The sequence below is a fragment of the Aotus nancymaae genome, unplaced genomic scaffold (assembly GCF_030222135.1).
Source record: "Aotus nancymaae isolate 86718 unplaced genomic scaffold, 86718_ANA_hifiasm-v0.15.2.pri h1tg000020l, whole genome shotgun sequence".
Classification (NCBI taxonomy): Eukaryota; Metazoa; Chordata; class Mammalia; order Primates; family Aotidae; genus Aotus; species Aotus nancymaae.
The window spans coordinates 27,803,202-27,874,912 of record NW_026988432.1 but is presented as its reverse complement, the minus strand read 5'-3'; the positions used below and the strand labels follow the sequence as shown (position 1 = coordinate 27,874,912).

Here is a 71,711-nt window from a genome sequence, read left to right as displayed (position 1 = left end):
GTAGCTGCTTCTATTTGTCAAAGCTCCCCATTAAAAAAAGAAAGTAGCATATTATACTCCGCCATACGTTGCTTTTTCACTAATTTTTTATTGTTATTGTTTTAGAGATGGGGTCTTGCTATGTTGCTTAGGCTGGTGTCCAATTCCTGGCCTCAGGTTATCCTCCTGCCTCAGTCTCCCTAATTGCTGGAATTACAGGTGTAAGCCACTGTGCCCAGCCACTTTATACATTGAAGTTTGTGTCATATCATGACATAAGGTGCTTTCTCATTCTTTTATCCAGCTGCATATTATTCTGTTGTGTGGCGTGCCATGATTTATGGCTCCCTGCTGATGGACAATGTTCATGTTTTGCTGTTGCAAACATGCTGCAATAAATGTTCCTGCACATATGTAACTTCACACAGTGCAGGGTATTGGTAGTGGTAATCGTCTTAAGGAGGATTCTCTAGAAAATGGATTTTTTTTTTGAGATGAAGTCTTGCTTTGTCATCCGGGCTGGAGTGCAGTGGCACGATCTCAGCTCACTGCAACCTCCACTTCCCGGGTTCAAGCGATCCTCCTGCCTCAGTCTCCTGAGTAGCTGGTGTGTGCCACCACATCGAGCTAATTTTTGAATTTTTGGTAGAGATGGGGTTTTGCCATGTTGGCCAGGATGGTCTCAAGCTCCTGACCTCAGGTAATTCACCTGCCTTGGCCTCCCAACATGCTGGGATTACAGGCATGAGCCACTGCGCCTGGCCCAGAAAACAGATTTTGGTGAAGAGATTTGTGTGCAGGTGGTTCATTCCCTCAGGCCAAGAGTAACTCCCACGGAGGGACTTAACTATGAATCCTCAGCTGCCAACACTCCATCAGTTGAGAGAGTGAGTGCATGGGCCCTGAGAGGGGCATCATGTACCACTACACCCTCTGCAGGATACCCTTGAGCCAGTCGGCTCCTCTAGATTTATCACATACATTTACCTCAGCTGGGAACGGCATCTCCAGAATTCTGGTTGGTCTCTTCTTGGCAGGAGGACTTCACAGAGGAGGTGATTTCAAACTTAGGTTTTTAAGAATAAATAGGACATAATCAAGCAGACAAGACAAAGGCGTTGGAAAGAGACTTTAAAGAGAACCTCCCGCTGTGGTTCTTACCAACGGTGTGGGTTCAAATCACTTGAGGAGCTTTTGCAACACACAAACATCTGGGCTCCTTGGAAAAGAACCCATTTGGTCTTATCCCTTCAGTTTGCAAATGAAGAAACTAAGATGTTGCATTGATTGAATTAGCAGCAAAGCCAGGCTGGGACCTCAGGTCTCTGCTGAGCCCTACACCTTGTTTTCCAAACCGTGCTCCCTCTGGTGCGTTTCAAGCAGGAATAAAACATTCTTAACTAAAATGGAATAACTGCCTTTTCTCAATTTGCAGAAAAACTTAATTTAATATAAGTAACATTCTCAAATTCAAGTTTTCTCCCATAATGTTCTTAATTTCTAATTTTGAACTAATTTTTGCCTTACAAAAAAGTTGCAAAAATAGTACACTGAGCCCTGTATACCCTTAACAAACTTCCCCTAACGTTAACATTTTATGTAATCACTGCAAACTGACCAGAACTAGAAGCTCAATATTTGTACAATATTACTAACTACAGAACTTACTTGAATTTTATCCTTTAATTTAATTTAATTAATTAATTGATTTTTTAGACAAAGTCTCACTCCCAGGATGGAGTGCAGTGGCATGATTTTGGCTCACTGCAACCTCTACCTCCTGGGTTCAAACGATTCTCCTGCCTTAGCCTCCCAAGTAGCTGGGATTACAGGCACTCACCACCATACTGGGCTAATTTTTGTGTTTTTAGTAGAGACAGGGTTTCACTATGTTGGCCAGGCTGGTCTCGAACTCCTGACTTCAAGTGATCTGCCTACCTTGGCCTCTCAAAGTGCTGGGATTACAGGCATGAGCCACCATGCCCAACCAATGTTATCATGTTAAAAAACTTATTTTGAACTTACTTTAGGCTTACATAAAATTATTTTTATTTTCTATTTTTTTAGGCAGAGTCTCACTGTGTTGCCTATGCTGGAGTGCAGTGCGTTGACCATAGCTTTCTATGAATTCTAGGAGTTCACTGTAGCCTTGAATTCCTGCACTTGGCTAACTTAAAATTTTTTTATATACAGATGGGGCCTCGCTTTATTACCCAGGCTGGTCTCAAACTCCTGGCTGCAAGTGATCCTCCCACCATGGCCTCCAAATATACTGGGATTACAGAAATGAGCCACCATGCCTGGCCAGGGTCATGGAAAATTAAACCTTACTTTTTAAAAAAGTCTTTGTACATAAACCAGTAACAGAGGAGTAGTAATGAAAAGACTCAGAAGTTGCCGATAAGGCATAGACAGCTGGTTTTTCATCTGTATTTTAAAATCATGTTTTCCATTATCTTTTAAAGCATGCAAATTTAATTAAGCTGACATTTTAAATCAAGGCACATTAGCTAAATGAATGGTGTTTGTGAGATCATAGTTTATGTGGTAGAATGAAGTATTTCATATTTAATGCTCTTCAGCAGAAAGTATCATGACTCGCAGGTGCTTTCCCATCTGAATGGGTCTGAGCACTGTTGGACTCCGGGCCAGCCATCTATTTAGAGGCGCAAAATACCATGAGATGCAAGCCTTTGGCTTTCTGGACCAGGCTTGTTCGACCAGTTACTGCTAAGCCAGACCTCAGACCTCTGTTACTATTATATACCAGCATAAATATGATGTGGCTTTTATTGGAATCACCTCCATTCCTGATATTGATCTCCTCCGTAGAGTACTAATTTCATTTATTTATATTTTTATATTGTAGTTATTTTTAATGTATGCATGGTGAAATTCAAGCTGTACAGAAAAGTATATTAGGCCTTTTTTGTGTTGCTTTAATGGAATACTGGAGACTGAGTAATTTGTAAAGAAAAGAGGTTTAATGGGCTCACGGTTCTGCAGGCCGTACAAGAAGTGTGGTGCCACATCGGCTTCTGGGGAGGCCTCAGGAAGCTTTCACTCCCAGTGGAAGGTGAACAGGGAGTAGGCTCATCACATGGCCAGAGCAGGAGCAAGAGAGAGGGAAGGGGCCATACCCCTCCAAACAGCCAGCTCTCCAGAGAACTCGTTCATTATGGCGAGAACAGCACCAAGTCCTTCATGAGGGATCTGCCCCCAGGATCCGCTACCTCCCGCCAGGCCCACCTCCCACACTGGGGACTACATTTCAACATGAGATTTGGAGGGGACAAATATCCAAACCATATCAAAAAGCATAAAATTAAGAGTTAAAATACCCCCCTCTCCCCCAGCAACTTCCAGACCCCTGATTCTCAAAGGGGAGCACATCTCCTGGGGACACTTTGGAAAGGTTGGGGAGTGTTTTTGATTGTTTCAATGATTGCAGGTACTACAGACTTGGGGAAGTGGTAAAGAATGTTTGTCATCCTGAAAAAAAAAAAGAATTTACATTTATCTAACACAATGTTTTAATCCTGGTAGGTGTTTATATAAGTGAAAAATCCTGTTTACTATGATCTAAATCTAGAACATAGATGTTAACAGTTGTTCAGTTCTGTCCAACCTAAGGGATGCCAGTCACATCATAGAAATCATAGATTTTAATATTTATTATGCCATTTTTCTCATAGATGCCAGTCAAGTGTCTTGCTCTAACAAAATTAGTACATTTTGAGAGTTTTTCCAAAAAGTGCAGGTAAAGTATGATGAGGAAGGGGGTCCTTTTTCTAATTTGCATCAAGGTGACATACGGGATTTTTGGCTTTTAAAAAAATTGTGTAAAAATTTTTGAAAATTAAGAAAACAAGTTCTTACATGCTGCAAATATTTTGTGACTTAGTTTTAAATTATCTTTGACTTTGCTTAAACTCTTTTTCATCAGAGTTAAAAAAAAATTTAGCCAACATGGTGAAACCCTGTCTCTACTAAAAATAGAAAAATTAGCCAGCAATAGGGGTGGGGTGGGGGCAGGTGGCGCATGATGGTAGTCTCATCTACCCTGGAGGCTGAGGCATGAGAATTGCTTGAACCTGGGAGGCAAAGGTTGCAGTGAGCTGAGATTGCACCATTGCACTCTAGCCTGGCTGACAGAGCAAGACTCTGTTTCAAAAAAAAAAAATTGTATAGCCAAGTTTATTATTATTTTTTTTCACATTTTCTGTGTTTATATCTTGCTTAGAGAGCCCTTCTTTATGAGATTGAAAAAGTAAATTACCACTGAGTTAAAAAAAGAGACATTTGTATATTAAGTATGTAATCACACTTGTTATTAGATTATTTTCTTTCTAATGTTTTAAAAATGCCTACTGGAAAACTTTTTGGTCCACCTTTGATGTGTGAATGTAACTATATGTGCAGATTTCCTTGTATCAAGCCACGCTTGCTTGCATTTCTGAGCTGAATCCCCCTCAATTTGTTATGACCTTCTAATGCACTGTTTAGTTTTATTTGCTAAAAATAGAAAATACTTGAAATAAGACTGATTTATGATTTTCTTGTTTTTGCGTTTCAATTTTTTTTGCAGATTTGTTTTTAGTGTTATTCTGGCTTTGTAAAAATTTTGACACTTTCATTGTTTGGTCTGTCTCTGTAAAAGTTTGAATAGCTTCAGAATTTATCATGCATTTATTCAACAAGTATTTATTCAGTCCTGGCACTGGAAATACAGCAATGATCAAAATAGACAAAAATGCCTTTCATCTTAGCTGGGGAAGGGAGACTGTAAACAAATAAATAGTTCAGGTATATAATGTGTCAGAGGCGGTAGTGTTCTAGAGAAAATGAAGCAGAGGAGGGAGACAGAGGTGCTAGGAGTCAGGGGCAGGGGTTGCTATTTTAAATGGGGAGGCCAGGTGTGGTGACTCATGCCTGTAATCCCTACACTTTGAGAGGCCAAGGTGGGCAGATCATTTGATCTGCAGTTTGAAATCAGCCTGGCCAAGATGGTGAAACCCCATCTCTACTAAAAATTAGCCAAGCATGGTTGTAGGTACCTGTAATCCCAGCTGGTCAGGAAGCTGAAACAGGAGAATCACTTGAGCCCGTGAGGTGGAGGTTGCAGTGAGCAGAGATTGCACCATTGCACTCCAGCCTGGGCAACAGAATGAGACACTGTCTTTAAAAAAATGGGGGGAGGTTAGGGAAGCCCCACAGAGACAGTGACATTTGAGCAAAGACCTGAAGGAGGTGAGGGAGTGAGCCATGTACTTACTGAGTGGTCAATATTGGGAAGAGCAGTTCTAAAGCCCTGAGATGGGAACTGCTCGGGGTGTTCAAAGAACAGTAAGAAGGTCAGAAGGAGGAGGGCTGAGCCAGGGGGAAAGAAGTGTGAATTCACATCAGAGGTAGAGGGGGTCTTGAGAGTAAGGAGTCATCTTTACAATGAATGACTTGAGGAGTCACTGGAGGGTATTTCTGGTGGTTTATTTCAGGTGACAGCTGAGGGTGGTTGGACCAGGATGGGAGCAATGAAGGTGTTCAGTGGTGGTTACATTCCCAACAAATCTTGAAGGTGGATCCACTGGGATTTGTTGGACATTGGATGTGGGATAAAAAAAAATGGGAAAAGTCAAATCTGACCCCAGTTTTTGGCTGGAGTGACCGGAAGGATTTGTTTGCCCTTTTTTGAGATTGGAAAGACAGCTGGGAGTAGATTTCTGGGGATGATCAGTGATTCAGTTTTGGACATGATACATTTGAGATGCTTTCCATGTATGTAAGGGGATAGGCAAGTGTGGGGTTCAGGGAGGAGGTTCAGGCTGGAGATAAGATTTGAGAACGACATACAGTTGGTTTTGAAAGCATGAGAGTAGATGAGATTATCAAAGGAGTGGTTTTAGATAAACAAAAATGAAGAGGTCCATGGACTGAACCCCAGGCTCTCCAGCAACAAGGAGTCAGTGAACAGAGGAGACTGAGATGAAGGACCAGTGAGAGACAAGGGAAACCAGAAGGGGCTTCAGGGAGGAGGGAGTGGTTGATGAGCGTGGGGAGTGGGTGAGAGCAGAGGCTTGTGGCTCAGAGGAGGCCATGGGGGAACTTGGTGAGAGTGGTTGGGGCTGGGGGCAAAGGTGGCTGAAGCCTAATAGGAGGTAATAGGGAAGAATTGGAACCAGGGAGCACAGAGGACTCTTTGAAGGAATTTTACTGTAAAGGGAAGCAGGTAATAGGGCGAGTCTAGAGAGGGAAGTGGAGTCAATTGCATGTTTTAACGAGGGAGAAATTATAACTGACTTGCATGCTGACAGGAATGATCAAGTAGAGAGCAAAAAATAGTTGGAGTGGTGTCCTTATGTAAGTGAGAGGGGACGGAATCTGGTGTGTAAATGGAGGGGGTGTGAGTTTAGACAGAAGCACAGACAGTCTGAACAGGAAGGGAGGCTGAGAACATGGTACAGATACAAATAGGTGGATGGGTGTGATAGAGGAGGGGGCTCATGGATGTTCTCTTCTGGTTGTTTTTATTTTTCTATGAAGTCAGGTCATCAGCTGAGGATGAGGATGGGAGAGATGATGGAGGTGATGGAAGTTCTAGGAGAAAGATGCGAGAGGGTTGTCTAGAAGGAGGAGTATGTGGGGTCCAGGGAAATAAAATTTTATTGCTAGGCAGAATTAAAAAACCTGTTGAGTTTAGCAGTCATTAATTGAATTTAGCAGTGCTTTTTCCTAGTTTGTTCTGTTGTGGTGGTATATGTACCAGAACAGGTAAAAAAAAATTGGATTTAACCAAGAGTTTGGTGGTTTAAAGAAATTTACCTGGGGAACCATATGCCCTTGGCATTTTGGGGTGGGAGGTTGGATAGGATAGTCATTTTTATTATTATTTTTTCTTGTGTTTATTGGTCCTTTTAGATACTCTGTATCTTCTAGTGTCAGTTCTTTATCACATATTTTGCTAGAAAATGGACCATTTTGGATCAAGTTTTGTTTTGTTTTTTCCTTCACAGAACTTTGGAGATGCCCAGAGCATTTGAAACTGAACTTCACTTGGTGATCTAGGCCTCCAGTCTGCCATTTGCCCTGCTCTCTTCCAGTCTGTGGAAGTGATGGGAGAGAAGCATGTCAGCAGGTGCGGTGCATGGTTCGCCCAGCTGTGTTTCATCAGTACAGTGCTGGCTACAGTCCTGTCCCTGGGCGTGAGGCAGGATAGGTAGTCAAGGAAGTGACCGTGTTCTTAGGAGGCAGCAACCATGATGACCGCACAGTCAACACGATAGGCCTCAGCATTCACATTGTAACAGCTCATTCAAGCAAAGCTATCTTCAGCAGAGACTTTCCCCTCTAGAGAGCATGTACATTCTGATTTTACTTGTCCTCAGACTGACCCTTTGCTCCTTATAATAGTAAAAGACACACCCCTGGGTGGAGATTTAAGATGCTAATGAGGCACACACTGTATGAACAAACATGTATGGCTACTGCACGTGTGCACCCAGAGGACCCCCAAGAACATGCTTACTAGCAGCACCTCTTCCCACCTTCTTATGAATAATCATGTAAGACTCCCGGAAAGGGAGTCCCCTAGTGCCAGTCTTTGCTGTCTCATCCTTACATGCAGCCTGCCCTGAACTCTCTCAGGGTGTACTGTTGTATTAGTCCATTCTTACGCTGCTATGAAGAAATACCTGAGACTGGGTAATTTATAAAGAAAAGAGGTTTAATTGACTCTCAGTTCAGCATGCCTGGGGAGGCCCCAGAAAACTTATAATCATGATGGAAGGTACCTCTTCACAGGATGGCAGGAGAGATAATGAGAGCCAGCAGAGAAAATGCTAGATGCTTATAAAACCATTAGATCTCGTGAGAATTCACTGACTCTCATGAGAACAGCATGGGGGAAACCACCCCCACGATTTAATTGCCTCTACCTGGTCCTGCCCTTGACACATGGGGATTATGTGGATTACAATTCAAGGTGAGATTTGGGTGGGGATACAGCCAAATTATATCAACTATTCTGCACCTAGCTTTCAAAATATTATTTTTCTTTTGCAGTAAATTACTCTATGCTACACCTCCTTTGCTGTGTGTCTCCTGTTTAAATTATTTTAAGCCAAGAAGACAAGAACCAAGGTATCACATCAGCAGTCAACAGGAGCTGCTGATCTCTAGGCTTGCTCAGAATTGTGACGTTCTTGGCTGATCTCGTTAGTGGTCATTTAGCTTTTGTGTATAGGACAAGTAGGAGATTATTAATCTGGTAAATTAAAATAACACTTTGGGCTGAGGGTGGTGGCTCATGCCTGTCATCCCAGCACTTTGGAAGGCTGAGGTGGGAGGATCACCTGAGGTCAGGAGTTCAAGACCAGCCTGGTCAACATGGCAAAACCCCGTCTCTATTAAAAATACAAAACTCAGCCAGGTGTGGTGGCACTGACCTGTAATCCCAGATGCTTGAGAGGCTGGGGTGGGAGAATCACTTGAACCCAGGAGGCAGAGATTGCAGTAAGCTGAGATCACGCCACTGTACTCCAGTGTGGGTGACAGAGTGAGACTCCATCTCAAAAAACAAAATAAAAACAAAAAAAAAACCACTCTGAGCTGGTATTTTTTTGTTTTTTTTATATGAGTGGGGAGGGTGGGGTCAGTGGAGCTTAACAACCATTCCCCGAGCCTCTCATAACGTGGCCAATTATCATGCACAACCTCTCCCAAAAGAAATGTACCAGGCTTGGCTGGTTTCTCAAGTAAATCCCTTTGAACTCCCCCAAATGCCGGTTAAACCTAATTTTTCACCTGCTCCTTGCCTACATAAATACAGGAGAAAAACATACAACCATGCATGAACAGCATGCATGAAGTTGCATGAAAATAAATTATTCAGCTTCCCATAGATGTCTTCTGAATGGAAGACTTCAAGAAATTGGAGCTCATGATGTGCAAAGGAGGGGAAACATAAAAAGTAAAGAAACAAGGCAAGGCGTGGTGGCTCACACCTGTAATTCCAGCACTTTGGAGGGTCAAGGTGAGCGGATCCCCTGAGCTCAGGAGTTGAAGAGCAGCCTGAGCAACATGGTAAAACCATGTCTCAAAAAAAGAAAGAAAGAAACCAAAATACAGCTATCAGAAGGTATCTTCAGCATTCAGGAGAGCTGAGGTCATATTGCAAGTGGAGATTTCAATTTAGACTCAATTACCTTCCTCTGTAGTCTCTAACCTGATGCTTCCCTGACTGTGTTCCTGGAGAATTCTGATCCCTCAAGTTAAAAACAAAAACTTCAGTCAAATTAAATTTAAAGGAGTCTAATTAAGCAATGCATGATTTGAGAATTGGGCAGCCCTCAGAATCACAGCAGATTCAGAGAGGCTCTCGGCATGCCTCGTGGTCAGAACAAATTTAGACAAAAAATGGAAAGTGTCGTACAGAAATCAGAAGTGAGGTACAGAAACAATTAGATTAGTTACAGGTTGCCATTTGCCTTCTTTGAACACAGTTTGAACACTCAGCAGTCTCTGAGTGGTTGAAGATTGAAATTGACTAGGCAGGTGTGGTGGGATGCCTGTAATCCCAGCTACTTGGGAGGTTGAGGTGGGAGAATTGCTTGAGCCCTGGGGGTGGAGGTTGCAGTGAGCCGAGATTGCACCACTGTACTCCAGCGTGAGCAACAGAGCGAGACTCCATCTCAAAAAAACACTCTGAGCTGAACCTCAGCAGTTTATGAGTGCCCATTCATAATAGCAAGCCCGTTCTTTCTTGTTTAACTCAGTGTTCCCATTTTCATTCCAAGTAGCACCTAGGTTGAAGATTGAGCTGGGATTAGCCAAGACTCAGCTATTGCTACAGGCACAAACTCCTAAATGACGTTCTCAATCTCGTCTACCTATTAATTTAGTTTATGGTTTGTCCACAAGGACTCAAATACAGAAGTAGAGGTCCTTCTCAGGCCGTGTTTAGTTTGCTTTAACACTCACTAAACTCTTTGTGGGGTGAGGGTTCTGTGGTCAGATCAATTTAGTAAAAGCTGAAAACTCAGTCTCTTTCTTGGAGATTCACAACACACTTCATTTGTGTAATCACGTAGAAAACTCTTTCTATTGTGCTTTGGAGCCCAGGATAAAGCCTGTGCCATTCTCTGGAGAATAGTAATAAACGAAAGCAAATTCAATTGCTGCTTTCATAGATCTTTTACCGTAATGGGGAGATGGACATTAATCAAGTAGCCAAACACATAATGTATAACTTACAAACCAAGGTAAATTCTACAAAAGAAAGGAACATGCTTATAGGAAACCTAGGCAAGGGGTCAGGGAAAGTGGCTTTGAGGAAAGGATGCAAACAGTTATCTGGAGCCGGCAGAGTTACCATTAACTAGACCAACAGACAGATCTCGAGGCTTTAGGATGTCCAATAAAAATCTACTGTGATCCACATATGTAATTACAACTTCTCCAGCAACAACATTATGAAAAGTAAAAAGAAACAGGTGAAAATAATGTTAATATTTTACCTCAGTCTGTCCAAAATATTATTTCGATGTGCAATCAACATAAAAATTATTAATGTAGAAATTTGCATTCTTTTTTTGTCTGAAGTCTTCATTATCTGGTATGTACTTTATGCTTACAGCACATCTCAGCGTAGACCAGCCATGTCTCAAGTTCTCAGTAGCCACAAGTGGCCTGTGGATGCTGCACTCGATAACATGGATCTAGAGGAGCTGGCGGCAGGGCCAGTGTGGCAGGAAGGTGGAGGGACAAGGCTGTGAGGTGAGGTGCTGCCCTTCACCTGCGCCAGTTCATGGAAGGCGGTGTGTTAAGGATCTTGATCTTGAAGCTGAGCCACTAATGGCATAAAACATATTAGAAGTCCTGAGGAGTTCTACAGGGAAAAAGCCCATTCTTGCTTGTTTAACTCAGCGTTCCCATTTTTATTTCATGTAACACCTCACAGTGTCCAGGGCCACACGGGGAAATGCTGCTCTGGTTGACTACACTTAGAGGAAGTCTTGCTGCTAATATAAACTTAAGAGTCGGGCATGGTGGCTCATGCTTGTAGTCTCAGTTTCTGGGGAAGCTGAGGCAGGAGGATGGCCTGAGGCCAGGAGTTTGAGACCAGCGTGGACATCATAGTGACACTCTGTCTCTATAAAAAATAAAACAAGGCTGGATGCAGTGGCTCACACCTGTAATCCCAGCATTCTGGGAGGCCAAGGTGGGCAGATCACGAGGTCAGGAGTTCAAGACCAGCCCAGTCTGGCCAACACGGTGAAACACTATCTCTACTAAAAATACAAAAATTATCTGGGTGTGGTGGCGGGTGCCTGTAATCCTAGCTACTCTGGAGGCTGAGGCAGGAGAATAGCTTGAACCTGGGAGGCAGAGGTTGCAGAGAGCTGAAATTGTGCCACTGCACTCTAGTCTGGGCAACAGAGCAAGACTTCATTTCAAAAAACAAAACAAAGAAATTAGCTGGGCGTGTCAGGACACACCTATGGTTGCAGCTACTTGGGAAGCTGAGGTGGGAGGACTGCTTGAGCTTACAAGTTCAAGGCTGCAGTGTGCTATGCTCAAGCCACTGTACTCCAGCCTGGGAGACAGAAGGAGATGCTGTCTCAAAAAAAAAAAAAAACTAGAAAAACCTCCCAAAAACCCTTAAGCAGTTGGAGGTTTCAGGCCTCTTAACTTATTGAGGGGGATAGCCAGGCTACATGTTATCCAGAACTAAGACCAGGTACGCATAGAGATGCTGCTCCCTTGGTGGAAACCTGGCAGTCCCTTTCCAAGCTTTATAGGCAGCAAGTAACTCAGGAGGATCGAAGTGCTAGCCAAGGCCAAAAAGTAAGAGCTTCTCAGCCCTTAAGTTCCTCCCAAGTCTTGCCTTCACCCAGTGGTCTGTCCTATCAATTTGCTTCACTGATACTTTTTCTTTTCTCAGCACTTGGAATTCAGAGTGTGAGTAAGCTGTGCATTCAGTTATATTTGTCATTTCTTTTCAAGTTTCCTACAGCATCTAGCACAATGCAGGAATGTGGTAGGTGCTGAGTTTGAAGGGGTTTTTTTTTGAGGCAGTGGTATTTCTTTATTTCAGGTCTTTCACTAAGTCTGGTTCTCTCAGTCCTTCATCATCTCTTCTGTCTTTGAATGGGGAGAGGCCATGGGAAGAGCGCCCATCTTGGAATTAGATGCTGGGTGCCATGGCTTATGCCTGTAATTCCAGCACTTTGGGAGACCCAATCATGAGGATCGCTTGAGCCCAGAAGTTTAAAATGAGTCTGGGCAACATAGCGAGACCCTGTCTCTACAAAAACATTAAAGAAAATAAGGCCAGGCATGGTGGCTCATGTCTGTAATCCCAGCACTTTGGGAGGCCGTTCGAGACCAGCCTGGCCAACATGGTGAAATCTTGTCTCTACTAAAAATACAAAAATTAGCCAGAGGTGGTGGCAGGTGCCTGTAATCCCAGCTACTCGGGAGGCTAAGGCAGAAGAATCACTTGAATCCAGGATGCGGAGCTTGCAGTGAGCCAAGATGGCACCACTGCACTCTAGCCTGGGCAACAGAGCAAGACTCCATCTCAAAAGGAAATAAGTAGCCGGGCATAGTGGCAGGCACTTGTAGTCTAGCAGCTTGGGAGGTTGAGGTGGGAAGATCACTTGAGCTTAGGAATTTGAGGCTGCAGTGAGCCATGATTGTGTAACTGCACTCCAGTCTGGGTGACAGAGTGAGACACTGTTTCAAAAAAAAAAAAAGTGGAATTAGTAACCCAAGTTTGTGTTCCATCTCTGCCTTTTTACCAACTGTGTGACCTTGAGCAAGTCAGTTAATCTGGCTGGGTCTTGGGATCATTATCTGTAAAGTGAGATGGTTGTACTAAATGATCTCAAAGGTTTATTTTAGTTTTAACACTAGATCTATGCTGTCCAATATGGTAGTGACCAGATACATGTGGCTATTGAGCACTTGAATATGGCTAGTCCAAACTGACATGTGCTGTAAGTACAAAATACACACTGGATTTCAAAACAATAATGAAAAATATCTCAATAATTTTTTTATATTTATATTTTATACATGTTGAAATGATAATATTTTGGATATCTTGGGTTAAGTAAAATACATTAATATTATTAATTTCTTTTTAAAAATGTTTTTACTTATTTATTTGGGTAGAGATGAGGTCTCCTTGTGTTGTCCAGGCTAGTCTCAAACTCCTGGACTCAAGCCATCCTCCTGCCTTAGCCTCTCAAAGTGCCAGGATTGTAGGCCTGAGCCACCACACCCAGCTGCTTAATTTTAATTTCATGTGTTTCTTTTTACCTTTATAATAGGACTACTAGAAAACATAAAATTATATATGTGCTGCTATGGACTGAATCGGGATCCCCTCAAATTCCTATGTTGCAGCCCTAACTCCCTATGATGGTATTTGGAGATGGGGCCTGTGGGAGATCATTAGGTTTAGATGAGGTTATGAGGTGAGGCAACATGATGGGATTAGAGTTGTTATTGGAAGAGACATTAGCGCCGTCTCTCTCTCTCTGCCATGTGAGGACGCAGTGAGAAGGCAGCCATCTAGCAGCCAGAAAGGGGGCCTTCACCAGAAACTGACTATGCTGATACCCTGATCTTGGACTTCTAGCCTCCAGAACTATGAGAAAATAAATTTCCGTTGTTTTAAGCCACTAAGTCTATGGTATTTTGTTCTGGCAGCCCAAGCTGTCCAAGACATGCAGTTTGTATTATATACTTATGTTGGATAGCATTGGTTCAGGTATTTGGGAACTTCTACATTATCAGCCAGCCTTCTGGCACTTGTAACTTTCTGCATTGTGTCTGTGAGAGCACAGGGCTGGTCCCTAGGCCAGTGTTTCCTCCCTAGCAGCTGCTCAATAAGCATCTGGCAATTAAGTCATTTTCTTAGTTGCAAGAATATAAACAGTCTCTGGATAATGTATATACAAGAGGACCTCATTTAGAGAATATTGGATAACAATTGGAATCTCTGCAGGGCAGAAGCTTGGAGGATATACTCAGGCAGACAGCGATGTCCTAAATCCCACTGCAGACTAGTCTGGGAGTGACTCCACTGCTGCCCCTGAGAACCAGAACAGGTTGCCCATTGGCAGAGTGAAGTGGGTATGTGCTTCCAGCCCCGTTAGTTTCCAGTTCAGAGTTCAAGTGATTGAATTTGAATCGGGAACTCTAGCTGCAAGGGAGTCTGGGAAGGTGAGCAATTGCTTTTGAGCTTTTCTTAAGTGGAAAGTGGGCCCTTATCATAAGCAGAAGATTTATTCCTTTAACATAGGAAGGGTCTTTAGATGCTGGGCTGCCAAGTAAGAATGACTGGAACCCTTTCCTTGTGTTGCCTGAGACCTTGAAATTTTGACTGCAACACAGCAGAAGTTTCCACTGAGACTCCTCAGCTGGAACTCCTTCACGTGGGAGTCTCTTCAGATCTCTTTGTTCTTCTGGGAAGTATGAAGCAGAACTGTTGATGTCATACATTCTAATGCTACAATTATAATTTCATGATGTCCTTTGAAAGTTCTCATATGATATTTTAATGCAGAGACACAGGAAGGCACTCTAACTGACTAGTAATAAAACCTGAATGGTTTCATAGCCTTGGCAGTTAAAAAATGGATGTTGATTTTGTTGAACCTGTAAAACATAGCTTTTTCTTTTTTTTTTCTAGGCAGGATAACCAACTTTGCAGGATTACCTTGCAAAAATACCCTGCAAAATACCCTAGCTTCTGTGGGGGTATCTCACCTATGACAAAGGTTCTCAAAACATACCCTCCACATTATCCAGTTAATTATCTAGGAAGCATGGCTGTGAGCAACTCAGAACAGGGAAGGGGTTTTTTTTGTTTGGAGTGCAGTGGTGTGATCGTGGTACATTGCAGCCCTGAACTCCTGGGTTCAAGGACTCCTTCCACCTCAGCCTCCCAAGTATTAATAGCTTGCACTACAGGAGCACCACCTTGCCTGGCTATTAAATTTTTTTTTTTTTTTTTTTGGTGGAAACAAATGTCTCTCTATGTTGCCAGGGCTAGGGAAGAGGATTTTTGACTACAGCTTACCCCCTGCCTCAGCTACTAAAGAGATGGCAACCAGGTTGCCAAGGGCTCACATTTAAAGGTCAATTGACCAAATCAAACCCAGAACAGAGAAGAGAATTGTCCTGAGACTTTTCTTTAAATCCGCAGCGTGTCCCCATGACTCAGGTTGTCCTGAGACTTTCTTCAGATCTGCAGTCTGTCCCCATGACTCAGTTTTCTCATCCGTAAAATGGAGATAACACACACCTATGTCTGCATAGTTTGCCAATTAAGAGAGAGTGGGAACAACATATCTGGGGGTGACATTTGCCATCCCATACAGACAGTTGAGTTCCGTACTCAAAAATTAAAGCCAGCCTGCGTTCTGCTAATGAATGATAGCACACGGGAGGGACAAAGCGTGCTCTGCTGACAGCTGGAGTAACAAAAGTAACAAGGGGAGGTCGGAACAGGATCTGCTGGCTCCCAGCTCACTTTCCCCACACAGGTCTCTCCAGCTGAAGCCCCGACGCTGGGGAGGCAGAGCGCGGGGTTGTTTCGAGGGTTTGCCTCCCTAGGCAGGGGCAGGACCTGTTCTGGGCGACTGCAGGGTTACTCGCGGTCAAGGGTGTCGCCTTGAAGAGCCGGCTCCTCCCGGCTGGAGCGAGGCTGGACGGCAGGGTGCAGCCTCTCAGCCTCTCGCACTCGCTCTGCGTCCGCAGTGGCTGTTGGTGCGTCCGCAGTGGCTGTTGGTGCAGCCGCCCCGCGGGTGTTTCGGACTTAGCCCCGCTCCCCAGCGCCAGACGCAGACTCTGGGCCAAATTCTCCCTCTGCTCGCTGCTTTCTGCCCCAGGGCCCGTATTCATAAAGGGAAGGAGAGCCGGGGGGAAATGATGGAGAAAAGAGAGAAAGGAGGTGCTTCATTTCACTCACCAAGTAGTTACTGCTCATCGGCCGACACTGGGCGCTGGCTACGCGTCTTAGACCCCAAATCTCGGCTCCCTGATCCCTTTAAGGAGGTTGCCTGGTGTTCCTCTAGCCCTCCACCCCACCGTAGGAGAGTGCCTGCCACGTGCCCGGCGCCCCGCGCCCCGCGCCGCGCTAAGTGCTTTGCTATGTGAACTCTTAGTTTTCCCCACATCTCTAAGCCGCGGATACATTATCACCCGCGTATTGCGGACGAGAGAACCGCCTTGGAGAAGCTGGCTGGCTTGCCTGGAGTTTTGCAGCTAGTGGAGGAGCGAGGACCTGGAGCAGGGACTGTGCGATCCTCCAGCGCCGGCCGCAGCCCACAGCCGCTTCGTTCCGCCGGGTTACAGTGCGGCCGCGGAGTCTGCACCTGTTGCAGCCCTCGCTGGGAGGGACGGGAGGGAGAAGGGAAGGACAAAGGGGATGACCAGGTGGCTCTTCCCCGACGGACTCCTGGCCCGGGGAGCGGATACACTACTCACAGGGAGAGTGTGGCTTTGCGCCTTGGAGAGGGTGACCTCCTTCTTCAGGGATCGCGTCCCCAGCGGGCGCAGAGATTCGGGGAAATGTCCGCCCCCGCCACTTAGGGTGGCAGGGGCGAGAGAAGGATCTAGGGGTCCGGGGGAGGGCAGTGGGAGAAAGCTGGGGCTGCCGGAGCGGGCCCGGGAGGAAGCTAGGTCGAGCGTGCGGCGTCCACCCTGTGAGTGTGCAGCTCTTTCATTCAAACTTTCTTCAATCTCAGTTCCGGCGTCTGCGAAGGTGGGACCAATCAGAGTCCAGAGACGGGAATAAATTATGCAAATCACCATCTGGCGATGGGTCAGATGACTCCCATACTTTTAAAAACTACCTCTATAGGAGTGTGACAGCAGCGAGCCCTAGCCTCTCGGCGGCTCGGGGCGAGGGCAGATCTGGTTCTGGTGCAAGCCGTTCACACTCGCTCCCTGCCACTGCCCGTGGCTCTGTGCGGCCAAATTTTCCTTTTCCACCTTCTCCGCGTCCAGCACCCCCAGCCCCTGGTCGAGAGGAGGCTGCCCACTTCTGATCTTACCAGCCCGGACTGCTGGAAACACCGAGAGGTGGTTTTTGTTTTTTAGAACTCCTGTCTCGGGGGAGGGGTTGTGACAAGGCAGGATGAGAAACTCTGTTCCTCTGCTCTGTTTCTGGAGCCTCTATTGTTGTTTTGCTGCGGGGAGCCCTGCACCTTTTGATCCAGAGGGACGGCTGGAAGGTAACGTGCATTTATTTTTATTTCCCCTAGCCACTTCTCTATGCTGGATCCCCTCTGTCTTGCCGGTTCTTCAATCCCTTCTTGCTCCTCTGAAATTCTTCCTTTCCCACTGCGCTGCCCATTTCTACTCCAATCCACCTTGGAGTCCACTTGCCTCTCCGCGCTTCTGATGTAGGTTTCCCGGGCAAGTCATGCAAGCGGGAAAGCCTGGCAGGGTGCACTGGCTCTTGCCAGCCCTCTCGCCCCCACCCCCTGCCTTTATATGGCTCCCTCACCCCGCGCTGGTGCTGTCCAGCCAGCCCAGTGGCCCGCCAGCAGCTCTGAAACCTTGCCCTGATGCCTGAACCTGGAGATCTGAGAGGAGACGTTGTTAGAAAGACCTCTGTCTTTTGGAGCTGCCTTTTAATCTTGGTGTAGGCGTCTTGAAAGTTCAGGTAGCAGAGTAAGAGGCTGTGGTTTGATTAGTGCTTGCCGGGAGCCTCCAGTAGGTCACTTGTGCTTAGAAGCTGCAGGGCTTACTCCCCCAGGTTGCCAGCCTTTTCCTCTTCAACACTTTTGTGCTCCCCCACTCTTCCTCTTCCCACTCCTCTTCCCTTTCCTCCTTCTGGCTTCTAGCTTTTCTTCCTCTTGAGATCTGCATGGCAGCCTTTTCCAGTGGAGGCAGCCTGCCCTGGGGGAGCCAGAGTCAGTCACCCAGAGTGAGAACTAAGTCAGCTGGTTAAGCAGGCGAGGGCTGGGGAGCCCCTAAACTGAATCCCATCATCTCATCTTCTCCTAGTCTGCTGAGATTGTGCCAAAAGGTCTGTGTCCGCTTCTGCATGTGTGGGAGGGTGTCTGTGAATGAATGGAAAGCTTGGTTTAACTCAAAATGTTTCCAACTCTGGTGCTAACTAGAAGCATTGCCTGGGGCAGGTCTCATCTCTGGCTCCTCACATGTTAAAAGCTAAAGTTTCTTCTAACTTCTGTGTTTCATGCCTCTGAGTATGTGTGAGTCACTTCATTGATTTCAAAAACTATTTCCTGTATGGCTACTTTGAGCCAGGCACTATTCTGGGAGCAGGGGAGACAGCAGTGAATGAAACAGATGGCAATCTCTGCCCTTGTGATGCTTACCTTTCAGTGGTGGGAAGGCAGGCAGTGCACTGATTTCAATGTCAATGGTGCTCAGTGTTATGGAGAAAAATCAAGCAGAGGAGGAAGGTGGGCATGCTGCTGGGGGAAGGCGGCGCGATGTTACAATGTGGTCAGGGAAGGCCTTGTGGAGAAATTGGCCATTGAGCAAAGAGCTGAAGTGGGTGAGAGAAGGAGGCACGAGGACATCTGAGTGAATAACAATCAGAAAGTTCCAGAGGCTGAAGTGACCAGGCCAAAAGTAGTACAGATGCAGCTAGAGAACTTTGTGGTCAGAGCGGGTCAGACGCCAAGGGGAAGAGTCTTTGTCCTTATGCGGGTTTATCCATAGATCTGTCTCAGAAAGCCAGCAGCCGCCTTTTCTCCTAGACTTCTGCATCTGGTCTCTGGCTATCTGGGTAGAAGCTGGGGAGTTGTCGAACTCATTATGTCTGTGGTTCACATTTCTGCTGGTTGGGGCTTTTGTTCAAGACTATCATGACAGTTAACCTGATTTCTGCTCATGTGCATTCAGCAGCCTTTTCTGGAACCTTATCCCTCTTCCATCTGCTGCATTCTCCCCCTCTCCCACTCCTTTCCCTCTATCCTCTCCACCGATGTATCTCTTTCCTTTTGGTATCGTTTTTCCTTTTGCTTCTTAACTCTGAGATAAATTAACTCCAAGATGGTCATTTGGCATCTTTCCCTGCTGGGTGATAGATTTGATACTCTCTGGCCAGTTATCCAGTGATGCATCCAGGATGGCTGTAAGAGTGCTGGGTGGGTCCACGTATGACTTTCTGAAACAGTGTCATGATGACAGCACCTACCTAGTGTTAAGCCACAGGGGCCATCAGTGACATGAGCTGCACTTTGGGAGCAGGGCCATCTCCCAGGTGGCACTGTGCATGAGCAGTGAAGCTGGAAGGAGGATTCTGTTGCTCTTAGGAGTTTCTCCATGGCTTTAGTCATTCACTTAACAAACTGGATGAATGCCTGGCATATGCCGCCACTAGAAAGGGCACTGAGGATGCCTGAGGTTCCCTAGATGGGAACACTAGGGGAAGCCTATTTTCCAACAGATCAGCAGCCTCTTGCCTCCAATTCCAAAATGCGCAATCTCTCAAAATTGGAAAATGTGTTTGGTAACTTGTTTGGCAGCAAGAGCTTGTTTGGCCTTACCTGATCTGAACTCATTTGACAGCAAAAACCTGGCCTGAGATGACAGGAGGCTATTGATTATGCTTGCCCTCAAATGTGAGTGGTTATGTATTTCTCTGCAGAAATATTAGGGTGTTTGATCTGGGGGGATAGCCCAGACCACACTGGCAGCATTATATAATATATGGTGTATGCTCCATAATGCCTTTCTAAAATCTGAAAACTTCTGAATTCTGAAACTCACCTGGTCCCAAGCATTTCAGAAAAAGAACTGAGGACCCGTGCCCTAAAAGTAGGAAGGAAGGAGAACTCCTTTTGATAGGAAAGAAAGGGAAAAGCAAGAGAGAGACCTATTTATTTCAGAGTGACAATAATTAATACTGGTGACTAATTAATACACATTAAGTATAGATGAGATGTCCTTTTTATAATATCTTCACAGTTTTTCTGGGAGGTGAAAAGGGAACATTCAGCAGATGTAAAAACTGAAACCCAGATGGCTTAAGCAATTTGCTCGCTATCGAAATAGAACCAGACCCCAGGTCTCTCACTCCCCAAGTCTGCTAGATGCACCCACATTCTGTTCTTTCTTCCCAGATGAGCTCCACAAACCCAAAGCTGAACAGGCTGAGGTCAAACCCTCTGTGAGGTTTAACCTCCGCACCTCCAAGGACCCAGAGCATGAAGGATGCTACCTCTCCCTCGGGCACAGCCAGCCCTTAGAAGACTGCGATTTCAACATGACAGCTAAAACCTTTTTCATCATTCATGGATGGACGGTGAGCCCCGGGAGGGAGCTCTGCGGCTTTACACAAGATTTGATTCCCTTTGTTTTGGTCAATTAGAAAGAATTCTGGTGTTTCCAGATTCCAAACCCTCTTCCCCCGTTTCCTTGTGGGCTGCTTGTATTTCAGACAGCTGTGAAGAATATAACGGGCATTCGCTAAGGGGCAATCTGGACTCCAGCAGGGTAGTATTAATGCTGGCACACAACGGGCTTTCAGAAAGTGGCTCTCCTGAGGGCAGCAGCCCAGCTCCACTGGCTCTTAAGGACCCCTTTAATTACACTTAATTACACTGGTCAACCACTGCCTGGAAGGGGCTATCCTGTCGTGAGAGCTGAACTTAACTAAAGCAACTTGACTGGCTCCGAGAACCTGTGAGTCGCCAGCTGGCCTGGATTGCCGGCTGCCCTTGGCATAGTGCCCTCCTGTTTGCATAGAGATAGCTCCGTTTAAAGGCACTGGGGCTCTTTATGTGTCCTAGCTGAGCAATTCACATTGAAAAGCCCATGACAAACTTCAACAAAAAAGGGCTTTAGTGCTCAGCTTCAGAAGCTTTTGACCAGCCAGGGATTTATTCATTCATATAATGACAGTCTGTAGGGAAATGGCACTATTAAGGGAGCAGATTTCTGCCTGGGCTAATTGGAAGGGGACAGTCTCCTCTTAATGATGAGAAATTCATATCTGTTACATGCTTTTGGCGTCTTTAGGTCTAAGATCCACGGTTGCGGTCAGGGGCAGGAGAGGGTAGGTGCCTACCTACTTTGATGAATGCAGAGATGTTTAAGAGCCTGTCCATCCCTGCTCATCACATAGCCTACAATCAGAATCATACGTTTGAATCTTTTTAAGGCCCCCTGTCAAAATGCAAATACAAGCTGCCTGTGACTTACAAATGGGTTGCATTCCAGAAAGTTCCTTTGTAATCTGTTTGGAACTTGGAACAGCAGTTTCCCATAGAAGCAAGATTGTAAATGGCGTTTGGGTTCCCAGGCTAGGCACAGAAAATCTATTTATTTGACAATGTGCTTGTGGATAGGTTTACAACTGGACTAGTCACCATTTATAACTTTGTTTCTGTGGGAAAATATGTTCTGAGTTGTAATTTGGGATTCCAGGGACAGATTTTCCCTACTCTGGGGTCAAGAGGGATGGCAGAGATGGGTTGTGGGAAGGGGTCACTTGTTGACTCTGCATTCACCTAGGAGACAGCATCTCCCTGCATCTCTAAGAGAGAACCTAGTTCTCCAGGGAAACCCTCCCCAGCTGCCTTTGAAGGATGGACCAGGCCACTTGCCTGCCTATAACAGGGACTCAGACCAGCCTCATACCAGTATCTCCCTTAATGCATATCTCATAGTGGCCCTAGCAGACAGGGGGCAACAGTATAGGACATTAGCTAGGAAAGTTTTGATGGGAAATACTGGTGATATAAAGAGCAATGGAAGACAAATACTTGCATAGCGATTCTGCCTGTGCTGGTCCTGCTTATGTGCAAATGTTTGGTCTCTGAGCAGCCAACGTGCAGGTTCTAAAATTGGCTGGGGGCTGGACATGGTGGCTCTAGATCCCAGTGCTCTGGAAGGCCAATATGGGAGGATCACTTGAGTCCAGGAGTTTGAGACCAGCCTGGGCAATAAAGTGAGACCCTGTTGCTACAAAAAATTTAAAAATCGGCTGGGCGCGATGACTCGTGCCTGTAATCCCAGCACTTTGGGAAGCTGAGACAGGTGGATCACGAGGTCAGGAGATGGAGACCATACTGGCTAACACGGTGAAACCCTGGATCTACTAAAAATACAAAAAATTAGCCAGGCATGGTGGCACGTGTCTGTAGCCCAGCTACTCAGGAGGCTGAGGCAGGAGAATCACTTGAACCCAGGAGGTGGAGGTCGCAGTGAGCTGAGATTGCACCACTGCACTTCAGCCTGGGTGACAGAGCAAGGCTCCATCTCAAAAAAAAAAAAAAAAAAGGCGTGTGCCTGTAACCTCAGCTACTCTAGAGGCTGAAGTGGGAGGATCGCCTCAGCCCAGGAGTTTGAGGCTATCCTGAGCTGAGATTGTTGTCAGTGCCCTCCAGCCTGGGCAATAGAGCAAAACCCTGACTCAAAAAATAAAAATTAGCTGGAGAGAGGGTCATATAGAATGGAATTCCATATTGTTTAGGACTTACTGAAACCAAGAAGAGTAAAAAATAACTTCCACTTTTCTCTGCAGATGAGTGGTATCTTTGAAAACTGGCTGCACAAACTCGTGTCAGCACTGCACACAAGAGAGAAGGACGCCAATGTCATTGTGGTTGACTGGCTCCCCCTGGCCCACCAGCTTTACACGGATGCAGTCAATAACACCAGGGCGGTGGGACGCAGCATTGCCAGGATGCTGGACTGGCTGCAGGTACCGGGGGCTAAGGGGGAGTCTCCCGTCACCAGCAGGATCTCAAACCCCAGTCTTCCTGAGAAATACAGATCATACATCTGTTGCTGTGAACTTCTGGAGTCTGATACAAATCTTTAGGATTAAAAGTTTTGTTGAATTAAGTATTTCTCGGAATACTTGAATGCTGGGACTTTTCAAAAGCCTTATAATTATTGACAGATCTCTGGATTTTTCCTGTTTCTTAATTTGCTGAAAATTGCCCTTATGAGTTGTTACTTCCTGATCTTAGAAACAGATGCCCTTAGGTTGGTTGGGGATGGCCAGGAACCAGGCCAGGCTTGTGATCTGAAATTCCTACAAAGCCTGCTCTCGCCTCTGAAGCATGGCTGTGCTGAGGGTGGGGAGGGGGTTATTTCAAAAATGCAGCCTAATACCTCTTTTAAAATATGAAGTGTAGAAAACAGATCTTGAAGTCTTATATTTACTTTTTTTTTTGAGACGGAGTCTCGCTGTCACCCAGTCTCGCCATCACTGGAGTGCAGTGGCATGATCTCAGCTCACTGCAACCTCTACCTCCTGGGTTCAAGCGGTTCTCCTGCCTCAGCCTCCTGAGTAGCTGGGATTACAGGTACCTGCCACCACACCCGGCTAATTTTTTTTATTTTTAGAAGAGATGGGGTTTCACCATGTTGGCAGGGCTAGTCCCAGACTCCTGACCTCAGGTGATCCGCCTGCCTCACCCTCCCAAAATGCTGGGATTACAGGCATGAGCCACCTCACCCGGCCTATTTGCTTTTAATGGGTTAATAATTTGCCTGAGATCAATGGACTTAGCTGGGAGAAGGCAGGGTGGGCTACACTGGCAAAGCAGCATCATTATCTGGGCAATTCTGGCCTGACCTTCCTTATTCCCATGGAGTGGCATGAATTCTGGTAGAATTCTGGTCAGGATTCTCGAGTAATCCCTCTGTCCTCTGTCTAAACTGTTCTACAGAGTTTGGTTCCCAAGCCGTGGGGTTACCTCCTTACCCCCCAAATGAGTGCTCTGACAGGGGACAGTGCTTCAAGCCTGGGGTCCCAGGTGGGCTTGTGGGGAGGAAGTCAGCAGCTCCCGGGGCTGGGTGAGGTCAGGACTTAGAGGGCAGGCAGAGGGCATTCTGCTGAGGGCTGTGGCTGGCACTGCAGTCTCCAGTGACTAAGGCAGCTCTGACCTTACCACCCTCCCCTCTCTTAGAAACTGCCAGAAAGAACAGAAAACATGTAGGAAACAGCCAGGTATTCAGCCTCTAGTCATACCCTTCACCCTGCCCCCATGCTTAACATTTGCAGTGCCACCAAGTCCTTTTGACCTCCCTTAAGCTGGCTGTGACCCACATATATGGCATCACTAGCAAAGCCAGAGGGGCCCTGGGGAGTCTGTGCCCACGGCCCCTGCGTCTCCTCCTGCACAGTGATTGAATTGTTGAATTGCTGCTGACTCTGGGGGCTCCAGACCCTGCTCTTCTGCCCACATACTTCGGTGACTTTCTGCAGGAGAAGGATGAATTTTCTCTCGGGAATGTCCACTTGATCGGCTACAGCCTTGGAGCGCACGTGGCCGGGTATGCTGGCAACTTCGTGAAAGGAACGGTGGGCCGAATCACAGGTGAGCTCCGCTTCCATCACCAACAGCTGGTGATTGCTGGGCTCCCTCAGCTGTGCTGAACCAGAATGCTACCAAATGAGGCAGTGGAGTGAGTCATAGAAGGTTAGCTTTGGAAGGAACCTGGAGAACACCTAATCCAAAACTTCCGAAATGTTCTTTTTAGTCACAGGACCGTTTGTTTTCAAACTGCACTTGCACAGGCCCCCAATATATGAGGCAGAGAGAGAGGAGCTTGCTGTGGGTGAAGCAGGGTGGGTATATGATGGGTTGTGTTAGCCTTGCCAACGTGGGGTTTCCCTTTCCCTGGAGGCATCTCAGAGTATCAGAGCACCAGGGAACACAGTTTGAAAACCATTGTTCTAGTCCAACAGGTGAGGAAACAGACACAGAGAGGTGAGGCAACTTGCCCAGGGGCAAACAGCTAATAACTCGAGAGCAGAAGCTGATGGAGCCCTGCCCCAAAGCTTTTGGGTGTTCACTTCGGGTCTCCACCCAAGGAGTCGGGGAAAGAATGAAGACTGGATTCTAGGATTCTAGTTTGAATTCTCTTTTTTTTTTTTTTTTTGAGATGGAGTCTCACTCTGTCATCCAGGCTGGAGTGCAGTGGTGCAATCTTGGCTCACAGCAAACTCTGCCTCCCGGGCTCAAGTGATTCTCCTGCTTCAGCCTCCGGAGTAGCTGAGATTACAGGCGCCTGCCACCATGCCGAGCTAATTTTTGTGTTTTTAGTAGAGATGGGGTTTCACCATGTTGGCCAGGCTGGTCTCAATCTCTTGACCTTGTGATCTGCCTGCCTCGGCTCCCAAAGTGCTGGGATTACAGGTGGGAGCCATTGTGCCTGGCCACTAGTTTGAATTCTGCGTCTGATTTCTCTTTTTTTTTGAGACAGAGTCTTCCTCTGTCACCAGGTTGGAGTGCAGTGGTGTGATCTCGGCTCACTGCAACCTCTGCCTCCTGGATTCAAGTGATTCCCCTGCCTCAGCCTCCTGAATAGCGGGGATTACAGGCACGTGGACCACGCCCAGCTAAGTTTTGTGTTTTTAGTAGAGACGGGGTTTCACCATGTTGGCAAAAATGGTCTCGATCTCCTGACCTAGTGATCCACCCACGTTGGCCTCCCAAAGCGCTGGGATTATAGGTGTGAGCCACTGCACCCGGCCTCTGCCTCTGATTTCTATCTTGCCTCTCAATAGTCTCTTTCCCATGTTATAAGGTAGTATATTTATGAATGATAGCTACCAATTTAGAATGAGTGGTTCGACTTTGTAATAAAAGGGACCTTTCTGATATTGGTCCCCAGGGGGCCAATAGAAAATTGAATTTTCCATGTTGAAAACTGCATCTTACTGAGCTTTTAATGTGAGCGTTTGGATTAAATCATTTAATGATTGTGAAAAGTGTAAAATGTTTTCTTTCTCATTTTGGGGCCCCTCAAGTACATACACAAAGCTTCCTCTATGCTAAAATTAATGGTAAATTTGTTTCCCTGAACTTCTTTCCTCCTTCCATTGTTATTTTAATTATATTCACCTCTAGCTTCCACCTCACTCCCAAGATACTAAGGGTGATCACCTAGAAGGAAAGATCTGAACAATTCCTTTCCCTGCAGCGTTTTCATTTTAAAACAAAACTCAGCCCAGGTGCAGTGGCTCATTTCCTGTAATCCCAGCACTTTGGGAGGCCAAGGCAGGCAGATCACTTGAGGTCAGGAGTTTGGGACCAGTCTGGCCAACACAGTGAAATCCCGTCTGCACAAAAAATATAAAAATTAGCTGGGTGTGGTGGTGCATACCTGTAATCCCACCTACTCGGGAGGCTGAGGCAGGAGAATCGCTTGAACCTGGGAGGTGGAGTTTGCAGTGAACCTAGATCATGCCACCACACTCCAGCCTCGGCGACAGAGCAAGACTCCGTCTCAAAAAACAAAACAAAACTCAGGTAGAAGAGATTCCTTAGCTAAATAATGATTTGGTAAAGGTAGAATTTCAGGTTTCAGTGACAAGCTGGTATGGTAGAATTTTAAAGAGAACATTTGTGAGGTTTTCCTGGTTCTCCTGAACATTGTCCCTGGGCTTGAGTCTAGTATATGCGCTGCACACACACCAACACACATGCACACACATGCCTGCTGATCCAATGATTTGATTCATCCCAGCTTGAGAGCTTTATTTTTGGTTTCCAAGACTTGGGGCTTGAGCTGCCCAAAGTGGGCTATGATTATGTGGCCACCCATGACTGCTCATTAACCCCTTGCTGGTGCAAAGCAGTTTGGCCTGAAGCCACTCCGGTTCCATTGTCTGAGGGCCTCTTCCTAGCCCCTGAATGATAGGTGTGATGTTTCAGATCCAGGCAGCTAAGTTCAAATTGTAGCACACACCAGAATCAGGCCAGGGTGTCAGTGACAATGACAAAATGCAGATCCTGCCTTTCTCTGTTTCTAAATCTGAAATGAGATGGGGCTAGGGCGAGAGTTTTCCAGTTCTTTCTTTCCCCTGCCTGTTTGAGTGGCATCTGCTGGGGTGAGGGCTTCTCTCTAGAGGACGGCAGGGGAGCCAGGCAGAATGCTAATTAGTGCTCTGCGATGTTTACATGAAGCTTGAGGCCCACATGCCCTGAGCACAGCCCCTTCCCTCTGGCCTTTCTCTGTAGAGCAGGGGTCTGGCCTCTGTCCAGTTGCCAAGCAGCACCTCGGGATTATTTGACTTACCTGACACACGCTATTGTGCATATCTGATGGAGGAGGCTGTGTCCTCTTGTCTCCCCTTAGTTGGTAGACTTCTCACGGAGCTGTGGACCAGGTGATCGCAACTGGTAAGAGGATGGATTGAGGCTTGCATGGGTCCTGCGTCCAGTGATGGCACTATGCCAAGGCCACCAGGCAGTCTTAGACTGGGTCTTGCAAGGGGATACCTGAACCCCAATCTTTCTTGGGCCAGAGGGTGTGGATGGGGGTTTGCTAGAGTCTTACTCTCTTAGGCTTCTGGGAGAAGTCTGTGATATACTAGGAAAGAGGTTGTATCTTTGCAATTGAACCTGTGTCTTGTTCGTTATAAACAGGTAAGTAAGCAGATGTATTTATTCAAGAAATGTGGATTCAGTGTCCACTATGTGTAGGCTAGATGCTGGCTAATGTCAAATACCTCATGTGTGACAGCTACTTTATGCTATCTGTGAGCCACATGGCAATCCTGAACATTCTACAGATGGGGCAACTGGAAGTCAGTGATTAAGTACAGTGCCCATTATCCTGGGCCCTGTAAGTAGCAGAGCTGGGACTCAAACCCATGCTGTCAGATTCCAGATCCCAACGACCTCACTGCTGTGCTATGCTGCCTCTCTTCTGTAGGAAGAGATAAAGTAGCCAGGCATGGTGGTGCATGCCTGTAATCCTAGCTACTCAGGAGGCTGAGGTGGGAGGATCACCTGAGCCCAGGAGGCAGAAGTTGCAGTGAGCTGAGATTGCGCCACTGCACTCCAGTCTGGGTGACAGAGTGAGACCTTGTCTTAAAAAAAAAAAAGTAGGTATTGAACTTATAGCAGGCCCTGCCCTGCCAGGCCAGAATGCACAGCCCTAGATGTTTCGCATGCGTGCGTGTATGTGTGCTCCATTTGCTGGACAAAGCAACTTTGGAGGAGTCTATGACTGAATGAAAGAAGTAGGGGTTCTCTATCTCCCCTTTATTTAAGGGGGCAGTTTTCCCTCTCATATATCCCTAGTTAAAAAAGTTAAATGTGCCACTGTTCCCCTGAATCTGTGGGCCACAGATATGTGTCAAGGACAGTCAGAGCAGGGCAGGCAGGTTCTGGCTGGGTAGGTGAAGGCCCAGCCTTGCCCACCAGGCAGCCTGTGGAACCCCATCAGCTGCTGGCATTCCTTCAGCACAGCCTGGTTTCCATGGCACTGACCGTCTGGTGGGGACCTTTGTTCACAGCAAATAAAGAGCCCCTCTCTTGTACTGATTGCAAAGCAGAATGTTGCTCTCTTTCTCTCTCCTCCAGGGGACACGGTGAGAGGCAGGGAGAGACCGCTGTGTCAGTATTGTGATTTCTGCTGCCTCTGAAATGGGTTGTTGCGGGCTATTCTGGGAGGACGCTGCTTTCGTGCCATCTTTCTCTTGGGTCCTGGGCTAGGGTTGAACCCTCAAGAAGCCTGGGCTCCCTTTCTGTCTTAGTCGCACATAACATTATCTAAATTTTTGGAAACTCTTTAGCGTTTCATCCTCTACCAGTTCTCATGAGTAATGAGTTCTGCAAGTGGACTGTCCACTCTAGGCAGTAGCTCTGCCTGTTGTTTATCCTGAAATGACCCCCTCAAGTCTCCCGACGGGCTCCCTGGTTCTAATATGCTGGGTGTGGTGAACACGGTTCAGTTACCCATTTCCTCCTTTCAGGACTCCTATTGGTCACATCTCCTTCGAGGCCAGGGTTTCTCAGTCTAGACATTATTGACATTTGGGGCCAGGTAAGGTTTTGGTGTGGGTGGTGTGCGTGTGCGTGCATGTGCCTGTGTGTGTATTGGGGGGATTGACTTGTGCACTGTAGGATGCTTAGCTGTATTTCTGACCTGGCCCTGCTAGATGCCAGCAGCTTTCTCCATCAGAATGGGGGCAACAAAACATCTCCAGGCATTGCCAGATGTCCTCTGTGGGGGCAAAACCACATGTAGTGATGAACCACTGTTCCAGGGGCCCTTCTTTTCTGGCACATTTTGTCTCTTAACTTTCTCCAGGTCCTTCCAGTGTGTCTGTGGGGCAAAGAGCTGTTCTGGTTGGGATAAATCTGGTTCCCATAATCACTTGGGCTTGGTAACAGTAGCTAATACTGATGGGCACTCAGTCTCTTAAGCTCTCACATGGACTGTATGAATTAAGGGATAAATTCAGGCTCCATCGTATCAATGATAGTAAAGCACAAAGTTTTTCAGTATTTGGTCCACAGAATACCTACTTTTAGGATCATCTGGGGAATGAATATCTACTTCTAGGCTCCGCAATTCATATCTAACCATCAGAATCTCTAGGAGGTCAGGTACTTGGGAATCTGCATTTTTATTGGAAGTTCTTTCTTGGAACGGTTTTACATTAATGCGGTTTTCAAATCAAAAGATGGTGAAAAGTCTCTCTTACTGTTCTGGCTACCTGTCCAGTTCCCTTGCCCCCCCTCTCCCCCAGCGCACATACATACAGGTAACTAGTTGCTTGTATGTCCCTCCAGAACTTTGTGTAGCTGTATGGTGGAATTTAAGTTTAACAAGTGCCCAGTGCTATTTGTGCAGTTTCAAATATGAGAACCAGCGCTCTCAACAGTGCTGCTTGCCTGCTCAACACAAAACGTTTAGAGGCAGAAAGGTTTTTTCACTGTGGCTGCAAAATAGAGCAATTCTGAAGGCCTGATATATGGATTCTCAGTGTATTGGGCATCCTCTTCTCTCTCATGGTTCCACCCCTCTGCCTGGCTCATAACTAAAGGAAGGGGAAGAATAAGTCCAAACACAAATAGCTCAGTTTGGGGAGACTGGGTTCTCCTTCCAGAAGGATATAGGCAGCTTAGTTATTCTGGAAAAATTCTGCTAAAATTAAGGATGTGAAAGGTGCTCAGTGGCAGAATGAATGGGACAAATGGCTACATTTCAGGCAGTCTTGAGTTCTTTCTAGAACTGCTTCAGTTTTAACAGGAGCAGTTCCTTGGAGCTGCGTGGCGGCAGTGTGAACCTTGTGGCTAGTTTATGGGGTTTGGCTGAGGTGTCGGGATACATGAAGGCTTCAGAAGAAAGTGTCAATTCCATAACAGTAGGATTTAATTTACCCAAAGATGTCTTGGGGTCAATTGCATATGGAAATGGGTTTCTTATTTTCTTCCATGCTTCCCATGTCTTGATTCTCCAGGCTGGGCTCAGAAGGCATCTTCACTCCGCACACTCAGACTTAACTTGTAATCAGGACTCACTGACTTGGTGCGCCTGACATTGCTTGTTTGGGTCCCTCTTCTGCTGCAGGTTTGGACCCTGCCGGGCCCATGTTTGAGGGGACGGACATCCACAAGAGGCTCTCTCCTGACGATGCGGATTTTGTGGATGTCCTCCACACCTACACACGTTCCTTCGGCTTGAGCATTGGTATTCAGATGCCTGTGGGCCACATTGACATCTACCCCAATGGGGGTGACTTCCAGCCCGGCTGTGGACTCAATGACGTCTTGGGAACAATTGGATATGGAAGTGAGTTCCCTCTTTTCTGCTTTGTGTTTGACTCAGTCCCATCTCTTTCTACATCAGCCAGAGCCTTCAGCGCTGCAGGCACTACTTGTTCATTATTCTCACCTCCCGCCACAGTGGTCCTCCAGCGCTGTTTTAATGTTTCTCGTTGTCCTCCAAGACTAACTCATCCAGTGGTTTCTGCTCTGCTTTCTCGTGCTTTAAGGTCACAGTTGTCCTTCCTTCCTTCCTTCCTCCTTTCTTTCTTCTTTCTCTCTTTTCTTTCTTTCTGTCTTTTTCTTTCTTTCTTTTTCTTTTTTTCTTTCTCTTTCTCTCTCTCTCTCTTCTTTTCTTTTCTTTCTTTTTTTGACAGAGTTTTGCTCTTGTTGCCCAGGCTGGAGTGCAATGGTGCAACCTCAACTCACTGCAACCTCCACCTCCCTGCAACCTCCACCTCCCTGGTTCAACCGATTCTCCTGCCTCAGACTTCTGAGTAGCTGGGACTACAGGCATGTGCCACCATGCCTGCCTAATTTTGTATTTTTAGTAGAGACGGGGTTTCACCATGTCAGTCAGGCTGGTTTCAAACTCTGGACCTCAGGTGATCCACCTGCCTTGGCCTCCCGAAATGTTGAGATTACAGGTGTGAGCCACCATACCTAGCCGATTAATTTCTTTTTATGACAAAAGAAATAGACACGTTTGTTGAAAAAGAAATCAAGCATTATAGACTTGCATAAAGCAAAAGTGCACTCCTACTCCCAGCCCTACTTCCGCTCTTCAGATGTAGCCAGTAGGGATGCTTTTGTGTGGGTCCTTCTAGTATTTTTTTCTTTGCAAATTTATTTGCATGCATATTTTCTTCCCAAACTCATATTGTTCTACAACTCTCTTTATTTTTATTTATTTTTTTTCAACTTTCTTTTTTTGTGTAATAACATATTGTGGATATTCTTTTTCTTTTCTTTTCTTTTTTTAAAAGACAGAATTTTTCTTTCTTTTTGAGATGGAGTTTCACTCTTCTTGCCCAGGCTGGAGTGCAATGGCGCGATCTTGGCTCTCTGCAACCATTGCCTCCCAGGTTCAAGCAGTTCTCCTGCTTCAGCCTCCTGAGTAGCTGGGATTACAGGCACCTGCCACCATGCCCGGCTAATTTTTTGTATTTTTAGTAGAGATGGGGTTTCACCCTGTTGGCCAGGCTGGTCTCGAACTCCTGTCCACAGGTGATCCACGTGCCTCGGCCTCCCAAAGTGTTTGGAATACAAGCGTGAGTCACTGCACCCAGCCGGATGACACCATTTCTTAAGGCTGCTAGCACCAATGAGGCAGGGTTGGGGGTGGCCTTGCCAAATTTTTTGTAAGATCCCTGAAATTATCTGTATTAGAAAATCCAAATTGTATGCCTAACTTTGTAAGCAACTGTCTCTATGACCTTGAGCAGATTACCTCACCCCCATGGACCTTTGGGTTATAATCTATAATTGAAGGGACTGGACTAGAATGGGGTTGGTAAATACCTTAGAGCATCAGCCAGTAACTGTTTTAGGCTTTGCAGGCTGTATTGTATCTGTTTCAACTCTGCTGATATAGCATGAAAGTTGCCACAGACAGGCTGGGCATGGTGGCTCATGCCTATAATCCTAGCACTTTGGGAGGGCGAGGTGGGTGTATCACCTGAGGTCAGGAGTTCAAGACCAGCCTGGCCAACATGACGAAACTCCATCTCTACTAGAAATACAAAAATTAGACAGGTGTTGGGGCTCATGCCTGTAATCTCTGGTACTTGAGAGGCTGAGAAAGGAGAATTACTTGAGCCCAGGAGGCAGAGGTTTCAGTGAGCTGAGATCACACCACTGCACTCCAGCCTGTGCGATAGGAGCAAGACTCCATCTCAAAAAAAAAAAAGTCACCATAGATAATACATAAACAAATGAGGGTGACTATTCCAATAAAACTTTATTTACAAAAACAGGTAGCCAGTGGGCGTAGTGTGGTGCACCTGTAGTCCCACCTATTTGGGAGGCTGAGGCAGGAGGACTGCTTGGGCCCAGGTGAGGATCACTTGAGCCCAGGAGTTTGAGGCCAGCTGGGCAACATAATGAGACACTGTCTATAAAACAAAAACAAAAAGCAAAAAAAGGGATAGCCAGCCTGCAAGCCATATTTTGCTGAGCCCTGGATGAGAAGATGTTTAGGATCTGATTCATTTGCAGCATTTGTGACTGTATAGCCCTATTAGGAGGTAGAGACTCCTGCTGCACAGCTGGTCTGTGGCACTCTACTTAGTGCTTATTATATGTGCTTTCTTGCTCTTTATTGCTTTGTGTGTATTAGTGCTGTCTTCCCACCAAGAGAGTGAACAGTTAGGCAGCAGGAATTGCCTGAAATTCTACATCTTAATGGGAGCCTAGCACCTTGCTGGACATTAAGAATTACACAGGCCAAGTGCAGTGGCTCACATCTGTAATCCCAGCACTTCAAGAGGCAAAGGTGGGAAGATTGCTTGAGTCCAGGAGTTCCAGACCAGCCTGAGCAACATGGTGAAACCCCATATCTGTAAAAACTACAAAAATTAGCCAGGTGTGGTGGTTGTGTGCCTGTAGTCCCAGACACTGGGGAGGCTGAGGCGAGAGGATCACCTGAACCTCAGCAGTTGAGGCTGCTGTGATCTGTGAGTCATGATTGTCCCCCTGCATTCTAGCCTGGGCAACAGAGAAACAAAAACCAAACAAGCAAAAGAATTGCACGAAAATACTAACAGCATCAATAAACAGCTATCACTGATGAGGAGTATGGTATTTATTGTTTGAGTGTCTAATCATCGAGAAGGGCTCATCCTGCATGCTTTCTGTCTCTCCTACCCCCAGCAATCACGGAGGTGGTAAAATGTGAGCATGAGCGGGCCGTCCACCTCTTTGTTGACTCCCTGGTGAATCAGGACAAGCCGAGCTTTGCCTTCCAGTGCACTGACTCCAACCGCTTCAAAAAGGGGATCTGTCTGAGCTGCCGCAAGAACCGTTGTAATAGCATTGGCTACAATGCCAAGAAAATGAGGAACAAGAGGAACAGCAAAATGTACCTAAAAACCCGGGCAGGCATGCCTTTCAGAGGTAACCTTCAGTCCCTGAAGTGTCCCTGAGGAAGGCCCTAAATACCTCCTTCTTCATACCATATCACAGAGCGGGGCATGTCCCAGCCCAGGAGAAGTGGCCAGCATAGTTCAATCAAATCAGTGCAAATCAGATTACACTGTGCATGTCCTAGGAAAGGGAATCTTTGCAAAATAAACAGTGGAGACTCCTTCTGTGATGTGGCTATCAGTCCATGATCACAATATCAATATCTTAAATTTCTATCTTGGATGTAACTTTCAAAGCTGTTTCATATTTGTTTTCTCATTTGATCATCGTAAGAAACCCGAGGCAGATGAACAGGGGACCAAAATGACATGTTACATTTTTGTCATGCGCTATACAATCACAAGGTTTTCTGGGTACTGTGGGTATTATTTTAGTTGAGGCTCAGAGAGGTTAATACCTTGGCCTTAATCCAGGGGGACGTAGCTAGAAAGTAGCGAAGTGAAAATCCTCAAAAGATCTAACTCCCAAGCACAGGGCTCCTTCTTCCATACTGCAGTGGCCTCATGGCATCGGACAGAACAAGAGCAGATGGGGGCTCAGGTTGGGCTCAACCAAAAGAATGTCAGTCCTAAAATCTCTGTGCTGGGTGACTCAGTTTGGGTCAGGGATGTCCTCTGATGACAAGCAAGGGTTACAAGGATCTTTGTTCTGCTGTCTCTGCAGTTTACCATTATCAGATGAAAATCCATGTCTTCAGTTACAAGAACATGAGAGAAATTGAGCCCACCTTTTATGTCACCCTTTATGGCACTAATGCAGATTCCCAGACGCTGCCACTGGAAATGTAAGTCATCAGTTTCCCTTGCTGGGTTTGGGACAGGTAACAGGTTGGTTTGAGAATGAGAGAGCACAAGGGAGTGTGTGAACAAGTGCAGGATGCAGGAGAGTGGAGTCTGATGGCTTGGGGAGGAGCCAGGTGGCCTGGCTGGCGTCTGCGGTCCTCACTCCTGCTGCACCTTCTCCACCAAGCCATGACTCAACATTTCTGGGAGGAAAGCTCCTGGGATGAATCAGCAGCATGAGAAGCTGCAGGATCAGCAGCTGGATCAGCTGGGCAGAAACCGCTGTTTCATTCCAGGCAATGCCTGACGAGGCTTCAGGCAACCTGGAACTTCATAAACGTCATCCCTGGACCTTTCCTCATGAGGTGGCTGTGGGAGGGGTGCATAGCGATCTCTATTTATATTTGCTGAGTATCTACCAGAGACAGAGTGTCATGCCAAGTAATGTTGGGATTGTGATGAAACATCATCAAAGCAGCTCACTTCTCAGGGCTCAGGGTCTAGCTGGGAGACCAGGTTCATAAACATACATACACACTTATACACAGATGGGGCAAGGCCAACCAGGCCAAGCCAAATGAGAGAGTCAGACAGGAAGTGGCTAGGAGTTTGTGGGAGACAGATGCCTGTGAGCTGAGCAGAATAGTGCACTTGAGTGTGGATGTGACTTTTCTGTGTTTTCTTTTGTTTGAGACGGAGTCTCACCAGGCTGGAGTGCAGTGGTGTGATCTTGGGTCACTGCGACCTCTGCCTCCGGGTTCAAGCGATTCTCCTGTCTCAGTTTCCAGAGTAGCTGGGATTACGGGTGCCCACTACCACGCCTGGCTAATTTTTGTATTTTTAATGGAGACGGGTTTCACCATGTTGGCCAGGCTGGTCTCGAACTCCTGACCTTGTGATCCACCCGCCTCGGCCTCCCAGCGTGCTGGGATTACAGGTGTGAGCCACTGCTCCAGGCCGTGTTTTCTTACTGTGTTCTTTCTTGGTCCTGTCTCTTCAGGAAGTAGCATAAATGGGGTGGAGGGGTGCCCAGAAATGGTTTTGATAAGAAGCTGGGGTGCTGTGGGCAAAGTTAGCTCGGCATGTGGAGCACACCTGAGCTTCCACCTTGGTCCTGCTGGTGGGAGGTGGAGGGCTAGAGGTGGGGGAAGGGCTCACACTGTCTCCTGTCTGTGTGTGGTTGTTACTGCCACTGTCACCCTGCACAGTGTGGCAGTTTTCCAGCTGTCAGGGGAGTGAGATCAGCTTCTCTCTCACTTGTAGAGTGGAGCAGATCGAGCAGAATGCCACCAACACCTTCCTGGTCTACACCGAGGAGGACTTGGGAGACCTCCTGAAGATCCGGCTCACCTGGGAGGGGACCTCTCAGTCTTGGTACAGCCTGTGGAAGGAGCTTCGCAGCTACCTGTCTCAACCCCGCAACCCCAGGCAGGAGCTGCATATCAGGCGCATCCGGGTGAAGTCTGGGGAAACCCAGCGGAAGTAAGTGCTTCCTGCTCCTTCTTCTGCCTGGCTGTGCCTCTGCCATTTCTTTTCCTTTGCTGCATCCACCCTCAGTCCTTTCTCCAGCATGCAGGTAAAACCTTAAACACTTTCCCAAGGACAAGTGACTTCCAGATCAAGTCTTCTGCCAACTGTTGCGCATCTCATGCCCTGATCATAGGCCCTCGGCTGAGGGGGGTGGGCCAGTGGAGGCAGGAGTTCAGCCCTGGCTCTGTTTGCCAGGCCTTGTGTCAGCCTGAAGGAGGGGGCTTCTCCTGGACCAGGCTTTTTAGGAGTGCTGCCTTGTTGATCTGTTTACTGTGGTGTCCATGCAGACAAAAGGCTTTGCTTGTTTCTGACCAGAGCAGACTGGAGTGTCACGTCCAGGGAGCCCCCATGGATGAGGTCTGTGGGAGGGTCTGGGTTTTCCCCAGCATATGATTTTCAGAGCATTATTATACCTCTCCTTCAGAGGTTCTAAGTCAAGGATGTGGGGCTGTGGTCCTAACTGCAAATAACAGAGAATCCTCTGTGCCATGCTGGCTGGCAGTTTCCCATTTCTTTTAACCTGGAGCCTAGCATAAAAGATCCAGACCTTTCTATCAGCTTCTAACACTGCAACTTGACTCCCTGAGCAGGCTTCTTTCTTAACAGAAGCCAGGGAAGCCTGGAGACCTGTGTCAAGAGGGGAGAGTTTCCTTAACCAAGCTCTTCAGGTGACCTCCAGAGAGGTCACTGCCAGCCTTGGCATGGGCGGAGGCAGCTGCCTCCCTTTATCCCTTCTCTGGCGTTTTCTCCATTATAATTCTTGCCATGTCTTGTTTACATTCATCGTCTATGGCACAACTTGGCAGCAGAGGGAAGTAAAGTGGAGGCTTGGGGCCCTCAGTTGAATGATTCTAGTCTGGAAACCTGGGAGCCGGGGGTGCCGGCTTGTGTCTAGACTGGGTATCTTTTCACTTCTCTGCTCTTGCAGGTGCAAACTATACCTATGGGTGCGATAGCAGAAAGATCATCATTTATAAATAAAACATTTCAGATAAAATAAACACTGATTAAACCACCACTGAGACTTAAAAATGTAAACAGTTTTCCATGTTGGTTTCAGATACAAGATTTTTAAAAAGTAAAACATTATAAATACAGTTGAAGTCCCTGTGTCCTTCTCTGCTCTATCCCTCTCCTCTTTCAAACCAAATATAACTAATATTTCAACATTAACAAATGTTAGTGTGTTTTCCTTCCTTCATTTTTTTGTATTCTCTTTTCTTTCCCTCCTTCCCTCTCTCTCTCTCTTTCTTTCTTTCTTTTGACTGAGTCTCATTTTGTCATCCAAGCTGGAGTGCAGTGGTGTGATCTCAGCTTACTGCAACCTCCATCTCCTGGATTCAAGTTATTTCCCTGCCTCAGCCTCCTGAGTAGCTGGGATTACAGGCATGTGCCACCATGCCCAGTTCATTTTTGTATTTTTAGTAGAGACAGGGTTTTGCCATGTTGGCAGGCTGGCCTTGAACTCCTGACCTCAGGTGATCCACCTGCCTCGGCCTCCCTAAGTGCTGGGATTGCAGGTGTGAGCCACTGCACCTGGCCCCCTTAGTACTTCTGTTTGTATACATAAACTATGTATAGAATTGTTTTACAGGCCAGGTGCGGTGGCTGAGGCCCAGTGGCTCACGCCCGTAATCCCAGCACTTTGGGAGGCCGAGGTGGGCGGATCACAAGGTCAAGAGATCCAGACCATCATGGCCAATATGGTGAAACCCCATCTCTACTAAAAAAATACAAAAATTAACCGGGCGTGGTGGCACGCGCCTTTGGTCCCAGCTACTCAGGAGGTTGAGGTGGAAGAATCGCTTGAACCCAGGAGGCAGAGGTTGCAGTGAGCCGAGATTGTGCCACTGCACTCCAGCCTGCAGCCTGGTGACAGAGTAAGACTCCGTCTCAAAAAAAAAAAAAAAAAAGACTTGTTTTAAGATGCTTCTGAATTTTGCATGAGTGGACATAATATTTTACAATTTGATTTTTTTATGCAAATATTGTTTGTGAAGTTTATCCAAAACATAAAAATCTAATCTATTCTTGTTTAACTCCTGTATGTAAATGACCATTGCAAAAATAGTTTTGCCATTGTTCTGCTGAAAATTTAAGTTGTTGATGCTTTTTCGTAGTTACGAATGGTGCCTAGATGAATATCCTCTACATTTTCTTTGTGCACATGTGTGTGAGGGCTGTTTTTTAGCATGTGTTCCAAAAAGTGGAATTGCTGGACTGTGGTATATGCATTCTCCAGCCTGACCAGATATTATTAAATCTCTCTTCAAAGTGGTTGGACTAATTTTCCATCTTAACTATAGATGAAGAGTTCCCTTTTCCCTCCTTTTCACCCTATCTGGTGGAACATTCTTGCCATTTTGTTAGGTGTGAATGGGCTCCCTGCTGTTGTTTGAATTTGCATTTCCCGATTGTGCCTGAGATAGGTCATGTTTTTATATGTGTATAAACATATGGGTCCTAAGGTCCTTAGGGTTTCCTGGAAAAGGCTCTTAAACTATTCTGAATGGGGTTTTTGTCCTGCCTCAGCTCCAGGGTCAGGTGCCCGACACACTTAAGGATTAGTGGTCATGCTAATCACACGTCCCCCAGGCTGCTGTGTGGGGCAGCCCTGAGTTCCAGGACAATGGTTATTAGGCCCCAATTCTTTCTTGTGTTCTTGGCTGTCCATTTGCTGAATCTTTGGTTTTGACTTGCAGCTGAGTTCCAGTTGCTCTTGTCAATGGATATTTACAGAGCCCTGAACTACAGATATTTTGAATCATTCTGTTCAAGCTTAGAGTCTAGTGGAGAAGTCAACCACAGATATCAGCAAGCAATTTCAGGCAGGGCATAACATTTTAAAATAAAAAGTTCTTTTTAAACTCCATGTTGCAAGAAGTAGCAACACTAACAAAAGCAATGTTTATATAAGGACATACTTTGTAACCAGTTGAAAGGCCAAGGGAGGGTTAGGTTAATGAGGTCTCAGACAGTCAGGGAGGTTTCTGAGAGGCTATGGCCTTGAGAGGCAGGTGGTGTTTTTGGATAGACAGAGGGAAGCAGGTGGGAGAGGTCTGGCTGAGGCTGCATGAGGCTGAATCATGGAAGCCTCAAAGCGAGACACAGTTTAGAGTCCCTGCAGTAGCCTCGGGGAATTCTGAAGGCTTTTGAGTCAGCGCATGGCAGGAGAATTTCACCCCTGCCTCCTCACCCATCTGCCTTGAATCTAGAAAGCACAGCTGGAATCCCTCTAGAGTTCTGGCTACATCAGTAGTTTCTTTTCCTTCCTAGACTGACATTTTGCGCAGAAGACCCTGAGAACACCTGCATATCCCCAGGCCGGGAGCTCTGGTTTTACAAGTGTCGGGATGGCTGGAGGATGAAAAACGAAACCAGGTAACCAGGACTTTCTCCTATGTTTCACTCAGCACATGTTGACTGATCGCCTAGCGTGGATCTGGGTCTGGGGGACATAGCATGAACAAAACAGATAAAGACCTCTTCCTTTAAGAAGCTGGGTCGGGCATGGTGGCTCATGCCTGTAATCCCAGCACTTTGGGAGGCTGAGGCGGGCAGATCACCTGAGGTCAGAAGTTCAAGACCAGCCTGACCAACATGGTGAAACCCCATCTCTACTAAAAATACACACACACACACACACACACACACACTTAGCTGGGCGTGATGGTGCGCACCTGTAATCCCAACTACTTGGGAGGCTGAGGCAGGAGAATTGCTTGAACCCAAGAGGTGGAAGCTACAGTGAGCTGAGACCACACCATTGTACTCCAGTCTGGGTGACAAGAACGAAGCTCTGTCTCAATAATATATAAATAAATAAATAAATGAAATAAAGAAGCTGATCTTCTGCTAGAAGGAGATAAAAAAGCAAGTGAAATACCGTAGATAGGCTGTTGGAGGTGTTAATGTCTCTTCTGCACTTTGTCCTGCTTCAACCTGTAGGGGTTCATTGCACATAACCCTACTGGATGAGGTGTTCTCGGTAATTAAGTCCCCAGGTTGGTGCCCATGCCTGCCATCTTTGAAGTATCTTTTTTTTTCCCCCTTGAGACAGGATCTTACTCTATCACCCAGGCTGGAGTGCAGTGGCATGATCCTGGCTCACTGCAGTCTCAACCTCCCCAGGCTTGGGTGATCCTTTCACCTTTGCCTCCCGAACAGCTGGGACCACAGGCACATGCCACCATACCTAGCTAATTTATGTATTTTTGCAGAGACAGGGTTTCATCATGTCACCCGGTCTGGTCTTGAACTCCTTGGCTCAAGTGATCCACCTGCCTCAGCCTCCCAAAGCGCTGGGATTACATGCGTGAACCACTGTACCTGGCCCCTGTCATCTTTGATTGATGTCTTCTCTGTAATAACTAGAGCTGTGGGAAGGTGCCTAAGGGCTCCTAGCTTCCTTCTGGGCACCAGGTCAGGGTTGGGAATGGGGCGGGAGATAAGGAGAAGCACAAAGCATGTTCTCCTTCCTTAGGTTTTCTAGAACCCAGGTGAGTGTGGGCCTAATTCTCCCGCATCCTTTTTTTTTTTTTTTTTTTTTTTTTTTTTTTTTTGAGGCAGAATCTTGCTCTGTTGCCCAGGCTGGAGTGCAGTAGAACAATCTTGGTTCACTACACCTTCTGGGTTCTTGGCTCACTTCAGCCTCCTGGGTTCAAGCAATTCTCCTTCCTCAGCCTCCTGAGTAGCTGGGATTATAGGTGCCTGCTACCATACTGGGCTAATTTTTTTTTCTTTCTTTTTTTTTTTTTTTTTTTTTTAAAGAGAAGGGGTTTCACCATGTTGGCCAGCCTGGTCTCAAACTTTTGACCTCAAATGATCTGCCTGCCTTGGCCTCCCAAAGTGCTGGCATTACAAGCCACTCTGCCCAACCCCCATCTTCCCCCTCTTTGAGAAACAGAAATGCTCATGTATGTGGAGCTAAGTGAGACAGAGGAGTTGTCATGCTTCAGTATCCCCTTCTCCCATGCTGCAATCCATTATTTCAGACATGAGGAAGGCCCATCTGGTGGTGTGAGGCAGTGGGCTTATCCTGGGGAACCAGCCACGTGCCCTCTAAGCTGAAACACCTGCTGAGGAGGAAGGAGACTGTCTCCCTGCACCATGTCTACCCCCACCCCTTGCTGTAACCAGGGTACTAGATAATAATACTGCTGTGGTACACCTAGTACTTAGCTTGGGCCCAGCCTGCACCCAGGGACTTACATGACCATGTTTATCATCAACCCCATGAGGCGGGGTTGTTATCCCTGTGTACAGATGAGAAACCCAGCCTCAGGGAAACAAAGTTTCTCTTCCAAGGCCCCCAGCAATGGCAGAGGGAGTTGAAGCAGGTCGGTCTACTCCAAAGCCTGTGCCCTTGAGCACCGAGGCTCCATGTGCTCAGATGAATCTCCTCGCCTCTGTCTGGGTATCAATTATCAGGCAGCTGTGCCCATGCTCCGGGGTCCCCTGTGATTAACCATTTGCCACCCCTGAGGCTGGGCTGCATCCCAGCTGCTCTGTCTCCTGGTTAAAAGCTCAACACGACCACAAGCCCCATCATCACAGGACTCATGCTCATCTAATTAAGAGACTTGGTCTAGCATAGGCTTGTATGATTTTCTGCTATCATAACAATTGTATATCTTTATGTATTTAAATTTATACATCTCAAAGTGTTTCCACATATATTAGCTTCATCGATCCTCCAGACAACCATGTAGATTGGACACACCCAGGAAAAATGGCTAAGGAAGGCTATTCTTTTTTTTTTTTTGAGATAGGGTCTTGCTCTGTCACCCAGGCTGGAGTACAGTGGCACGATCACAGCTCATTGCAGCCTTGACATGCCTGTGCTCAGGTGATCCTCCTACCTCAGCCTCCTGAGGAACTTGGATTACAAGAATGTGTCATCATGCCTGGCTAATTTTTGTACTTTTTGTAGAGATGAGGTTTCACCATATTGCCCAAGCTGGTCTCCAACTCCTGGGCTGAAATGATCTGGCTGCCTCGGCCTCCCAAAGTGCTGGGTTTGCAGGCATGAGCCACCACGCCTGGTCAGGATAGCTATTCTTATGATAAAGGCTAAGATATTTATTCTTCTTTTCCGCTTTGGAATTCATTTACCTGAGCATTCTGTCACTCACCCTCTCACTAATAATTTCAGTAAACAAGTTGTCATTTCCCTTCCCTCAAAAACAATAGGAGCCCAAGTCATAAATGAACATTAGGAAGCCATGGCACCATAAGTAACATGTTCACATCCTCCCTCCTGACATGGATGCTGTTCACATGTTCATGAGAAGGAGGTTGAGATTTGGAGAGGCTCAGTGGTGTGTTCCCATAGCTGAGACTGGCACCCAGGTCTCCCAACTCCCAGTCTTGCCCCCTTCCTGCCATGACAGGGTCTCTCTTGTATTTCTAGATCAAGGCAACGAGGATGCTTTGATAGTTCTCCCCACATTTGTGTGTCTGTGATGGTGTGTGTGTGCATGTCGTGGGTGGGTATTGGGCTAAATATACAAATGCAAGAACTGTGATGTACTCAGCTAGGGGTCTAGAGGGTGCTGCCATGTGGTATTTCTCAAAGTACATCTGTGGCTTGTCAGGTTAGGGAGAGGAGGCAGCACTCGGGACCTTGTCCATTTATTCTGAAAGAAATGCAGGTAAAATAGTCCCCTAGGGGTGTCAGAAAGCTTGGCCTTGGGGTCAACAGAGCATACCCAGAATACAGGTTTGCATGTTTGCCGGTGCCTGAGCTAATGAATGACACTGTCACATGGTTTTTTTCAGTCCCACTGTGAAGCTTCCCTGAGGGTGCCCGGGCAAGTCTTGCCAGCAAAGATGCAAGACTTCCTGCTGTCCAAGCACATGGAGGAAAGTTACTGCTGAGGACCCACCTGATGGAAGGATTCTTCTCGGCCTTGACCCTGGAGTACTGGGAACAAGTGGTCTCCTGTGATGGCTGGGACTCCTCGCGGGAGGGGACTGTACGCTGCTATAGTGCCTGCTGCCTCTCTTGAATAGCTCTAACTCCAAGCCTCTGTCCATACCTCCAGAGCACCAAGTCCAGATTTGTGTGTAAGCAGCTGGGTGCCCCGGGGCCTATCATGCACACTGGATTGGTTTCTCAGTTGCTGGGTGAGCCTGTATGCTGCCTGACAAGGAATGCTGGCTCCAAAGAGGGTCTGTGTGGAAGGCTGTCAGCTGCTTAGCCTGCCTTGAGCCTTAGTGAGAAGTCCTTCTGATGGGAGCTGACTCATGTCATGGGAGCGGGCCTGATATCTTGTTCAGGCTCTGACTGTTGGGTTCTCATGGACTGCACTGACCACACTGGTTATATCTTAGCCATTCTGTCCTGCTCCCCAGCTCACTCTCTGAAGCACACATCATTGGCTTCCTTATTTTTCTGTTGTTCATTTTCTAATTGAGCAAATGTTTATTGAACACTTAAAATTAGTTAGAATGTGGTAATGGGCATATTACTGAGCCTCTCCATTCAGAACCCAGTGGAGTTGGGATTTCTCGACCCCCTTTCTGTTTGGTTGGTATATGTGTATATGCATGGGGAAAGGCACATGGGGCCTGGAGGAGGCTGTAGGATGTAAGCATCAGGGATCCCGAGGCTTTAAGTGGTTTCTATTTCTTCTTAGTTAATATGTGCCGCCTCCCCTATGAGTGACATGTTTGATCACTAGCAGAACAGCAAGCAGAATATCATACATGCCGGGGCCAGTATGATGGCCAGTTGCCAGATACAACTGCTTGGGAGCAAATCTCTTCTGTTTAGGGAGACAGAAGGTATGACATATGTAATACATATCTGTGTACGCAGAATCCAGCACCTGCCAGACAGAGCTGGTTCTAAGAGTTAATGCAGTGCTTTTTTCCTCCTTGAAATATTTTGCTTCAATACTAGTGCCTTTTCTTGTTGAACTTCTCAGAAAAGCCACCAATTCTAGATCTTGGTTTGAATTAATACACACAATATCTGAGACACCTATACTTTTCAAAAGATTTGTGTGTGTACATTACCTAATTAGAGTAGGGAGAGAAGGGCAGCTATTATTATCCCTATTTTACAAAACCGAGGCTTAGTGAGGTTCAGCCACATGCCTAGACTTATACACCTAGTTAGTGGTACAGCCAGGCAGAGGACCCAGATTTCCTGGAGGCAAAGTCCATCTCTGAAACTCCATGAAGACGTTTGCAACCAATTCCCATCAATACACCCTAGGTGTGAGACAAACAAGGACTTTTTTTTCTTTTCTTTTTTTTTTTTTTTTTTTGTAGAACCATCAATAAAATCCTAAGCCCTTTTATTAATGTATAACCAGGAGAATATCTGTGCCAAGAGATTGGACTTTTTATGGCTGAGATTCGGGAGGAAGTGTGGGGGAGAAAGAATGATTTTCTTTGTACTTAGGTTTTCTAAGGACATTGTTTTTAATCTGTATCATGCCAAAGTTGTATCACTGTTAAACTTCTGAAGACATAACCAGTTAAGTGTTCATTCAAGGTATGTTCTCAAGCCAATTGTGTGCTTCTCTTGTTTCTATCCGAAGTGAAGCTTGTATAGGTTGAGTATCCCTTATCCAAAACGCTTGGAATCGGAAGTGTTTCAAATTTCAGGTTATTTTCAGATTTTGGAATATATGCATATACATAATGAGGTATTTTGGGAATAGGACCCAACTTTAAACACAAAATTTATTTATGTGTCATTGACACCTTATCCACATGGCCTGAGGGTAATTTTATACAATATTTTAAATCATGGGCATGAAGCACGGTTTGTGTTAAGTACTCATGTGCTGGGTCTTCTACTTGCGATGTCTTGTTGGTGCTCAAAAAGTTTTGGATTTTGGAGCATTTCAGATTTTGGATTTTTGGATTAGGGATGCTCAACCTGTGTTATTTCTGTACATCCTGGTCACTTCTGACTTCTGTTTTTACTAAAGGAAGGTTTGGGAATTGAATTCTCAGCAGGTTGTAAATTTATACACCTGGCTTGAAGCCTTAATTGTATATAATGATGCTTTTTTAAAAATGCTACTTAGAAGACTATTTATTTCTCAAGTGTATATAATGTATAAAAACAAATGTATCGTTAGTTTTTACCTAAGGTTAACCAATTTCAAGAATAAATTTTTTAAGTAGTAAAATAATAAAAAATTATAAAGTTCTTAATGGTCTGGCAACTCAATTCTTCTTTTTTTTTTTGACAGACCCTCTCTCTGTTACCCAGGCTGGAGTGCTGTGGTAATCTCAGCTCACTACAACCTCTGCCTCCTGGGCTCAGGTGATCCTCCCACCTCAGCCTCCCGAGTAGCTGGGATTACAGGCATGCACCACCACGCCTGGCTAATCTTTGTATTTTTAGTAGAGACGGGGTTTCACCATGTTGGCCAGGTTGGTTAGACTGGTTTTGAACTCCTGGCCTCAAGTGATCCACCTGCCTCGACCTCCCAAAGTGCTGGGATTATAGGCGTGAACCACCAGGCCTGCCTAATTCTTAAAGTTTGAAAGCATTATGGCTGCCCCAACCTAAAGCCTGACAAAAAGTTACTCTAATATAAGGCATGTTCTTTATGTGACACTCATTGTTGGCAGAAGCGGTTCACTAAAGAACCAGAACAAGAACATCCTTTCCCTAAAGATGACAAGAAAAATTACTTCAATTGTAGCAGCTTGAAGGCCTGAAGGTGGATATTAGGAAGAACAGGGAGCTTGGCTGGACATTGGGAGCATTAGTGAGGCTATAGGTCTGGTTGAATGGGGCCTAGATATCAGTGACTTGGACCAGAGAGAAGCTGATTTCTCTATTGGTTAAAGTCCCAGTTGGTAATAAGGTTCTATTCTACAGACCAAGAGGGGTGCAGGTTCTTAGTTTTTCACTGTGCCATTCATAGGGTATTCCTTGCATCCCCACAGCCCAGAGGTTCACCATTAGGTCCCTTACCAGCCAGTGGAAAGGTAGAAAGGGAAGGGATGGACAGTCTCCTCTTAAAGACATGACTGAGAAGTTGCCTACATTCTATTGGCTGGAAATGAATCCATGGTCACATGAGAGGCTGGGAAATACTGTCTGTTCAGGGTGCCCATGGGCCCAGCTGAAGATCCGATTACTATTATTTATTTATTTATTTATTTTTAAAAACTAACATATAATAATGGTACATATTTGTGGGGTAAATAGTGATGTTTTGATGCATACAAGGTATAGTGATCATATCAGAATAATTAGCATATCCATCATCTCAAACATGTATCATTTCTTTGTGTTGGAACATTCAATATCCTCCTTCTAGTTACTTGAAACCATATTTTAGTAACTCTAGTTACCCTACAGTGGTATAGGACACTAGAACTTATTCCTCCTGTCTAGAAGTAATCTTGTTTTTTTCCTTCTTTTTGAGATGGAGTCTCACTCTGTAGCCCAGGCTTCAGTGGCACAATCTTGGCTCACTGCAACCTCTACCTCCTAGGTTCAAGTGATTCTCCTGCCTCAGCCTCCCAAGTACCTGGCATTACAGGCATGCACCACCACGCTCAGCTAATTTTTGTAGGGTTTCATCATGTTGACCAGACTGGTCTTGAACTGACCTCAAGTGATCCACTCGCCTCAGCCTTCCAAACTGTTGGGATTATAAGTGTGAGCCACCATGCCTGGCCGCTAGCTGTAATTTTGTATCTTTTAACAGTTTTGTCCCTATTTCCCCTTCCCCCTACCAATTACTATTTATAAAAAGGGAAATTGGATATTACTATCTGTTTATCAGGAATTAATTTTTATCTGCTAAAGCCAGAGAGACAGACCAGAGTACCTTTTAAATGATTAAATCCTGTAGTTGATTTTTAGTAATCTGAAATTGCTCTATGACTATGAAGTATAATGAGTTACATCAGTTGGACTCTATTTCTGATCTTAAGTGTGAAAACATTTTAAAATGAGAAGAAAGCTTTATGTAAGGGGCTTTAATGTTGGTGGAAACTCCACTGTCCCTCTCTACCAAGGACATTCTGAAACCAGGCTTGATAATGGCTGTAGAGAGTTGGGGAAGACAATAAGAGGTAAGTTCTTAACTTAGTTCAGATGTCAGAGGAAAGCAGAAAATGGTGTCTCTGGCATACTAAAGAAAATTGTTGAAATTTCCCAAAGGAAGAGTCATAGCTTGGGTGACTTCAAGTACCTTGTTTGACTTGGGGGTTCAGTTACTAATTAGAGTCAGGGGAACATCCACAGGCCTTCCTTTGACTCTCCAAACAAGCTGAAGCCCCAAACTCCTTTAAAGAATGGATACAAAGTAGGTATTAGAACAGTCTTTGTCATCAAATATGCTATTTCTCAGTTGTCACCTCTGTGTTCAGAGCTACCCTGAGCCCTCTGCTATGTAAGCTCTCTGAGGGCACAGATTTTTATCTGGCTTGTTATCTGCCATTGTCTTAGAACCTAGAATAGTGTCTGGAACATCATAGGTGTTCAATGAATATTTAAATAGATGAAATTAGATATAAGAAACCAGGTGCTTAAACAGGCAGGAGGTAATCTGGGAAAAGAGCAGTTAGTTTGGAATCAGAATTCTTGGTGTGTCATCTAGCATTATGTGAGCTTTAGGCTAAATACAACCTTTCTGAGTCTCTATCTGCTCATTTAAGAAACAGAGACAATACTCAGGGTTGTCGTGAATGTTAAAGGTACATGGTAAGAAAGAAAGAATTTGTGTTTTGTAAACATTTGAATTGATAAGAGGCAAAGATAAAATAAAAATAAAATCATTTCCATGTATACGTGGAAATTTTATGTATGATAAAGGGGGTCTATTAATCTTTGGGAAAGAAACGGATGGATGACGAGAAAGTAAGCTCATTTAATAAAGAGAAACAAAATTAGATCCCTATCTTAACTTGCAACAAAGATGGATTCCAAAATACCTATTGGGTGCTATGCTTATTACCTGAGTGATGAAATAATCTCCCCAGCAAACTTCTGTGACATACCATTTACCTATATAACAAACCTGCACTTGTACCCCTGAACCTTAAATAAAAGTTAAAAAATCATCAACCCCCCAAAACAAAAATGAATTCCACTTGAATAAAAGGTATAAATGTGAAAATCATCATGCTAATAGATATTATGAAACCTGTATTAAAACTGAAAAAATGTAAAATGTCACAATTAGAATAAGAAAATTTAAATAGAACAACAAATATTAAATAAATTAAAATGCTAATAAAATATTCTTCTTGGGACTGGGCGCAGTGGCTCACGCCTGTAATTCCAGCACTTTGGGAGACCAAGGCGAGTGGATCACCTGAGGTCAGGATTAGAGACCAGCCTGGTCAACACGGTGAAACCCTCTCTCTACTAAAAGTACAAAAAATTGCCAGGCATGTGTGGTGGCAGGTGCCTGTAATCCCAGTTACTCAGGGTGCTGAGGTAGGAGAATCACTTGAACCCAGAAAGCGGAGGCCACAGTGAGCCAAGGTCATGCCATTGCACTTCAGCCTGGGCAATAAGAGCAAAACTCCGTTTCAAATATAAATAAATAAATAAAATAAAATAACATAAAATATTCTTCTTGATTTTGTATATTTAAAAAATGTCCTAGTCATAGAGATTTTTCTGGGAAATTTTACCAGGATTTCAAGGAGCATATACTCCCAAACTTATACAAGTAGTTCCAGATAACAGAAAAAAGGAGAAATATTTCCAAATCTTACCAACTCATTTAGGAAAAAAAATTATAGGCCAAATTTCATTGTGAACATAAATGAAAAGTTCAAAATATTAGCCATTCTTATGGGCTGAAGTGTGTTTTCCCCAAATTTATATGTTGGAGCCCAAATGTCCAGTGTCTCAGAATGTGACTTTATTTGAAGACAGGGCCTCTAAAGAGGTAATTAAGATTAAATGAAGTCATATGGGTGGGCCCTAATCTAATCTGGCTGGTGTTCTTATGAGAGGAAATTTGGATACACAAAAGAGACATTGAGAATGTGTGTGCACAGAGAAAAAGCCATCTGCAAGCCAAGGAAAGAGGCCTCAGAAACTTGCAGATACCTTGATCTTGAACTTCTACCTTCCAAGACTATGAGAAAATAAGTATCTGTTGTTTAAGTCACCCAGTCTGTGGTATTTTGTTATGGCAGCCCTGGCAAATTAAAACAGCTACTGAACCCAACAAATGCTGTAAAACAGTGCATTGTGGTCTTGGTTCATCCCAGAAATGAAAGAATGGCTTATTAGAAAATTTATCAGTGTAATTCATCCAATTAATTTACTAAAAGAGAAATACTACAAAATTTTCTTAATTGATGCAGGAAAAGTGTTTCACAAACATTTTTAGAACTTCAGTAACTTCAGTAAAGCCTCTTTACCAAAAGTGTACAGGAAATACATTTAATGAAGAAATTTTGGACACATTTTCTTTAGGTTATTAAGAAGACAGGATCCTTGTTATCATTCTCACCATTTAACATAGTACTGCACATACTGGCCAATGCAATAAGAAAAGAAAAACAAGTGATGCATGATGAAAGGAAAAGGATAAAACTATTATTATTTGCAGATTATATGATCATCTACAGAGACAACCTAATATAGTAAATGAACTGATGACTTAGAAATAATGAAATAATTTGACAATATTGCCAGATAATAAAAATCAAGTGATTCTCTTTACCAGCTATTACTACTTAGAACATTCAAAATAAAATATATTAACATTTATAATTGCAACCCAAACTCTAAAGAATTCTAGAATTAATCTAACACATACTGTACAAAATCTTTGAGGAGAAATTTTAGAAATATTTTTCTTATTTTTTTCCAGCTCTCTAAAAAGGAAGAAAGAAACACTCTTATAAGTAGACCTGTATAAATGAACCTTTAATGGGTGAGATGGTTTAACACTACAGAGATATAAAATTATTCCACAAATTCAATGCAGTCCTAGTCAAAATCACAGCAGTATTTTTTAAAGACCTAAAACTTTTATTCTAAAATGCACATGAAAGGGTAGAGTCCAGAAATACATAATTTAATGCTGAAAAAGAAGAGCAAAATGGCAACATTTTCCTAAAAGATACTAAGACATGCTATAAAGCCATGGTAGTAAAAACAGTCTGCTACTGGCACATTATCAGTCAAATAGGTTAATGGAATGTAACAGATAAAAAGCAAACCAATGTATTTATGAGGACATGTTTTATGGCAAAGGTGATACCACAAAGCAATGGGGGGAAATCTTATTTAAGAGATGATGTTGGGAAAACTGATTTAATATATGGAGAAAAGCAATGCTGAGCTCCTATCTCATAACATATAAAATGGCAGACTGCAGATGGCCTAGAAGCTTAAAAGTGAGAGGTAAAAGTATAAAGATAATTGAAGGAGAATATCTTTGATATCTTAGAGCAGAAAATAATTTGTTAAATATGAACATCAATGTATTAACTAATGACTGAAAATTGATGGATTTGATTATATGAATATTAAGGATCTCTGTTCAACAAATTACATTAATAAATAATAACCAATATTTATTAAGCACTTACTATATGCCACATACTGTTTTAAGAGGTTTATGTGTATTAACTTATTTAATTTTTATAACAATTCCATAAATATAATTATTCTTATAATCTACTTTTACAAATGAAAAAATGGAGGCAGAGAAAGCTTAGGTAATTTGCCCAAGGTAAATAGCTAGCAAGTGATGGAGTCAGCGTTTGACCAGGAAGTCTAGCTCCGAATCCTGTGTTCTTGATTCTATGCTATACGAACCAGACAAAACTAATAGATAGATGGCAGACTGGGAGAAGATATTTGTGAGAAATAAAATTGGTAAGAGATGAGTATCTAATATATATTGTTAGCCTCGGTAAATCAACAAGATATAGGATTTCAATAGAAACATGAAAAAAGATATAAAAAAGTAACTAGGAAGTATATGACAACATACTCAAATTCACAGAAATCAAATAAATGTATATTACAACAGTGAGGTACTACTTTATGCCACCAGAATGGCAAAAATTACAAAAGGGATAAAACCAAGTGCTGGTAAAGATGTTTGTTAAAGGAACCCTGTGCATGGTGGTATGCACCACCATTCTGGAGAATAATGTAGTGTTGTTTAGTGAATTTAAATATACATACTTTATAACCTACATCCCCCACACTCTCTCTATCTATATATCTATATATCTATATATATCCTAGGGCTATTCTTACATTGGTTCCTAGTGGGAACCAATGTAATTCCATGTTAATTATATTTATGCCATTATTGTTTATTACAGTGGAGCATTGGGGGCAACCTAGTTGTATTAGGTTTCTATTGCTGCCTAACAAATTATCCCAAATTTAATGGCTTAAAATAATGTCCATTTATGATCTCACAGTTTCTATGGGCCAGGAATCCAGGCATAGGCCAGCTGGGTCTTCTGTTCAGGTCTCATAGATGTTCAATCACAGCCTTGGCTGGGTCTGTGATCACATCTGATGCTGGGGTCTTTATCCAAGTTCATCAGATTGTCGGCAAAATTCAGTTCCATGTGGATGTAGAGCTCATGGGCAGCTTTCATTTTCTTGAGGCCAGTAAGATAAGCATCTCTTTCATGCATCACTTTCTTTTATAGGCCTCATCTGATTATGTCAGGCCCACCCAGGGTGCTTTCTCTTTTGATTCATGCTAAGTCAACTGATTAGTAACCCAATCATGGTAGTGCCATCCCATCATAGTCACAAGCTCCATCCACACATACAGGCCAGGGATTGCACAGGGCACATCCACCAGAGGGTAGGAATCTTGGGACCATCATAGAATCTGCCTACCACACCAGTGTCCTTCCCTAGGGTTATGGGTAAGTAAAATGTAGTGGATTTATTTTAGGGCATACAAGGTAACATGGAATAGAATCCTTGAACTAGATGCAAATTGGATGGGTCTTGAAAACCACTAAATAAAAAAATAAGCAGAAAAAAAAAATGATTGATGTTTAAGTACAGAATATTTTTTTGGAAATTAAATGCATAATAGACCCATGTAACAGACCTGCACGTGTATCCCATGAATCTAAAATAAAAATAGAAATTATAAAAAAGTATATACTCAAAATAACATTATATATATACATATATATGTATTTGTCATAAAGACAAACTTTGTTGACCCCCTCAGAACTAGTTCTCTTTCTCCGGCACAGTCTTGGTTTCCCAAGACGTCCAGTCCCGTGGGCAGCAATGAGACCCACTATGCAGCCAGGAGCAGCATCTCTGCGGAGGGTGGAGGGCTTGGTGACATGCTGGTGGTTGCCACCTCCAAAAGGATGCTCCACGGAGTTCATGGGCACACCCTGTACTTGTGGCCAGCAGTTCCTCTTTGCCTTATATTTGTGGTAGGCTCAGCCAGGCTTCAAGATGGGTTTGTCAATTTGGCCACCTCCAGCCACCACACCAACCGCAGCTCTGTTGGCTGAGGAGATAACCTTCTTGGAGCCAGAGGGCAGCGTCACCTGGGTCTTCTTGGTGTCAGGGTTGTGGGAGATAACGGTGGCATAGTTCCCTGATGCCCAGGCCAGCTTGCCACGGTCTCCAGGCTTCTTCTCCAGGCATCACATGATCGTACCTCAGGCATGGTGCCCACAAGAAGCAAGCACATTGCCAAGGCTGAGCTGGGCCTTCTTGCCGTACACAAACTGGCCCGTGTGAATGCCCTCGGTGACCTTGAACAGCCCCATCCGCTTCTTAAACTGGTAGAGATCCCGCTGCGGCCCGGATCGTGGATGATGTTCTTCACGATGCCCTTGACGTAGCCGTGCCGCTCAGCAAAATCCACGGTGCGCAGGCGCACAGCGTCCTTACGGTACTTCCGGTGCGCGTGGAACACAGACAGAGCGTCATTCCTCTGTCCTCGGATCACGCGGCCCATGGCGATGGGTCCTGCTCATGAGCGCAGCCGAAAGAGCAACACGATATATTTTATAAAAGTATGTATCAAGTGTGTTAGAGTGGGTGCCTCTGGTGGACAGGAAAATAATGAAAGTTGGGATTAAGTAGGAAGTGGAAAATGCAAGTGAAGCCAGAGAGACTTTCAGGATGATACAACGCCATGAACAGAGGAGAATGGGTAAGTCAGCTCTGAAGCGGAGGTCCAAAAATAAACAAGAAAGTGAAATAATTAAAATAGAAATGAAATTCCTCGACACAGCCTTTTCCTTGCTCATTCTTCGTTGTCAGTGACCTAGAATGATTCTAAGCACAAGCAGAGCAATTCCTAACACAGTGCATGAGAACCCCAACACCGATTTCAATGGTTTCATTTCCCAAAGCACCCGTTTTCCCCCAGTCTGTTGGATTTGCAGGGTGGGTTGTGCAGAGGCTGAACTCAGGTGTAGTTGTTGCTGGAGGGGAGAGGAATGTCCTGGCAGTACCCAAAAATGAGTCCTCTCCAGGAATAGATAGAAGGGGAAGCAAACCACATAATCTGGTCAACTCTGCTTTATCTAAAAGAATTAACCCCTTTATTAAAATAACAAAATTAGCAAAATGGTACAAGATTTATACTTATATGGCCAGGCGTGGTGACTCATGCTTTTAATCCCAGCGCTTTGGAAGCCTGAGGCAGGAGGATTGCTTGAGGGTGGGAGTTTGAGACCAGACTGGGCAAGACACTGTCTCTACAAAAGAATTTAAAAATTAGCTGGGTGTGGTAGTGTGCAACTATAGTCCTAGCTACTTGGGAGGCAAAGGCAGGACTAGTGCTTGGGCCCAGGAGTTTGAGGTTACAGTGAGCAATGGTCGCTCCACTGCACTCCAACTTGGGCAACAGAGCAAGACCCTGTCTCTAAAGAATAAGTAAACAAATAAATAGAAATTATACTTACAAGCAGTCTCCAATTCATAAACAAAAGTGCATTTTTAAATGGAATGTTGAGCATTTTCAAGCTTTCCCCACAGGGACAGTGCTATAGACCATGGTTGTATTCCTAGTGCTTGCTAGACTACTGGTCTATTCCATGTGTCATGTAGCTGAAATACAGTAGTAATAGAACTCACTTGGGTTCTGTGTCTTAGGAATCAGGATGTTAGAAAAAGAAGGAAAAGAAGGAAGACTTTCAAGGCCAACTCTAGTTAAAATATTTAACTGGGCGAAGTTTGTATTTGTCGATCTCTGACATTTCTTTCTTTTGCCTCTTACTTCCCTCATTCTTCATTATATTGGGACTGAAATAATTAATCTATGGCAGTGGAGCTTAATGACTTTTTTTTTTTGACAGAGTCTCTGTTGCCCAGGCTGGAGTGCAGTGGCACAATCTCGGCTCACTGCAACCTCCGCCTCCCGGGTTCAAGTGGTTCTCCTGCCTCAGCCTCCCGAGTAGCTGGGACTACAGGTGCACACCACCATGCCCAGTTAATTTTTTTCTATTTTTAGTAAAGACGGGGTTTCACCATGTTACCCAGGATGGTCTCAATCTCCTGACCTCATGATCTGCTTACCTCGGCCTTCTAAAGTGCTGGGATTACAGGTGTGAGCCACTGTACCTAGCCTTAATGACCGTTTTTAAAATGGCCACAGAAATTTCCATCCAGCAGGTGGACAACTACCCTTTTCTTGGCTGTTCCCCTGTTGCTGACCATCAGATCCACATTCCTTTTCTGTCCACCCTGGTCCCCTGGTGCCTCCTTTCCTGGCCCCTGTGACATATTATCATGTGGCTCCAAGCATTTCCCCTCCCATACCCCTCAAGTGCTCCATTTTCCAAATGCATTTGACTTCCTGCTCCCTTAGCCCCAGCGCTCTGTAGCTGATTTCCACAAGAGATCTGTTGGGAGCTTGTAACTGAACTGAAGTCATGAACATTGTCAATAGCTAATAGACCTTTACCTGGCCCAGAGTAGTCTGCATTGTTTAAAGAAGACACCTGTTAATCCAGAGCCATCTTTGATTTGCATGGAGGCAGTAAAGAAAATCAAAAGGAAGGTTTCCTTTCCCTAGCAAGCAGACTCAGGGAAAAAAAAAAAAAAAAAAAAAAATGAAAAGAAACAAAAGGAAAGGTTCCTGTGGGGGTAGGGAAGCACTGGAGCAGGGCATCCGCCTTACACATAGGCTAGATCTGCTTGGGAATCTTTCTTCTAATCCAGGCCCCTAAAATATTCCTGATTTTCACAGTTGATTTCATTCCTTCCTTCCTTAACTTACAGAGCCTTTCAGTAAACACCAGTATTTGTCCCTCTGCATATGCCCAGTGGTTTCCATGGCAGCAGCAGTTGCCATAGAGAGGTGAAGAGAAGTGTCAACGCCCTCTTTTGTAACTGTGGGCTATCTATAAATGGAGGAGTGGCCTCTCCTGAAAAAATTAATATGTAAATAAAACGACTAAGAATAAAACAGATATAAATCAGGGCCCAAGTCATTTGTTTTCCTAAACCTCTGTGGTTATCCATACCATTTAACCTTGACTTTCCTTAAATCATACCAGTGCATGTGTGTGTGCAGTGGGGAAGGGCTGCAAGAAGAGTCTGGAAGCTAGGACAGGTCTGAGCAGGCGAGGGCTCAGGCCCAGAGGCCAGCTGGGGCAGCAGGGAGCAGAGTTATCTGGGCCAGTGCTAATTATTTCAGCCCAAATGAGTCCACATGCTAGGTGGTTTTGGAAAGAATTGGTCATGGCCAGAGGCGATGGACAGATGCCACATGAGAAAGGACTGAGGCCAGGAACAGAGGCAGGGTTATCTCACTGGAATGGAGAAGCTAAAATGACATTATCTTTACTTCTGCCCTGGTTATTATCCCAAGGCAACTTCAGTAAGCTTGTCATGAAGTCAGAGCGTCAACTATTGTGAGGGAGAGCACTCTATCATGATCTTGATAATTCATTTTCACTTTCCTGCCAGAGATGTCAATCCTACTGTTCATCCTGTGTCCTCTATTAGCTACACAGAGTGTCTTTCTTCTGCCTAGGCTGCCCCAAATTCCATATAGGATTCTTTTTGATCAGCTAAAAAGAGGTCCTAGGAAATGTGGCTTCACAACCCTGAGGTTTGTTACCCCAACTGCTGCCTCTCTCTCTCTCTGTTTTTTTTTTTTAGAGACAGGGTCTCGCTGTGTGGCCCAGACTGGAGTGCGGTGGCACCATCACTGCTTACTGCAGCCTCGACTTCCTGGGCTCAAGTAATACTTGCACGTCACCCTCCCAAATAGCTGAGACCATAGGTGTACTCCACTATGCTTGGCTAGTTTTTGTATTTTTTGTAGAGATGGGGTTTTGCCATATTGCTCAGATTGGTATCGAACTCCTGGGTTCAAGCAGTCTACCCACCTTGGCCTCCCAAAGTGCTGGGATTACAGATGTGAGCCATCGGGTCTGGCCATGCTGCCTCTCTCTCCTTTAAGGTAGACTTCCTCTCCCTTCCCCTCCTCCCTGCTTCTTTCTCCTTCTCCCCTCTCCTCCTCTTCTCCTTCTTCTCTTTTTATTGAGGTATAACAGGCACACAATAAACTGCACACAGGTAAATCATGTAATTTGACATTTTAATATAGGAAATCATCACAAAACTAAAAGCCTTACCACATCAGGATTGTGAACATACTACCACCAGAAGTTTCCTCGTGCCCCTTTGTAATTCTTTCCACTTCCCTCTCCTCAGGTTTTCCCTGATCTGTTTTCTGTCATTATAGATTGGTTGCATTTTCTAGAATTTTATGTAAGTGGAGTGTATGTACAGTGTGTTCTCTTTTGTGTGTGCCTTCTTGCACTCAGCATAATTATTTTGAGATTAATCTATGTTTTTGCATGGATCAGTCATTCCATTTTATTGCTGAGCAGTATTCCACTGTATAGATAAATAACATTTTGTTTATTCATTTACTAGTTGATGAACTTTAAGTTTTTTCCAGTTTTGAGTTATTATGAGTAAAGCTTCTATGAACATTTGCATATGAGTCTTTGTATGGATATGTGCTTTCATTTCTCTTGGGAGTAGAACAGCTGGGTCATATGGAATGTATATGTTTAACTTTTAAAGAAACTGCCCAACTGTTTTCCAAAGTGGTTGTACCATATTACATAGCCACCAACAAAGTATGAGAATTCTAGTTGTCTTACATTCTCTCCAACACTTGATATGGTTGGTCTTTTCAATTTTAGTCATTCTCACAGATATATCATGGTATCTCATTGTGTTTTAACTTGCATTAACTAATGATGCTGAGTATATTTTAATGCATTTATTTGCCATTGACATATTTTCTTTGGTGAAGTATCAGTTCAGATCTTTTGCCCATTTTGAGGAAGGTTGTTTACTTTCTTATTGAGTGTTGGGCATTCTTTATATAATGGATATAAGTTCTGGATATACATTCTTTATCAGATATATGATTTGCAAATCCCATTTTGTTATTTGTCATTTCATTCTCACATTAGTGTCTTTAAAGGAGTGGAAGTTTTAAATTTTTATGAAATACAATTTATCAATTTGTTCTTTTAGAGATGTTGCTTTTAGTGTCATCTGTAAGAAGTTCACAAAGACAAACACCTGGTTGGTGGGAAGGGGCGAGGGGAGGTGGGTCCCACCAAGCAGGTGTTTGTCCCGAGAGCTAACCCCAGTAAACTTCAGCATGCAAATCTCTATCTCAGACAGTGTTCCCAGGGAATCCAACCTAAGACAGATGATTATTTCCTAATCAGTTTGCAAATAATGCAAGGACTTAAAAGATTGTATCTATCAATCTTCAAGCAGCCTAGGAGGCTCAGGTATGAGAGATGGGGAAAACAGAAAGGCAAGTTGGTCAGTGGCCCCAGATGGCGTACAGTCCAAGTCACTTGCCTTAGTCCAAGGGGCTTTCCCTCTCACACCTCACATCACTGCATGAATCCACCTGACAGTGGAAGGCAGAGAAAGTACCTGGGAGGCTTCTGCCTCCTCAGAGTAGTAGGGACCTGGATGACACAATGGAGAGACAGAGGGAAAGAGGGAGTTTTTTAGGGCCAGGGAAGCTGAACGAGGCTTGCCCACTGGGAACAGGGGATCACAGCGTTGGAGGGATGCCCTGATGAGGAAGGTAAAGAAGACCACTTTGTAGCTTTTTTCAATTCCTATTCAATGAGGGCAGAGGTGGGAGATGGTAAGTCAGAGGAAATTGTACCAGAAGTACTATAAAATTGAACATTATGGTATTCACACATTTTCATTCACCTGCAGATCCTGATGAAACCGAGGGTGAACAGAAGCAAGGTGTGGGCAAACAAGATCTAATAGATGTGTTTCCTAATTACTCTTCTTTGCCACAGACATGAGCCAACATTGTGTCTTCCATCTTGACATGAATCTTGTCTTAGTCTGTCCCAAGGATATGTGCCCACCTTTTTTTTTTTTTTTTTTTTTTTTTTAAGATAGGATAGTGCCTTCAAAAAAAGTTGGGCTGGCCGAGCATGGTGGCTCACACCTGCCCTCCCAGATACTTGGGCGGCTGAGGCAGGAGGACAGCATGAGCCCAGTGGTTCAAGACTAGCCTGGGCAACATAGCAAGACCCTGTCTCTAAAAAAGTTCAAACAAACAGTCTTGGACTTCCTCATGTCAGTGAGCATAACTTTATACAGCAGAGATATTTTATATATATTTTTTGTAAATTGAATCATAAAATAATGACAAATATATTAATTGTATTACAAAGTCCTTTTACCTATGTTCCCTCATTTCACCTTTACGATAGTCTGTGTGGCAGATATTTCTCCTTGGAAGAGGAGAACACTGAAGTTCAAAGAGGTAAGTGGCAGATATGAGGCATCTTAGTGAAAAAACGTGGATTTAAACGTGGGTTCACAGATACTAAAACCTGAGCCGTATCCTTCCCTTAAAAGCACTATAAGAATTTGCCTTTCTGAAGACTCCTTTAGTGAGTTTCTCTCTTCTGTATAAATTTGGATGTTCATCTATTATGAAGTGAGGGCTGCCTGCTTTCTTTTGGAGAGCATCCATTTCAAGACTTTCTCATAAGAGAATGGACAGTGAAGAAATACTGTCTCTGCTGCATCAGGCTCGTGGGAGATTGGCAGTTGCCAAGATTTCCAAACTTGCCCAACTGGCTCTCTGGGGACATCCAGTATCACACACATTCCTGAAGAATGGCTTAGAGACGTTTTACCAGCAGAACCACTCCTGTGATGGGAAGGGACAGCACCTGGAAAGAGGAGCAGCTACGGGAACAGGAGTGGCAAGGAGGAGGAATCTATGAACTGAGTCCTGGACATGCTCCAGCTATCAGTTAGGTAGGTTCAGTAGGTTCTGGAAGAAGTCATGGAGGGTCCAGCATGAAACCAGGCCCTTTTCAGGCCTATCACATTTAATCTTCACTGTACTGGTGTGAGGCCAGTTTTTCCTTCCTTTATTTCAAATGGGAAATGGAATCTTGGAGAGGCTGAAATGCCAAGGCTTAGCAAAGATAAAGGGTGTTTAGGATTTGAGCCCAGGTCTCTCTGACCCCAAATCTGTTGTTTTTAAATCACTGTGTTGTATTGAATATAGAGTGAAGCAGAATAATGAATTGTATTGCATTCAGACCCATATTTAAAATATTTCTTCAACATTTGCTTAGTAAGAGGGGGAGAGGCTGGTGATGGGAGGAGGGGCAGGGCAGCATCTGGCATGGACACTTTACTCAGCAGACAGAGTCCGCTAGGTAATGTAATGCTCCTTCCACCTTGTAAGGCAGACCAGAGCTCTGTGCTTACCTGAGCTTATTATTGGGAGACATCTTCTTTCCCATCTCAACCCGTCTATCAGAGAATCCCTTATAAGCACAAGCAGTTTGGACCCTGAGAGGTGGCCTTGTAAACGGTGTTGCCAGAAGAGTGGTATGCTGAATTCTGGTTCCCCAGGCACTGCCACTGTTTTCCGTCTGGTCAGGCCGCAGGCCACATCCGAGGGTCTCAGAAAACAAAACCCCAAAATGAAGGTCTCAGAATCAGCTCTGTCTGCCCTGCTGCCCTCCTGTCTCTGGCCTCTCATTCTTCCCTGAGGCTAGTCATGGAAACTAGACTCCCTCTTCCCTAAGGCAGGTATTAAAAACCAGAACCACTTTCCCCCAAAGCCAGGCATGAAACCTGAAGATACTACTCTAATTTTCCCTTTGCCTGTCTGTGTAAGAACTGGCCATAAAGGGATCATCTGGCCTACCTTGTCCAATCATATTTCTGCATGGCTGTTCATACTTTGTTGAATCTAAGCATAAAAATGAACAGTTTCCCCTGCATCTTTGGGTCATAACACCTCCATTCCAGAGAGGGTCCTGTTCCAATCCAGAAGGAAGACATGCTGTACAGAGATGCCAGGAAGAATCCAGACAGGCCTTGCTGGGTCTGGGTTTCCCCATTTATTCCTTTTTTTTTTTTTTTTGAGACATGTCTCACTCTGTCTCCCAGGTTGGACTGCAATGGTGTGGCCTTAGCTCACTGCAACTTCTGCCTCCCGGGTTCAAGCGATTCTCCTGCCTCAGCCTCCTGCGTAGCTGGGAATACAGGTGGCTGCCACCATGCCCAGCTAATTTTTGTATTTTTAGTAAAGACGGGGTTCCGCCATGTTGGCCAGGCTGGTCTCAAACTCCTGACCTCAGGTGATCTACCCACCTCGGCCTCCCAAGGTGCTGGGATTACAGGTGTGAGCTCTCCATTCATTCTATTAGTATTAATCCTACTCGTTCTGTCCAATCATATTCCTACAAGGCTGTCTGTACCTTGTTGAATCTAAGCATAAAAATGAACAGTTTCCCTGTATCTTTGGGTCTTCATTCTGAAGGCTCCTGCATCATGTAAAACTGTGACCCAATAAATTTGTATGCCTTTTCTTATATCAATCTGCCTTTTGTCAGTGATTTCTAGCTAACTTTTAGAGGGCGATAGGGAATTTTATCCCTTGGCCCCTATGTAAACAATTGCCAGGAGGTTTGCTGGAGAGCTCCTGTTCTGCCTCCTGGCCTTACTCACTGTGGCTGCTGCTATGCTTTGCCCAGGGCTGGGCACCTGATGGGGGATGCTGGCCCCACTGGCCAAACGACTGCATCCTGCTCTTCCTCCATCTGGCCACAGTCCCCTTTTGTGTAGTGGGGACCAATCATGGCTATCTGCTGTGGGTAGCTTCCTCCCAGACTATACCTCCTGCTTACCCTCACAATGCAAACAGCCCAGGAAATCAGATGACATCTATATCTATATGCTTTACTCTGGAGAAAGTTCGGATTACATGAAGACCATCTTCAGGGAAGTGCCTCCCTGGGTTTGCACATGATAAATAAGCGAGGGCCTCTCCACTCCATTCTCTTCTCTATCTGTCATCATCAGTGTACTTCATTAAGGCTGAAGTCCACAGCATTTTGGCTGAATATAAGTCCAACTGAATATTTTAAAAACTATAATTTTATACAGTAATTCAGACACTTTTCCATCAAGGAGTTAGTAGTCTACCAAGAATTCAGTCCATGGTATGGTACAAATCTTTACCATGCTCAAACCAGTTTTAACAGTGAGAAAAGATAAGCTAAAAGCTTGTGCACAGATAATTATGGGTGTGTGAGAATAAAGGAGAGGTACAGAAATGGACAAACATGACTAGAGGTGACTAGCAAGGAAGACCGAGCAAGAGCCTGCACCTGCTGGAATGTGCTCATGAGAATCCTAATTACTATTAGAGGAAAAGAAAGACAAAAGATCAATGTTGTGTTCCCTGAGCTACAGCTAAACCAGCCTAGAGACACTAAGGAGTCATTGGTTCTAATTTGTGCAAAATCAGGAAGTTTATTATGGTATTAACTGGTATAACAAGATTCACCTGAGTTCTAAAGATGTGCAAATTATTCCATAAAGACAAGACTCTGGAAGAATACTCAGCTGGTGCTTGGAGAATGAGCTTGAACTTTCTGCAGGATGTTGCAGGCCTTGGATCATCCTAGCCTGAAGATGTGTTTCTCAGCAACTCCTGGTGGCTTTGCCCAAACTCCATGAAGACAGAACTGGCTGACACTGCTGAGGAGTGACACTTGATGGTACATGAAGGTCAGGGGAAGATGCTGGCGCATTGGGTCTGGTCACCACAGGGAAGGTGGAATGGTTGTGAACATCTAACTGTGGATGTAATATCTGAATGATAATGTGTTATCCATATGATGGTCATTTTCTTTTATTTTGTTCTGGAATTTTGGCCCTCATGTATAATGGGTAAATGCTCTAATAATAATTTAATAAATGGTTTCCAAATTCCCTTAGGAAAGGTAAGGCATAATTAATTAAAACAACAAAAATGAAGTGTAGTAAATATAAATGGCCCAAGAGAATGAACCTTGCTGACTTCTCTCCTTGCACCAATTTATTTCTATCCCAGGTCATCAACAGGATTCTTGTTTTTCCTGGTTATTTTGGGAAGCAAAAAGCATTAGAGCTCAAGTGGTATGTAGCCATTGTTCAGATCAGATTCTAGTAACAGGCAAGCCCACAGAAGGCATTCAAACCAGTGGCATGAGGAAACAATACAGTGTACAGAATGAGGAGGATGGGAATATTTTAAAGTTAAAAATAAGTTAGGTTCATCAGCAAAAATGAAAGAGTAGGTAGCTCCAAGGACCTGTCCCTCCACAGAAACATGGAAAACCCCAGCAAAAACTGGTCAAAACTCTGAAAATAGTCACTGGTGTACAGCAGCCAACCGAGCAAACAATGAATTTAAAATAAAAAAAATTATTTATTTTATTTTAAAATAAATAAAACAAAAAATTAAAAAAAAAAAAAAACCTAAAAATGGTAGAAGAGTTTTGCCATATTCTTACTTGCCCTTGTCTCATTCCCCTCCTCAGCAAGGCAGCAGCCCTGAAGACAGCAGCCTGCATTCCAAGTGTAGATCTCGGTCCCTGATTCTGGAAAGAGCAGAGCAAATCTTACTCTCAAAGAATTGTGTTTGTCTGTTCTAACCTGTCTACAGGCTACCTAAAGGACTAATGCAAAGCTCTTGTCTTTGTTTCACCTAACTCAGAACTTACTCAGTGTGTAAGAGCATCTATATGGAGGGAATTCCTGGAAAACATTTCTGGAAAAATGAACAATTGTCTACTTCATGGGCCATTTACGAAAGATTACAATTAAGGTAAACAACTGATGACCAAAAGCTGGGAGGAAAAGTTTGGAGAGAGTTTCGTTGGGAAATGAGGGCATTCAACTGTATCCACTGGTGAATTTAGAAAGCTACCTGCATGTTCAGGACAGAGTAAATGCTCAGAAAAGTTCTGAGAAGACCTTATGCTTTTGGCTCTGGCTGATCTTTAGACTTGGCACCAGCAGGAAGTGAAGGCTAAGGCAGAGTTGTAAATGACATGGCTAAGCATTGAAGGAGGATCCCAACACAGAGCCCAATGCAATCACTAGGAGAGTTTTTTTTTCCCTCTTTTCTTTTCTGTTTTTGGCTTCTGCTGTTGAAGGGAATCTCAGTCAAAACACTAGCTGATTACAGGCTAAAGGAACAGAGACCTCAGAGACCACATATGACAAAGAATATAGACTTTACAAAGAGAGTTTAGAAAAGTCACTAAGCAAATGAATAGATACCACCCACAGCAAACAATAAATCCTGAGTAGGGGGAAGAATCTGATTTCCAGAGTTAAAGATCTTGTTTTAAACAAAAAGGCATGAAGCGTGTAAAGAAACAAGGAAGTATGGTTCATTTACAGAAGAAATTGATACAAACTATTGCCGAGGAAGCACAGACATTGAACTTACTAGGCAAAGACTATAAATCAAAAGTCTTAAATATGCTCAAAGAGCTAAAGCAAACCAAAAGAATGATGTATGAACAAATAGAAAATATCAAGAAAGAGATAGAAATCATCATAGGAAACCAAGCAGAAATTCTGGAGCTTAACATTGTTAAGATGTTAAAAATATATCCCCTAACTCATCTGCAGATTCAATGCAATCTCTATCAGAAGCTCAGTTGGCTTCTTTGTAAAAATTGGCAAGCTAATTCTAACATTTATATGGAATTACAAGGGGTCCTGAGTAGCCAAAACAACCTTGAAAAGGAAGAATAAAATCGAAGGACTAACACTTCCTGATTTTAAAACTTACTACAAAGCCATATCAATCAAAATAGTATGGTACTGGCAAAGTACAGACATATAGATCAGTGGACTATAGGCTCCAGAAATAAACACATACATCTCTGATCAGTTAATGTGCAACAAGAGTGCCAAGTCTCTTCAACAGTGGTGCTGAGACAACTGAATATTTACATGCAAACAAATAAAGTTGGACCTCATATGACACTATATACAAAAATGAACTAAAAATGGATCACTGACCTAAATACAAGCAGTAAAAGTATCCACTTCTTAGAAAAAAACATAGGAACAAGGTCTGGGCGCAGTGCCTCATGCCTGTAATCTCAGTGCTTTGGGAGGCCGAGGTAGGTGGATCATAAGGTCAAGAGATCAAAACCATCCTGGCCAACACGGTGAAACTCTGTCTCTACTAAAAATATTTAAAAAAAAAAAAAAAAATTAGCTGGGCATGGTGGTTAGTGCCTGTAGTCCCAGCCACTTGGGAGGCTGAGGCAGGAGAGTCGCTTGAACCTGGGAGGCGGAGGTTGTGGTGAGCTGAGATTGCACCACTGCACTCCAGCCTGGGCAACAGAGTGAGACTCCATCTCAAAACAAACAAAAAACACAAAAAAACCCCACATAGTAATGAATGTTAATGACCTTGGATTTAGCAATGAATTCTTATATGTAACAACGAAAGCATGAGTAATGAAAGAAAAATAGGTCAGTTATACTTTATCAAAATTAAAACTTTTGTGCATCAAAAGACACATCAAGAAAGTGAAAAGACAGGCAGGGCTCAGTGGCTCACACCTGTAATCCCAGCACTTTGAGAGGCTGAGGTGGGTGGATCACGAGGTCAGGAGATGGAGACTATCCTGGCTAACATGATGAAACCCCATCTCTACTAAAAATATAAAAAATTTGCCAGGTATGGTGGCACGTGCCTGTAATCCCAGCTACTCAGGAGGCTGAGGCAGAATTGCTTGAACCCAGGAGGCGGAGGTTGCAGTGAGCCAAGATCGCGCCACTGCACTCCAGCCTGGGCTCCTGGGCAACAGAGCAAGACTCCGTTTAAAAAAAAAAAAAAAGAAGAAGAAAGTGAAAAGACAACTTACAAAATAGAAGAAAATATTTGGAAATCGTATATTTGATAAAAGACTTATATCCCAAATAAAGAACAACTCAAACCCCAGCTAACCCAATTTAAAAATGGGCAAAGGACATGAATACACATTTCTCCAAAGAAAATATACAAATGGCCAATAAGCCCATGTAAATATGCACAAATTATTAGCTATTAGGAAAATGCAAGTTTAAACCACAGTGATATACCACTTTGTACCCATTAGGATGAGTATAATAAGATGCACAGATAATAACAAGTCCTGGCAAGGATGTGAACAAGTTGGAATGTTTATACACTGCTGGTGGGAATGTAATTGATGTAGTCATTTTGGATAACACTTTGGCAGTTCCTTTATAAGTTAAAAGAGTTATCATATGACCCAGTAAATACCTGAAATAATTGAAAATATGTGTCTACACAAAAAACTTGTACATGTATGTTCATAGTAGCATTATTCATAATAGCCAAAAGGTGGAAACAACCCAAATGTCCATCAACTGAAGAATAGTTAAGTACAATGTGTCCTATCAATGCAATGGAATAACACTCAGTCAAAAAAGGAATTACATTCTCATACATGTTAAATGTAAATAAACCTTGAAAATATAATGCTACATGTTTGTTCATTGCAGCACTATTCACAATAGCAAATAAATGGAATCAGCCTAAATATCCATCAATGGAAGACTGGATAAAGAAAATGTGGTACATATATACCATGGAATATTATGCAGCCATAAAAAGAACAAGATCATATTCTTTGCAGGAATATGGATGGAGCTGGAGGCCAAATCCTTAGCAAACTAACACAGGAACAGAAAACCAAATACTTAATGTTCTCACTTATAAGTGAGAGCTAAATGATAAGAACACATGGACACAAAGAAGGGAACAACAGACACTGGGGCCTACTTGAGGGAGGAGGGTGGGAGGAAGGAGAGGTGCAGAAAAGATAACTGTTGGGTTTGTACCTGAGTGATGAAATAATCTGTATAACAAACCCCCAGGACATAAGTTTATCTATATAACAAACCTGTACAGGTACCCCTGAACCTAAAATACAAATTTAAAAAAATTATTTTAAAAAGAAAACATTATGGTAACTGAAAGAAGCCAGACACAGAAAACCGTATATTGTATGGTTCCATCCATATGGAAGAAAATCTGTATGGTGTTGGGGTCAGGGGAAAATTTCCCCACTGCCCTCTGAAGATTCCCTGGAAATCACTGACAAAGGAAGATTGATAGGAGAAAAGTAAATACAAATTTACTGGATCACAGTTTCACATGACACAGGATCCTTCAGAATGAAGACCCAAAGATAGAGGGGAAACTGTTCATTTTTATGTTTTGATTCAACAAGGTACCGACAGCTGTGTAGAAATATGGTTGAACAAAAAGGGTCAATCTAACTTTGGTAGACTGAGTAGGGAAATCCAGGAAGGCCTGTCTGTCTAGATTCTCCTTGTGCAGAATTCCTTCCTTCTGAGTTGGGGCAGGACAGTTTCTGGAATGGAGGTCTTATTACTTACAACCAAACAAGGTAGGTGAGTTAATTCTTTACGAGCAGGTTTTACACAGACAGGCAGGGAGAAAGAGTAATATGATATCTTTAGTTTTATGGCTAGCTTTGGGGAAAGGGGTTCTGGTTTCTATCACCCACCTTGGGGAAGAGGGAGTCTAGTTTCTATGGCTAGCCCCAGGGCGAGAATGAGAGGCCAGAGACAGGAGGGCAGGATAAGGACAGAGAAAAACTTTTGCATCTGAGGCCTTCATTTTTGGATATTGTTTTCTGAGCCCCAACAACAGAAATGTCCAGAATAGGCAAATCTATAGAGACAGAAAGTCGATTAGTGGTTTCCTTTGGTTGAGGGGCTGGGGCTGGGTGAGGGACATAGGGGAGTGGCTGCTAAATGGTACAGAGTTTCTTTTTGGTGTGAGAAAAATGTTCTGAAATGTTGGGAGGCCAAGGTGGGCAGATCACAAGGTCAGGAGTTCAAGACCAGCCTGACCAATATGGTGAAACCCCGTCTCTACTAAAAATACAAAAATTAGCCAGGCATGGTGATGTGCGCCTGTAGTCCCAGCTACTTGGGAGACTGAGGCAGGAGAATTGTTTGAACCTAGGAGGCAGAGGTTGCAGTAAGCTGAGATTATGCCACTGCACTCCAGACTGGGTGACAGAGCGAGACTCCGTCTAAAAAAAAAAAGTTCTGAAATGGATTGTAGTGATGGTTGTACAGCTCTGTGAACATACTAACCACTGTTGACTTGTACTCTTTAAATGGATGAATTGTATGGCATGTTAATTCTATCTCAATAAAGTGGTTAAAAATGAGTAAGGAGAGCCCATGTGTAAGATTCTGGGTATTGAAGGAGGGAAGCTGCAGCTGTGTTTGTATCTCCTGGAGTGCTCCTGGGACCACAGCTGAGGGCTGTGTAGGCGGATAAGCAGGGGGCCTGGCCTGGACACTGCAGAGGCTGAAGCCAGTAGGCACTTGATACTTGAATGGACAAATTCTGAAGTTCCTGGCTCTTTGTTAATGCCCAGTCAGTGAGGGGGAAGAGAAGAAAAGAATTAGGCTTAAGTCTTAGGATTTGGCACTTGGAAGGGCTTTTGGCAGTGGTCCAAAGGGATTTTGAATTAAGGCTTTAATAGAACCAACCATACTGTATATTTGCACATCTCTTCACCCCTCAGTGATCACTACACCTGGGGTTTCATTTGGGGTCTTGGTCTGTGAGACTGAGGGCCTGAGAGCAGAAGGATCTCATTTGACATTTCAGCATGGAAACCTGTCACAAGGAAATCAGTTGCCTTTAATAATTCTCATCTCCCTGTGTGGGGACCCAGTGGTAGTTGGCTGAGCATAGAAAGGATTGGAAATCAGAGGGCCTGTTTCCAGATTCTGGTTCGGATACAAGATGTGAGGTCTTGGGCAGCTCAGCCTCACTGGACATCTATTTCTTCCTCTTCTAAAAACTAATAAAAAATGTACAGGTTTGTGAGGCTCTTCACTGAGAAAACTAATATTAAAGAGCTTTCAAATAAAAAAATAATACTCATCTCCCCTTGTATATTGCATTTAAGTTAAATGAAAAGATTTCTCCAGTAGCAAAGCTGACAAAACAGTGGGCTGAATCACCTCTGGGAAGATGTGGGACCTTTTATGTAGGAGGATACTTGGAATTAGACGTAACCCAATATGAGACTGGGGCATGGAGCATTCAACCTTGGAATGCCCCACAGTTGGGATAGGTTGTGATTTAGCCTGTTGAAGAATCAAGATCAAGTATGATCTAATGGGTTGAATAGAGTCAAATGGGTTATTTCACCCAAATTTTAAACCAGCTGTTGCTGGCTAGCTGATGCTGGGCAAGACACTTGCCTCTACAAATTTGCTATAAAATTGTGAGTAAGGACTGGCTTTAAAAGAAATCATGAAGCTGTTTTCTGTTTCCCTGTTGCTGCTATACTTCAGTTTCAACTCTGCTTGTGTTCTAAGTGTCAATGTTACCCCAATCTGGTTCCAACTCCTGTTCCTTAGTAACTTGGCTGGCAGAGAAGCTTCAGAAAGAGAATGGCATAGGTGAAACCATCCTGGTAAACAAATTCATGCTAAGATACGTATGACTAAGTGTTATTTAATATGTAGGATACAGAGAGGAAGTCAGTTATCTTACGGAACAACTTAATGAGCTCATTGCAGTAGCTTTTGTTTATTTTGTTTTAGGCAGGCAGACATTCTGGATGCTTCTTGATTGATATCACTTGAGGTCAGTGCATTTCAAACTTTAATGTACATATGAATCACCTGGGAACCTAGTTAAACTTGATTCTGATTCAGTAGGTCTGGGGTGGGGCCTGGGCCTCTACATTTCTAACAAGCTCCCATGGGTGCTAACTCTGTCTGCTGCTAGGGGACCGTCCTGAAGAGCAGAGATGTCAGGCGACCATTAGCGCACTTTCAGCGATACTGATCCACTCAGGAAGGAAGCAGTTGCTCTTCTCTTCCTTGAGTCCCTTTGCCACTCTGCACATGTTTCCACTGGGGCACTTTGTGTTGTAACGATTTGTGTGGGGTCTGTCTTCTCCATGAGGCTGGTGATGGCTCTTACACACAGTAGCTGCATCTTTTTTGTCTCCATTTCTTCTTGATTTTCACCTCTCCTCACTTTAACACTGTGGTTGGCACAAAAAAAGCACTTGTTTGATGATGAACAGGTCCAGTCAGGCCTGATGGTAATCGGGTAAGATCATAAACTGTGGGCTCTTATGTGGCATCTCTGTTCCTGTGTGGCCACATGGCATAAACCAGTGGTTTTCAACACTGACTACAGATTGGGGGAATTACCCAATTAAAAATAATAGGCAAAGTATTTGAATGGATATTTTCCCAAGGAAGATTTACTAATGGCCCATAAATACAGAAAAAGGTATTCAGTATCATTAAGGAAATGCAAATCAAAGCTGAGAGATACACTTCATACCTAATAGGATGGTGTGGGGAAATTTCAAACTTTTCCTCTGAAGATTTGAGTCTAAGGCTGTTGAAATGAATCGATGGTAGATGGATTAACAGGAAAAAAGGCAGACAAATTTGCTTAACGTGCCGAAGCATGGGGAAATTGCAGGAGAATGATTACTAGTAACCCAATGAGGTCCAGATGCTTTCATACCCTTTTACATAGGGGAAGGGCAGACAGAGGGTGTAGGAGTAAATGACTGTAGGAGAGATGAATGGACCTTGGAGACAGAAATTAGTTTGGGAAGGATTCTCTTTGTAAATTGAAGGTACTGGAGAACAAACAATAGTTTGGAGCAAAGTTGGTCTGGACTTTTGGTGTGGTGTTTAATTTTCTGTGACATGAATTTTCATCTTCTCTGCTGAATGTAATTTTAGGGAAGGGATCAAAGGCAGTTGTGTTTCTCTTTAGCAGACCCAGTTTCTAGGTAGTTAAGGAAATTTCAGAGAATAGCCTCATCCTGTGCTTTGGGAAAGACAGGAGAGGTGGGGGAAGGTCAGAGAGACCTTAAGCCTGCTTCTTTTTTTTTTTTGAGACGGAGTTTCGCTCTTGTTACCCAGGCTGGAGTGCAATGGCGCGATCTCGGCTCACCGCAACCTCCGTCTCCTGGGTTCAGGCAATTCTCCTGCCTCAGCCTCCTGGGTAGCTGGGATTACAGGCACGCGCCACCATGCCCAGCTAATTTTTTGTATTTTTAGTAGAGACGGGGTTTCGCCATGTTGACCAGGATGGTCTCGATGTCTTGACCTCGTGATCCACCCGCCTCGGCCTCCCAAAGTGCTGGGATTACAGGCTTGAGCCACCGCGCCCGGCAAGCCTGCTTCTTAATTGGTATGTCCAAGTGCCACATTTTATAGTATCTTTCTTGTGCCCCAACAATGGCTATATTAAAATAAAGAAAAGTGTTGGTGAGGATGTGGTGAACTCAGAACCCTTATACACTGCTGATGGGAATGTAAAATGGTGCAGATGCTTTGGAAAACAGCTTGGCAGTTCCAAAAACATTAAACGTGGAATTATTATATGATCCAGCAATTTCATTCTGAGGTATACACCCAAGATAACTGAAAATATATATTCCCACAAAAACTTGTACATGAATATTCATAGTAGCATTGTAGCAATACTTAGCCAAAAAGTCAAAACAATTCAAATGTTTATCAACTAATGAATGGTTAAATAAAACATGCATATCCATTCAATGGAATCTTATTTAGCCACAAAAAGGAATGAAGTACTGATAAGATGCATGGAAGAATCTCAAAAACATTATGTTAAATGAAAGAAGCCAGACAAAAGAGGCCACCTGTATGAGTCTATTTACATGAAATTCCCAGAATAGGGAAATCCATGGGTACAGAAGTTAGATTCATGGTTGCCAGAGGATGGAAAGAGGGAGGAATTGAGAAGTATAAGCTTTCTTTTTGAGGTGATGAAAATGTTCTGGATTAGATAGTGGTGATAGTTGTACAACCTAAAATGGTTAAAATGATGCATTTTATGTTATGTGAATTTCATCTCAAAAAACAAAAAGTAAAATGCTTCCCAGGGGATTCTGATTTGCATCCAAATTTGAGAAGCTCTGATGTAGAGTAACCTGTGGTAAGTGTTCAAACACTTGCTGTCAAGAGAATGATGCTGTTGACCAGAAGTTCTCGACTTCATATGCACATTGGAATGACCTGAGGGGTGTCTAACAAATGCCGTTGCTTGAGTGTCCCCAAAAAGAGCCTGATTTAATTGTTCTGGGATACAGCCTGGACAAGCACTGCGGGAGATTCTGATGAGCAGCCAAAGTGGACACAGTGCTTATGGTGGTGATTGTAAGGATCACTGGGGGGCTGTTAAAATGCACTTTCTTGACCTCTGTCCCCAGAAGTTCTGATTCAGGGGACCTGGGGTGGAGCTGGGCATCTTCATTATTTAAAAAATTTTTTTGACACACAGTTTCACTGTCACCCAGCCTGGAGTGTAGTGGTGCAATCTCAGCTCACTGCAACCTCCACCTCCCAGGTTGAAGTGATTCTCCT

The 71,711-nt window shown here is 44.3% G+C and overlaps 1 protein-coding gene and 1 pseudogene across 1 annotated transcript; one reads left to right on the top strand and one right to left on the bottom strand.

Moving 5' to 3' along the window:
* The first annotated feature begins 16,879 nt into the window (after positions 1–16,879).
* LIPG (lipase G, endothelial type) lies at positions 16,880–45,117 on the top strand. Its single transcript, XM_064379194.1, has 10 exons — positions 16,880–17,225; positions 20,094–20,275; positions 22,499–22,678; positions 24,194–24,305; positions 30,301–30,522; positions 33,366–33,608; positions 34,302–34,422; positions 35,684–35,902; positions 39,227–39,331; positions 42,731–45,117. The coding sequence occupies exons 1-10, from the start codon at positions 17,129–17,131 to the stop codon at positions 42,750–42,752; spliced, it is 1,503 nt and encodes a 500-aa protein (XP_064235264.1). The 5' UTR covers positions 16,880–17,128; the 3' UTR covers positions 42,753–45,117.
* Positions 45,118–52,130: 7,013 nt separating this feature from the next.
* LOC105709007 (large ribosomal subunit protein uL2-like) lies at positions 52,131–52,878 on the bottom strand (annotated as a pseudogene).
* Between the last annotated feature and the right edge of the window lie 18,833 nt (positions 52,879–71,711).

Coding starts and splice junctions, on each gene's coding strand:
- LIPG (XM_064379194.1), top strand. CDS start 17,129: ATGAGAAACTCTGTTCCTCTGCTCTGTTTCTGGAGCCTCTATTGTTGT. Junction 33,609..34,301: donor GGCAGGCATGCCTTTCAGAG/GTAACCTTCAGT, acceptor CTGTCTCTGCAG/TTTACCATTATCAGATGAAA. Junction 34,423..35,683: donor CAGACGCTGCCACTGGAAAT/GTAAGTCATCAG, acceptor TCTCACTTGTAG/AGTGGAGCAGATCGAGCAGA.